Below are 72,089 nucleotides of genomic sequence, written 5' to 3'. Positions count from 1 at the left end.
TAATGCAGGGAAACACTAATGCAGGGAAACTTAACCTGTTATGGCTAGGGGGCAGTATTTTCACGGCTGGATAAAAAACGTACCCGATTTAATCTGGTTACTACTCCTGCCCAGTAACTAGAATATGCATATAATTATTGGCTTTGGATAGAAAACACCCTAACGTTTCTAAAACTGTTTGAATGGTGTCTGTGAGTATAACAGAACTCATATGGCAGGCAAAAACCTGAGAAGATTTCATGCAGGAAGTGGCCTGTCTGACAAGGTGTCATTCTTCTTGTCTCTGTTTATTGAAGAGTGAGGATCTTAGCTGTCCCGTGACACTTCCTACGGCTGCCATAGGTTCTCAGAAGGCGGCAAAACGCTAAATCGTGGCTTTGCAGGCTCTGGCTGAAACAAAGTAGCGCGTTTGGGTAGTGGCTGGTTACAGTACTGTGAGACTCAGGCTCGTGCCCGCGTCGACCGAAAGCTTTGTTTTCTTTCCTCTGTTTAGCTAAATGGACATTCCCGGTCGGAATATTATCGCTTTTTTACGAGAAAAATGGCATAAAAATGGATTTTAAACAGCGGTTGACATGCTTCGAAGTACGGTAATGGAATATTTAGATTTTTTTTGTCACGAATTGCGCCATGCGCACGACCCTTCTTTACCTTTCGGATAGTGTCTGGGACGCACGAACAAAACGCCGCTATTCGGATATAACGATGGATTATTTTGGACCAAACCAACATTTGTTATTGAAGTAGCAGTCCTGGGAGTGCATTCTGACGAAGACAACAAAAGGTAATCAAACTTTTATAATAGTAAATCTGATATTGGTGAGTGCTAAACTTGCCGGGTGTCTAAATAGCTAGCCCGTGATGCCTGGGCTATGTACTTAGAATATTGCAAAATGTGCTTTCACCAAAAAGCTATTTTAAAATCGGACATATCGAGTGCATAGAGGAGGTCTGTATCTATAATTCTTAAAATAATTGTTATGCTTTTTGTGAACGTTTATCGTGAGTAATTTAGTAAATTGTTAGCAAATTCCCCGGAAGTTTGCGGGGGGTATGCTAGTTCTGAACGTCACATGCTAATGTAAAAAGCTGTTTTTTGATATAAATATGAACTTGATTGAACAAAACATGCATGTATTGTATAACATAATGTCCTAGGTGTGTCATCTGATGAAGATCATCAAAGGTTAGTGCTGCATTTAGCTGTCTTCTGGGTTTTTGTGACATTATATGCTAGCTTGAAAAATGGGTGTCTGATTATTTCTGGCTTGGTACTCTGCTGACATAATCTAATGTTTTGCTTTCGCTGTAAAGGCTTTTTGAAATCGGACAGTGTGGTTAGATAAAGGAGAGTCTTGTCTTTAAAATGCTGTGAAATAGTCATATGTTTGAAAAATTTAAGTTTTTGTATTTTTGAGGAATTTGTAATTCGCGCCACGCCCATCATTGGATATTGGAGCAGGTGTTCCGCTAGCGGAACGTCTAGATGTAAGAGGTTAAATCAGTTTCTCAGCAGTCCTGTAGTTTAGCATCACAGGACTGCTTTGCTAGCACAGACTGGAATATGTTCTGTGATTATTCCGATGGCATTGAGGAGTACACCACATCAGTCACTGGCTTTATCAATAAGTGCATCGAGGACGTCGTCCCCACGGTGACTGTACGTACATACCCCAAACAGAAGCCATGGATTACAGGCAACATTCGAACTGAGCTAAAGGGTAGAGCTGCCACTTTCAAGGAGCGGGATTAACCCGGAAGCTTATAATAAATCCCGCTATGCCCTCCGACGAGCCATCAAACAGGCAAAGCTTCAATACAGGACTAAGATTGAATGGTTCTACAACGACGCCGACGCTCGTCAGATGTGGCAAGGCTTGCAAACTATTACAGACTACAAAAGGAAGCAAAGCCGAGAGATGCACACTAACACGAGCCTACTAGACGAGCTAAATAAATATGCTCGCGTCGAGGCAAGTAACACTGAAACATGCATGAGAAAAATCAGCTGTTACGGACGACTGTGTGATCACGCTCTCCACAGCCGATGGGAATAAGACCTTCAAACAGGTCAACACTCACAAGGCCGCAGGGCCAGATGGATTACCAGGACGTGTACTCTGAGCATGCGCTGACCAACTGGCAAGTGTCTTCACTGACATTTTCAAACTCTCCCTGTCTGAGTCTGTAATACCAACATGTTTCAAGCAGACCACCATAGTCCTTGTGGCCAAGAATGCTAAGGTAACCTCCCTGAATGACTACCGACCTGTAGCACTCACGTCTATAGCCATGAAGTGCTTTGAAAGGCTGGTCATGGCTCACAACATTATTATCTCAGAAACCCTAGACCCACCATAATTTGCATACCCCCCCCCAACAGATCCACAGATGATGCAATCTCTATTGCACTCCACATTGCCCTTTCCCACCTGGATAAAAGGAACACCTATGTGAGAATGCTATTCACTGATTACAGCTCAGCGTTCAACACCATACTGCCCTCAAAGCTAATCGCTAAGCTAATGACCATGGGACTAAACATCACCCTCTGAAACTGGATCCTGGACTTCCTGACAGGCCGTCCCCATGTGGTAAGGGTAGGTAACAACACATCTGCCACGCTGATCCTCAACACGGTGGCCCCTCAGGGGTGCGTGCTCAGTCCCCTCTTGTACTCCCCGTTCACTCATGACTGCACAGCCAGGCACGACTCCAACACCATAAGTTTGCTGATGACACAACAGTGGAAGGGCTGATCACCAACAACGATGAGACAGCCTGTAGGGAGGAGGTCAGAGACCTGGCCGTGTAGTGCAAGGACATCATCCTCTCCCTCAACGTGATCAAGACAAAGGAGATGATTGTGGACTACAGGAGAAGGAGGACCGAGCACGCCCCCATTCTCATCGATGGGGCTGTAGTGGAGCAGGTTGAGAGCTTCAAGTTCCTTGGCGTCCACATCACCAACAAACTATCATGGTCCAAGCACCTCAAGACAGCCGTGAAGAGGACACGACAAAACCTATTTCCCCTCAGGAGACTGAAAAGATTTGGCATGGGTCCTCAGATCCTTAATAAAAGGTTCTACAGCTGCACCATCGGGAGCATCCTGAAGGGTTGCATCATTGCCTGGTATGGCAACTGCTCGGCCATCCGTCCGCAAGGCACTACAGAGGGTAGTGCGTACAGCCCAGTACATCACCGGGAAATAGCAAATCATTTTATAACATTTTTGACATGCGTTTTTCTGGATTTTTTTGTTGTTATTCTGTCTCTCACTGTTCAAATAAACCCATCAATAAAATTATAGACTGATCATTTCTTTGTCAGTGGGCAAACGTACAAAATCAGCAGGGGATCAAATACTTTTTTCCCTCACTGTACCTATGGACCGAGAAGGCACTTTGTTCCATCCGAGGTCAGTGGCGCCAATTTCCTGACAGTCTCTTGTTCAAACTGTCAGTGTTTGAACTCCTCAAATGACTCATTTGTGAGCTTCCAGTAGAGCTCAATTGTCTGGAGATAGAACAAATTCTAATAATACTCCTCATATTAAAGAACACTTACATATATGGTTTGATTTCCAATTTAAAATACAATAACTACCTTCCAGCATGTATTGGATTTATGGAAAGCCAAGGTAATCCCCCTCAAAGACACTCCCCACTCTAGCTGCAGGGCTGCAAACAGGCGCAGGAGGTCCACTGAAATTCCTGTTTGCGGCATTTGGGGGGTGGCAGGTTCCAGCTCACAGTTGCAAAACTGCAGCCAGACATCATGAGCTCTTCCATAAATGAAGACATTCCGTTGCATTGCTAAACATTACATCCGATGTTGTTGAGATGCATGTCTCCTAAGAACTTTCAAAATGACTCCATATTTTCATCAAAACAACAGAGTGAACAGGATTATGGTAAACTAGATCAAATGAAATCAAAATCAAAGTTGTAATTTGCGCAGGAATACAATTAAATAAGTAGATAACTACAGTATATTAAGTACAGTAGATGCCATAGCAGCAAAGAGTTGGTTCAGTTATCGTCAACAGTCTTATGTCTTGAGGGAGAAACTGTCTCTGAGCATGGTGCTGCTACAGTTGATGCTGCCTTTGATACTGTGAACCATCAGATCCTCCTCTCCACCCTCTCCGAGTTGGGCATCTCCGGCGCAGCTCACTCTTGGATTGCGTCCTACCTGACAGGTCGCTCCTACCAGGTGGCGTGGTGAGAATCCGTCTCCGCACCATGTGCTCTCACCACTGGTGTCCCCCAGGGCTCAGTTCTAAGCCCTCTCCTATTCTCGCTATACACCAAGTCACTTGGCTCTATCAAATCCTCACATGGTCTCTCCTATCATTGCTACGCAGACGACACACAATTAATCTTCTCCTTTCCCCCTTCTGATAACCAGGTGGCGAATCGCATCTCTGCATGTCTGGCAGACATTTACATTTTTACATTTTAGTCATTTAGCAGACGCTCTTATCCAGAGCGACTTACAGTAGTGAATGCATACATTTCATTTCCTGTGCTGGCCCCCCGTGGGAATCGAACCCACAACCCTGGCGTTGCAAACACCATGCTCTACCAACTGAGCTACAGGGAATGACGGATCACCACCTCAAGCTGAATCTCGGCAAGACGGAGCTGCTCTTCCTCCCGGGGAAGGACTGCCCGTTCCATGATCTCGCCATCACGGTTGACAACTCCATTGTGTCCTCCTCCCAGGGTGCTAAGAGCCTTGGCGTGACCCAGGACAACACCCTGTCGTTCTCCGCTAACATCTCGCATCTGCTACAAGACCATGGTGCTTGCCTACGGAGCTGTGAGGGGAACGGCACCTCCGTACCTTCAGGCTCTGATCAGTCCTGTCAGAAAATGTCTCAGGGTTTTGCCTGCCAAATGAGTTCTGTTATACTCACAGACACCATTCAAACAGTTTTAGAAACTTTAGGGTGTTTTCTATCCATATATAATAAGTATATGCATATTCTAGTTACTGGGTAGGATTAGTAACCAGATTAAATCGGGTACGTTTTTTTATCCAGCCGTGAAAATACTGCCCCCTAGCCCCAACAGGTTAACAAAAGCGCATTTGCGAAAAAAAAGCACAATCGTTGCACGACTGTACCTAACCATAAACATTAATGCCTTTCTTAAAATCAATACACAGAAGTATATATTTTTAAACCTGCATATTTAGCTAAAAGAAATCCAGGTTAGCAGGCAATATTAACCAGGTGCAATTGTGTCACTTTTCTTCCGTTCATTGCACGCAGAGTCAGGGTATATGCAACAGTTTGGGCCACCTGGCTCGTTGCGAACTAATTTGCCAGAATTTTACGTAATTATGACATAACATTGAAGGTTGTGTAATGTAACAGGAATATTTAGACTTATGGATGCCACCCGTTAGATAAAATACGGAACGGTTCCGTATTTCACTGAAAGAATAAACGTGATAGTTTCCGGATTCGACTATATTAATGACCTAAGGCTCGTGTTTCTGTGTGTTATTATGTTATAATTAAGTTATGATTTGATAGAGCAGTCTGACTGAGCGATGGTAGGCACCAGCACGCTCGTAAGCATTCATTCAAAACATCACTTTTGTGCGTTTTGCCAGCTGCCCTTCTCAATGAATTGCGCTGTTTATGACTTCAAGCCTGTCAACTCCCAAGATTAGGCTGGTGTAACCGATGTGAAATGGCTAGCTAGTTAGCGGGTGTGCGCTAATAGCGTTTCAAACGTCACTCGCTCTGAGACTTGGAGTAGTTGTTTCTTTTGCTCTATATGGGTAACGCTGTTTCGAGGGTGGCTGTTGTCGATGTGTTACTGGTTCGAGCCCAGGTAGGAGCGAGGAGAGGGACGGAAGCTATACTGTTACACTGGCAATACTAAAGTGCCTATAAGAACATCCAATAGTCATCCAATAGTCAAAGGTATATGAAATACAAATCATATAGAGAGAAATAGTCCTATAATTCCTATAATAACTACAACCTAAAACTTCTTACCTGGGAATATTGACGACTCATGTTAAAAGGAACCACCAGCTTTCATATGTTCTCATGTTCTGAGCAAGGAACTTAAACGTTAGCTTTCTTACATGGCACATAATGCCCTTTTACTTCTCCAACACTTTGTTTTTGCATTATTTAAACCAAATTGAACATGTTTCATTATTTATTTCAGGCTAAATTGATTTTATTGATGTATTATATTAAGTTAAAATAAGTGTTCATTCAGTATTGTTGTAATTGTCATTATTACAAATAAAAAAAATGTATATATATATTTAAAATCGGCGGATTAATCGGCATCGGCTTCTTTTGGGCCTCCAATAATCGGTATCATAATCGGCCGACCTCTACTTTCTAAGTACCCACTTTGGATATTGGTTCCTGGATATATGAATGACGTAAGCATTGGCTAGAGTTCAAATCCATGAGAGAAAGTGTACTAGTGCACAAAAAAAAAGTATGGAGATTTAAGACCGAGACAGGAGACGCAGCCATAGAAATTAGACCCAGCCTAGCACCGAAAACAGGAAATGACACCATGCTGCTGCTTCTTCAGTGGGGTTTCCTGTATCCCCTTCTCCCTCATACAAGATCTCAGCCTCTTTCTTTCCCCACACTGTAGCAATACTGTACATGCTCCACGGTCTCTGTTTCCTGGCAATAATCACACTTCCCTGTTGGATGCTTTCCTATAACATTTAAGGTCTTATTCAACTGGCTGTGTCCCACCCTTAATCTTGTAAAAATAACCTCTCTTCTGTCCCTTCCTGCCGTCCTCCTCTCCCTGACTTTCCTCTGTACTTGAAATAAATGCCCACCTTTAGTATCTCTATTCCACTGCTCCTGCCATCTCTGCACCATCACTGTCCATATCAGGCTTTTTGCCTCTGCCTTGCTCATTGAAACCACAACCTCAACATCCCCACTACTAAGTGATTGTTTAGCCAGTACATTAACTGCCTCGTTCCCCTCCACCCCCACATGGACTGGGACCCAAGTAAATCTTATTTGTCTACTCCTGCAATGGGTTTGTAGCATCTCATAAAGCAGGACTTGTCTGCTACGTGATCTAAAGGACTGGAGACTGACTCAACAACACTACACATGAATCAGAGCAAATAACTACTTGTTTTGGCTTGACTTCCTCCACCCACTGCAAGGCCAACAATATGGCCATCAGCTCAGCCGTATATACAGCCAGATGATCTGTAATACGTTTCCTGACTTCCTCCACCCACTGCAAGGCCAACAGTATGGCCATTAGCTCAGCTGTATATACAGCCAGATGACCTGTAATACGTTTCCTGACTTCCTCCCCCCACTGCAAGACCAACAGTATGGCCATCAGCTCCGCCGTATATACAGCCAGATGACCTGTAATACGTTTCCTGATTGCCACCCCACATTCCTGCACTTCAAATACTGACCCAGTACATCCTGTCCTTGCATCTTTTGAACTATCTGTGTAAAAGGCCATAAAATCCTGATACACAGTATCCAGACGTCTCTTAAATAAATCAGATGGATCAACACCCTCCCTATCTTTCTGTAGTCTCTCCAACACTTCTAGATCAACTACTGGAGGCGGGAGTGGCCATAGTAGATTTACAGGAATAGCTACCGTTGGACTAAACTCCCTTTCATACAGTCCCATCTCCTTCGCCTGGGTATTACCCACCCACCCAAAGCTTGTGTTCCATAATCTTACATACGTGACATTAAAGCTATTGACCGATAGCTTGTTGGCCTCATTGTGTCCTTCCCTGGCTTCCGGAATGGTATCACTACTGCCTTCTTCCAGCTGCCTGGTAGTTTACCCCTCCTCCCACACTCTGTTGAACAACACCAATACCTTATCCAGTGCCTCATCATTAAGATGGGCCAACTTAACATAGCACACCTCATCTTTCCCAGGTGAAGTTAACCCAGCCTTAACTATTGTACTTTTCATCTCTGCCATGGTAGACGGTGCATTCAACGTATTACATCCAGGACTCCAGCATGCTCCTCTCTCATTCTCTTTCTCCCCCTCTGCCCCTCCTCTGACAAATTTGCAGAGCTATGCACTTGGACAAACACTTTGGCCATCATCTCTGCCTTCTCATCTGTTACTGCCACATCCCCTTCCCACTCGTCAACACTGGATAATCCCACTCCCTTCTGACCCCACTCATCCTCTTAATCATCCCCAACACTTCTCCCACAGGTGTCGCCCTTCCAATGGCGTCACAGAACCGACACCAACATGACCTCTTCGCCTGGTGGATAGTTCTCCCCACCAGGGCCTGCTGAATCAGACTGAGGGATAGTTCTCCCCACCAGGGCCTGCTGATACTGAATCAGACTGAGGGATAGTTCTCCTCACCAGGGCCTGGGCCTGCCGATAGTGAATCAGACTGACAGATAGTTCTCATCTCCAGGGCCTGGTTATACTGAATCAGACTGAGGGATAGTTCTCCTCACCAGGGCCTGCTGATACTGAACCAGACTGACAGATAGTTCTCCTCACCAGGGCCTGCTGATACTGTATCAGACTGACAGATAGTTCTCACAATGGCCTGGGCCTGTTTATACTGAATCAGATTGAGGGATAGTTCTCCTCACCAGGGCCTGCTGATACTGAATCAGACTGACGGATAGTTGTCCTCACCAGGGCCTGCTGATACTGAATCAGACTGAGGGATAATTCTCCTCACCAGAGCCTGCTGATACTGAATCAGACTGAGGGATAGTTCTCCTCACCAGGGCCTGCTGAGATTGAATCAGACTGAGGGATAGTTCTCCTCACCAGGGCCTGTTGATACTGAATCAGATTGAGGGATAGTTCTCCTCACCAGGGCCTGTTTATACTGAATAAGACTGAGGGATAGTTCTCCTCACCAGGGCCTGCTGATACTGAATCAGACTAACAGATAGTTCTCCTCACCAGGGCCTGCTGATACTGAATCAGACTGAGGGATAGTTCTCACCAGGGCCTGCTGATACTGAATCAGACTGAGGGATCGTTCTCCTCACCAGGGCCTGCTGATACTGAATCAGACTAACAGATAGTTCTCCTCACCAGGGCCTGCTGATACTGAATCAGACTGAGGGATAGTTCTCCTCACCAGTGCCTGCTGATACTGAATCAGACTAACAGATAGTTCTCCTCACCAGGGCCTGCTGATACTGAATCAGACTGAGGGATGGTTCTCACCAGGGCCTGCTGATACTGAATCAGACTGAGGGATCGTTCTCCTCACCAGGGCCTGCTGATACTGAATCAGACTAACAGATAGTTCTCCTCACCAGGGCCTGCTGATACTGAATCAGACTGAGGGATAGTTCTCCTCGCCAGGGCCTGCTGATACTGAATCAGATGTTGGAAGTTATGCGTCCTTTTCACTGCTCTAAATGACCTGTTTCTACTCCTCACCGCTGCCACACACGCCTCCATCCACCATGGGACTGCTTTCCTCCTCCTCCTCCCTGAACTCTTAGGTATCGCCTCAGTAACTGCCTCCACTAACGCTGTTCTCACCCAGTTATTCATAGTATCCACATCCCCTCTCCTATCCACCCTAGCCTTCACCTGCTCACTCAGCTCCTGAAACTGATCCCACTTTGCCCTTCCAAACACCCACCTGCCTACTCCATCAACCGACACCTCCTCCCCCCTCCGGCCTACTCTGCATAGTAGTGATCACTCCCTACTGTCGACTCCTCCCATACCTCCCACTCACAGATTCCTGCCATTGCACTAGATACCAGAGTGAGGTCCAAGGCAGACTCTCTCCCTGTGGCTACATTAATCCTGGTCCCTCTGCCATCACTATATCCCAGAGTGAGGTCCAAGGCAGACTCTCTCCCTGTGGCTACATCAATCCTGGTCCCTCTGCCATCACTAGATCCCAGAGTGAGGTCCAAGGCAGACTCTTTCCCTGTGGCTACATCAATCCTGGTCCCTCGGGCCATCACTAGATTCCAGAGTGAGGTCCAAGGCAGACTCTTTCCCTGTGGCTACATCAATCCTGGTCCCTCGGGCCATCACTAGATCCCAGAGTGAGGTCCAAGGCAGACTCTCTCCCTGTGGCTACATCAATCCTAGTCCCTCGGGCCATCACTAGATTCCAGAGTGAGGTCCAAGGCAGACTCTCTCCCTGTGGCTACATCAATCCTGGTCCCTCGGGCCATCACTAGATCCCAGAGTGAGGTCCAAGGCAGACTCTCTCCCTGTGGCTACATCAATCCTGGTCCCTCTGCCATCACTAGATCCCGAGGAGGTCCGGCAGCCCCCGTGGCCACACCGGCCCGGGCCACCGACCCGGTGGGCCGGCGCTCTCCCCTGTGGCTACATCAATCCTAGTCCCTCGGGCCATCACTAGATTCCAGAGTGAGGTCCAAGGCAGACTCTCTCCCTGTGGCTACATCAATCCTGGTCCCTCGGGCCATCACTAGATCCCAGAGTGAGGTACAAGGCAGACTCTCTCCCTGTGGCTACATCAATCCTGGTCCCTCTGCCATCACTAGATCCCAGAGTGAGGTCCAAGGCAGACTCTCTCCCTGTGGCTACATCAATCCTGGTCCCTCTGCCATCATTCAGGCACACCAGATCTGTCATTTCTATCAGATTTTCCATCACTTGCCACTCCACAGTCAATTTGAGCCATGTTTCCTGCACACAAATCACATCACGCTTAGGAGCCGTATTGCTATTATAAACTGGTTACCAATGTAATTATAGCAGTAAAACTAAATGTTTTGTCATATGATCTGATATACAATGGCCTTCAGCCAATCAGAATTCAGGGCTTAAACCACCCAGTTTATAATAACTAATTTATCATATGGTTACTTTATTTGGCAGTACCCAGTCCTTGAAGTGTAACAGAATAAACGGGCAATCTACCCTAACCCCACCCCTGTTGCTTGCAATCTTTGAACATTCTCTAGAACGCCTTTTCTCAAGTTGTCGCTTACCTCTTTAGTGCTAACACTCACAGGCACTCCTCTTATCACCCCTTTAATCCACTGTTTTCCTGCTTGATCAGTCCAGCTGCTCGACACCACCTAACACTTCCCTATTTGCTTCACTCAGAGCTTTTTCCCTTTGCGCATTGTCCTGACAGAACACCAACAAGCTCCCATCTCTTAACACTTTAGCGTTGACAATTTCCCCAATCAACTACTTTATCACAGCCGTCAACCTTATCGGACTCGTCGCCCTAACTCCCCCTTCCTCCCTAAAGTTCATCATCACTTTATGCTCCTCCTCACCTCCATGCTCCCCTCGCGATACATCTTGCCCTTCCTCTGCACTTTCTACCCCCGAACTGCCGCGGGTGTTGGAAACTATGTTGCTCTCTTCAAACTTCATTTTCTGCCTCCATACCTCTGGCTCCCCTTCAAACCCCTACTCACATTCTCTCCCCTTTATTTGTACCACTATGCTCCACTTTCTTCTCCAACACCTAACATCTCTGACCCAGTCACAGCAAAGCACAGCCGTGCCGAAACGAGTAAAGTTATTGTTTGTTTCTGTCATGACACCATGCCACCGCTCCCCGGAAATTTAAGCTGAAGAGACTGCTAATGCAAAATTGCACATCTTTTTAAATTGATTATATATTCGAATCGAATTGTACTCAAGAGATGTTCTTCCCTACTTATATATTCATATCGAATTGTTCTCAAGAAATGTTCTTCCCTGCTATGGGTCATATTAGCGGGCTATCACCGGGTCAAAGCACTTTTTAAAATCCATTACATTAGCTTTGTAAATCACAGTAAAAAAAAATTAACAAGAACGCGAATACGTACCTTTGGCGAAGGGAAAGGACGTCAGATCTTCTAGTTTAAATTACAGCACAATAAAATCTGTCATTACCGCCACCAACGTAATTACCGCCACCTGGGCACGAACCAGGGACTCTCTGCACACATCGACAACAGCCACCCTCGAAGCATCGCTCCACAAAAGCCGCGGCCCTTGCTGAACAAGTGACGTCACCGATTGAAACGCTGTTAGCGCGCACCACCACTAACTAGCCATTTCACATCCGTTACATATGGAGTGTTTTGTAAGAGCCCAAAGCATTATATATTTATACGTTAAACACTATCATTCTACTATTACTGCAGATATATTATGACATTATAATGCAACAATTCGACATAATGCTTCTTTAACACAGGCTTAGGATATCTTATTTGTTGTGTTTTATGAAATAATAGCAGTCAGTTTACATTAACTTTATGAGATGTATGTGTTTTTTATTATTATTACCAAACAACTTCCAACATCAAATAAAAGTGATGTTAGCTAATGAAGTTGATCTAATAGAACAAATACGATATCCTATATCTGTGTTTCCCACAGACCTTATTTTCGGTGTTTATCCAAAATCCTACAAATACGCCATTAATTTTCCTCATAGGCTTTGTCCAACGAACATGGCGGAGTTAGGGCCTACAAAAAGACTCCATTAATATTTCTCTCTATAGCAACGGCAGAGATCTATTTATGATGGTCTGAAAAATACTGTAGTGCAATATCTGTCGGCCAAAAACACGAGTAGGAGGGGGCAGAAGGGATATGCTCCAATGAGGGAGAGAGAAATTAAAGAGGGCGCCCAACGAATATAAATGATATCCCTTTAAGAGCAACTGGGACATAGCGGTGCAAGAAAAGGAGAGGAGGGGGAGAAGAAAGAGGATTTAAAAATAAAAGGAAGAAAGATACATGGAGGGAGGAGGGAGAGCGAGCAATAAAAAAAGAAAGATGACATCCTCGCAATTGAACAGCCGAGGTGGAGCGATAGGCTGCGTCCCGGCGCGATCGCTCTTAGCTAGGGTCAGGGCTTGAATCAAACAACGAGGCTTCGACAAACAAGCGATTGGCCTGTTGGAGGAAAATCGGAAGAATAGATTCATAAATTAAAATAATGAACTGCTACTCTTTCAAATGCGTTTATTGTAACACTGATAGTAGTTGTCATTGTGCGTAATGCATTACTTTTCATTTTAAGATCGAGCTATTACTATATGACTACGGCTTTATAAATAACATTGATTTTGTGCGTTCAGATATTTGGTTTCAAAGTCATTAATGCCAAGAGATATGCGTTCCTTATGCTTTGATAAAATTAAAGTTAGAAACCAAAGTCAAAGATAAATAGGCCACTATTGGAGCTGGCAATTCCACTCAGGCAGTCAGCCTAGTCGAAACGCCTGCGTGAATTTGAATAGCTTGAATACTCCTGTTAGATAAATATTTTTACAAAGTACATTTTTGATAGTTGCATGTCCCTTTCGGATGATCAATAGCATACTTTTCTTGCTGCATTTGAATACTGTCAACATAGATCTTCTCGCCACAATCATTAACAGTGCGATTAAATATTATGCCAACGGTTTACAGTCGAATCGCCATCAGGATAACTTAGCTGATTTTATACTCTTCGTCGCTTTGGTGCAAAATGGATGCTGCTTGGAGCAATTTTCTCTTCCAGGTAAGTTTTAATTGACCTTCTTTCTAGTCGTGTGTGCGCTTTTCTGATGAATGGCTGTTGAATATTTTTTTTGTCTGCAGGGGCCTGGCCATTTAGGTAAACGAAGTAGCATTTACTCTAAACCAGTGGTTCCCAAACTTTTTATCGTCCCGTTACCCCTTCAAACATTCAACCTCCAGCTGCGTAACCCCTCTAGCACCAGGGTCAGCGCACTCTGAAACGTTGTTTTTTGCCATCATCGTAAGCCTGCCACACACACAACGCGTCTTTCTTTTCCCCAACGCAGTTAAGCCAGAACCACGCCCCGTTATTCGGAGAGGCGTTCTACAACGCTTTGAGCGCTCTCCAAGTCCGGAAGTGAATATCACCTAGCGCCAAATTTCAGTCACTGATTCATAACATTTGCCCTTATATTTCAAGATTGAAAAATATAATAACATAATGTGGACAGAGCTATCCATTAACGTCCTTTAATGCGCGAAGACAGATTCAATGGCTGTAGCATAGCGTAATTCGACTGAATGATTAGCTAACATATTTGAGAAATTATGAATAAGCATATGCTTTTACCTGATAATAGACTACTAATGATAATATAGCAACTTTAAATACTGACCTAGTAACGTTTAGTAGCCTAGGTTAACTTAGCTGACCTTCAATGGAGGGAATTCAGCAGAGTTCTGAGCTATTTTTACAAGTAATTGACACTAAAAATAAATACATGGGCAAATGTTACCAAACATGATAATAATAGTCCTGCATTATGGTAGGCAGCTAATTGATTAAATTACACTTTCCATCCTTACCTTGGAAGGCCACTGTCTTTGCGCTGATCGCCTGTGAGTGAGACAACGTTAGCTAGCCAATGGGAGCGTAGTAGAACGTCCCTCTAAATAATGGGGCGTAGTTTTGGCTTAACTGCATTGGGAAAAAGAAAGACACGTAAGATACATTTATTAAACATAAGAATGAGTGTGTTTTTGTCACAACCCGACTTGTGGGAAGTGACAAAGAGCTCTTATAGGACCAGGGCACAAATAATAATATTATAATAGTCAATCATTTTTCTCTTACATATACAACTTTTTGTTCCTCGAAGATTGTGAATAATTAAACACAGGGTAATGAGAAGGGTGTGCTTGAAAGGTTGCACATAACTCTGCAATGTTGGGTTGTATTGGAGAGAGTCTCAGTCTTAAATCATTTCCCACACAGTCTGTGCCTGTATTTAGTTTTCATGCTAGTGCGGGCATAGAATCCACTCTCGCATAGGTCCGTGGTTGGAAAGGGCGTCAGTGTCTTAAACGGCGCGATTTACCAAGGCAGGATACTCTGTGCGCAGCCCAATCCAGAAATCTGGCAGTGGCTTCTGATTCAATTCAATTTTCACAGAACCACTTGTTGCAATTTCGATGAGGCTCTCTTGTTCAGATATCGGTAAGTGGACTGGAGGCAGGGCATGAAAGGGATAAAGAATCCAGTTGTTTGTGCCATCCGTTTCGGGAAAGTACCTGCCTAATTGCGCACCCAACTCACTCAGGTACTTCGCTATATCTCATATGACATTGTCCGTAAGCTTGAGTTCATTTGCACACACAAAAATCATACAATGATGGAAAGACCTGTGTGTTGTCCTTGTTAATGCAGACAGAGAAGAGCTCCAACTTCTTAATCATAGCCTCAATTTTGTCCCGAGCATTGAATATAGTTGCGGAGAGTCCCTGTAATCCTAGATTCAGATCAGTCAGGTGAGAAAAACATCACCCAGGTAGGCCAGTCTTGTGAGGAACTCGTCATCATGCAAGCGGTCAGACAAGTGAAAATTATGGTCAGTGAAGAAAACTAAGCTCGTCTCTCAATAAAAAAAAAATGCGTGTCAATACTTTGCCCCTTGATAACCAGCGCACTTCTGTATGTTGTAAAAGCATAACATGGTCGCTGCCAATATCATTGCATAGTGCAGAAAATATACGGGAGTTCAGGGACTTTGCTTTAACAAAGTTAACCATTTTCACTGTAGTGTCCAAAACGTCTTTCAAGCTGTCAGGCATTCCTTTGGCAGCAAGAGTCTCTTGGTGGATGCTGCAGTGTACCCAAGTGGCGTCGGGAGCAACTGCTTGCACGCGCGTTACCACTCCACTATGTCTCCCTGTCATCGCTTTTGTGCAATCAGTACTGATACCAACACATCTTGACCACCAAAGTCTATTTGATGTCACAAAGCTGTCCAGTACTTTAAAAATATCCTCTCCTGTTGTTCTGGTTTCCAGTGGTTTGCAGAAGAGGATGTCTTCCTTAATTGACCCCCCATAAATGTGACGGACATATACCAGGAGCTGTGCCAGGCCCGCCACGTCTGTTGACTCATCCAGCTGTAACGCATAGAATTCACTGGCTTGTATACGAAGCAGTATTTGTTTCAAAACATCTCCCGCCATGTCACTGATGCGTCGTGAAACAGTGTTGTTTGATGGAGATTTTGTCTGTATAGTTATTTTGGCCTTTTCCCCCAGCATTGTCCCAGCCATATCCGCGGCAGTAGGAAGAATTAAGTCCCCCACAATAGTATGGGGCATGCCTATCCTAGCCACTTGGTAGCTTACCATATAAGATGCTTCTATCTCCTTATTAATGGTATCTGTTGCTTTTATACATGTCTTACTACTCGAAAGTTGGCTTAATTCTCGCTCCAAAAACTCCCGTGGCTTATTTTTCAAATTGGTCTGTTTTGTTTCTAAATGTCTGCTTAAGAGTGAATGTTTCATCGAGTTGTGAGATAGTACTTTTGCACATATAACACAGTGTGGCTGAGGAAAGGCACTACTCCCAATATAAGTGAAACCCAATCAATGTAGTTCTCATCATATTTGCGCCTCTTCGATGGTCCAACGTCCCTGTCTGTTGTTCGGTGCTTTCCCGGGTAAGGGGGCAGTAGCTCTTCGGTTGCATCAGATTCATAACTGTCAGTTTCCATGCTAGTTGGCCTAACAACAAATGTAGAATTACTGATGCTAGCATTGGATGTGCTCATGGAAGCAGAACAACTTTTGTCATCGACAGGTGCAGGTGTAGTTCTGCTGGTAGTGGCAGTACTACCAGTAGAGCTGGTATGTGTCTCTATGGCCTTACTTTTTTTAACCATTTATAAATTTTTGAGCAAATGGAATGAGCAGCAGCTACGTACTGACCATTTGTGGAATTCCCACAAGAGTAACGGTTAATGTGATTGGATGTTAATTATTTGACTAGGCTAGCTGTATTTCACATTGTGTTGTTGTTTCGCTGAACACTAGATGGTTTAATTTTATTTTTGCAGTGAAACGAGGCTACTCAGTCGAGAAAAAAAACTCACCCAAATATATTGCCCCGTTGGAAAATATAAATGTTTTGAAAATGTGAAGAATGTTTTTTTTTATATATATATATTTTTTTAATTATAAAAAAAAAAAAAGTGAATCACATTTTTATTTGGTGTACCCCGACGGCATTGTGCGTACTCCTGGGGGTACCCCAGTTTGGGAATACCTGCCCTAGACAATGCAGTGACTTTCTGCTGATGGCTGTGTTTATTTCTCCAGACTACTCCCACCCAAAACCAAGTGGAGGGGACCCTCCAATCCGAACTCTTACCAGTCCATATGGCCTCTCCTCAGACCCCTCCCACAGAGCACATAGTCCATCCTCCTTCCACGGTGGACACTGCTGCCCTCAATGAAGAACCCTTACCTGGTGAGAGAATCATGGGTTGTGAAATACCATTGCTTCTTCAGCTGTTATCAGCAATTGAGTGGAAAAGGAAGTAATGTAGATTGCCAAACAAGTGGTCTGTTATCCTGTTATAAGCATAATGTGTTAGTCTTCATACTATTATATTTTGAATTGATAGGGATACTATTATTAATGTGCATTTCCTCTCTCTGTCTTCCTCTCTCATCCCCTCTCTTCTTCCGGTCTTCCGTCCTACAGTGAAGACGGTGTCCCGGCCTGCCCGTGTGCCCCACATCTGTGCCATATGCAGCAAGCAGTTCAAGAACAACTACAACCTGCGGCGGCACCAGTCGGTCCACACCGGGGTACGCATGAAGCGAGCAGGGGAGCAGGAGGAGGGGGCAAAGGAGGGTGGCAATGGTGCCGGCCCAGCGCAGGTGGTGTCGGGAGGTAGGACGGAGAGGTACACGGTCCCCCTCACCCTGCTCCACCTCTCCGTTCCTCCCCCTCTCCCCCCTCCCAGCGTGCTGGCGTCCCAGCAGCCAGCTGTGGGTAGTCAGGATGGCGAAGAGGTTGCCATGGCAAGCGTAGTGGCTAGCGTTAACCCCCATGCTCCTCCTGCAGCTGTTGACATGGGGGCGGGGGCGACAGTACAGGTGGGTCAGGGTGCTTCTGTAGGTTGTTGTTGTTGTCGTCCGTGAAAAGGAAAACTAGACTTTAGGTTTGTCTTGCATGGTCTTTATGGAAATTGTGGAAAAGCCTTATTTTCAATAGAGGGAATTCAGCATTTTATGCAATCGGTGCAGAGAAATGATCTAGGTGTAGCGAGCCATGTGTGTCTGCGTGGTTCGGAAAGACACAGAGAATCGACAATATGATATGTAAATAATCAACAAGGCATGTGTAATAGTCATGTCCGACAATGCATAAAAAACGATGTTTGTACTCCTCACAAACAATGTTTGTTCTCCTCACCCCCTCCCCCCCAGCGGCCATCGAACCCGAACCCTGTGCGGAAGAATCACGCTTGTGAAACGTGCGGGAAGGCCTTCCGAGACGTCTACCACCTTAACCGACACCGTCTCTCCCACTCGGATGAGAAACCCTTCTCCTGCCCCATCTGCCAGCAGAGGTTCAAGAGGAAGGACCGCATGAGCCACCACGTGCGCTCTCACCAAGGTGGTGTGGAGAAACCCTACGTGTGCCCCCACTGTGCCAAGGCTTTCTCCAGGTGAGAATGGCACGCTATAGGCCAGAGAGCAGGGTTGTGTTCATTAGGGCAGGCAACAGAAAAGGTTTTCACATATTGCCTCTCCCTCTCTCTGTATTTCAAGCCGCTTTCTTACGCTTTGTGTCTGTGATACACTCCAATGAGTTTGTCAGATGTTTTAGACCTCAAAAGTAGTCAAGAAGAGTCCACATCCCATGCCATTAGTTGTGTAGATGCAGCTGTAAGGCTCAACCCAAAATGAATGGAACATTTAAGCACCACAAATCTTTTATCTTTTTCATTCATATTGGGTTGTGGCATTTAGCTGTATCGACACAACACACGCCCTGGATCTCAAAAGACAGCTGACAAAGTTTTAATTTGGAAGTTCACATTTTCAGCAGGAGAAAGTGTATAACAAGGTATTGTGGTCTCAACCCTTCCTGTCTCCCTTCTTTCAGGCCCGACCATCTCAACAGTCATGTCAGACAAGTCCACTCTTCTGAACGACCCTTCAAGTGTCCGGTACTTGATGTTTGTGCTACTTTATATCCTTTTACACCACTCAAATCCCAGTACAGTCATTGTTAACCATGAATTTGCTTCTCTGTACCTTAAATCCTTCGTACCATAACTATCCATTGTAACAAAATTGGGGTTGGGATCAATTCCATTTAAATTCAGTCAATTCAGGAGGTGAATTGGAATTTGAGTTTACTTCCTTAATTGACTGAATTGAAATGGAATTGACTCCAACCCTGAATTAAATAAAATGAAAGATCGTTTTGCTATTAACCCTGAGCCTACAATTTCCGCTTCCCCGCGGAATGGTAATTAACATAATACAAAAATCACCATCAAAATCCATCTGTTTAAGCTAAAAAAAATGTTTTGCGTGGGCTGTGCATCCGCTGATATCGCCCTTCCGCATCTACGGTGGTGGCAGAGCTAGAGCGGTGTTTGTCAGACCATGAGACATCCCAAAATTGCTGTTGTCATAAAAAAGTCCGACCGGTTTGGCCGACAAAGTATTAAGACCAATCTGTTGAAAGATGACTCTCACGAACGTGGTGGTGTTCTCCCTCATTATGGGGTATAAATTGATGCTGAAAAAAAATGTATTGTGTACATTTTAGAATAAGGCTGTAACATAACAAAATGTGGAAAAAGTGAAAGGGTCTGAATACTTTCTGAATGCACTGTATTTATTGAGATAGTTTAGTGCCTAAAATAAGGGGTTAAATATATGTTACATTTTTTTTTTAAGTTTGCTGATCTTCCTTATCTCTCAGATATAGGAGAGATGCTTCAGAACAAACTTCCTTTAGATTTTTGTGGGGACTCTGTTGATTCCATTGAATCTGTTATTCAATGCTAATAGCAGTAATGCCAAATTCATCCAATAATGTTTTTATACATTTCTTGGATACATTAGGCGGTCTTAAAATAAAAAACTGCCCGGCTTAGACAGGGCTTAAACTCTAGAGGGTTAAACTACTGCTTTCTCTGTATCTTTATTGATAACCAGTCGTTCCTCATGTGATGATGTGTTTAGACGTGCGAATCCAGCTTCGCCACGAGGGACCGGCTACGTGCCCATATGATCCGCCACGAGGAGAAGGTCCCGTGCCACATATGCGGCAAGCTCCTGTCTGCTGCCTACATCACCGATCACATGAGGGTCCACAACCAATCGCAGCACCACGCCTGCCATCTCTGTAACCGCAGTGAGTGTCTGTCAACACCCCAGATTGTTTGATGGGTTCACGAAAAGTTGATGTTAATAAATGTTTCGAGTTTATAAGTGGTTTATCTGATCTTAATAAACATTCAAAGTTTATAAATGGTTTATTTAGAAGTAATAAACATTTGTCAAGTCCTGGTACACACACATGCTTGGTATATAATCAATAAACATTTAAATGGGCTATCAGCAGTTACTACATCCATTTTTGTACATATACACTGAACAAAAATATATATAAACGCAACATGTAAACTGTTGTTCCCATGTTTAATGAGATGAAAACTCCCAGAAATGTTCCATATGCACAAAAAGCTTTTTTTGTACACAAATTTGTTTATATCCCTGTTAGTGAGCATTTCTCCTTTGCCAAGATAATCCATCCACCTGACAGGTGTGGCATATCAAGAAGCTGATTAAACACCACGATCATTACACAGATAGACCTTGTGCTGGGGACAATAAAAGGCCACTTTAAAGTGTGTGTGTGGAGGGGAGGGGGGGGGGGGGTGCTGAGGAGTAGTTATGTCTGTAATGAAGCCCTTTTGTGGAGGAAAAACTCATTCTGATTGGCTGGGCCTGGCTCACAAGTGGATGGGCCTATGTCCTCCCAGACCCACCCATGGCTGCACCCCTGCCCAGTCATGAAATCCATAGATTAGGGCCTAATTCAATTGACTGATTTCCTTATATGAACTGTAACGCAGTAAAATCTTTAAAGTTGTTGCATGTTTAATTTATATTTTTGGTTCAGTGGAAATTAATGACATATAAACTCAGCAAAAAAAGAAACTTTTTTCAGGACCCTGTCTTTGAAAGATAATTCGTAAAATTCCAAATAACTTCACAGATCTTCATTGTAAAGGGTTTAAATACTGTTTCCCATGCTTGTTCAAAGAATCAAATCAAATGTATTTATATAGCCCTTCATACATCAGCTGATATCTCAAAGTGCTGTACAGAAACCCCAAACAGCAAGCAATGCAGGTGTAGAAGCACGGTGGCTAGGAAAAACTCCCTAGAAAGGCCAACACCTAGGAAGAAACCTAGAGAGGAACCAGGCTATGAGGGGTGGCCAGTCCTCTTCTGGCTGTGCCGGGTGGAGATTATAACAGCACATGGCCTAGATGTTCAAATGTTCATAAATGACCAGCATTGTCAAATAATAATAATCATAGTAGTTGTCGAGGGTGCAACAAGTCAGCAACACAAGAGTAAGTGTCAGTTGGCTTTTTCATAGCCGATCTTTGACAGTATCTCTACCGCTCCTGCTGTCTCTAGAGAGTTGAAAACAGCAGGTCTGGGACAGGTAGCACGTCCGGTGAATAGGTCAGGGTTCCAGCAGGTCTGGGACAACAGGTCTGGGACAGGTAGCACGTCCGGTGAACAGGTCAGGGTTCCATAGCTGCAGGCAGAACAGTTGGAACTGGAGCAGCAGCACGGCCAGGTGAACTGGGGACAGCAAGGAGTCATCAAGCCAGGTAGTCCTGAGGCATGGTCCTAGGGCTCAGGTCCTCCGAGAGAGAGAAAGAAAGAAGGAGAAAGAGAGAATTAGAGAGAGCATATTTAAATTCACACAGGACACCGGAAAAGACAAGAGAAATACTCCAGATGTGACAGACTGACCCTAGCCCCCCGACACAAACTACTGCAGCATAAATACTGGAGGCTGAGACAGGAGGGGTCAGGAGACACTGTGGCCCCATCCGATGAAACCCCTGGACAGGGCCAAACAGGTAGGATATAACCCCACCCACTTTGCCAAAGCACAGCCTCCACACCACTGGAGGGATATCTCCAACCACCAACATACCATCCCGGGACAAGGCCGAGTATAGCCCACAAAGATCTCCGCCACGGCACAGCCCAAGGGGGAGCACCAACCCAGACAGGAAGACCACGTCAGTGACTCAACCCACTCAAGTGACGCACCCCTCCCAGGGACGGCATGGAAGAACACCAGTAAGCCAGTGACTCAGCCCCCGTAATAGGGGTAGAGGCAGAGAATCCCAGTGGAAAGAGGGGAACCGGCCAGGCAGAGACAGCAAGGGCGGTTCGTTGCTCCAGCCTTTCCGTTCACCTTCACACCCCTGGGCCAGACTACACTTAATCATAGGACCTACTGAAGAGATATGTCTTCAGTAAAGACTTAAAGGTTGAGACTGAGTCTACGTCTCTCACATGGGTAGGCAGACTATTCCATAAAAATGGAGCTCTATAGGAGAAAGCCCTGCCTCCAGCTGTTTGCTTAGAAATTCTAGGAACAATTAGGAGGCTCGCGTCTTGTGACCGTACCGTACGTGTAGGTATGTACGGCAGGACCAAATCGGAAAGATAGGTAGGCGCAAGCCCATGTAATGGTTTGTAGGTTAGCAGTAAAACCTTGAAATCAGCCCTTGCCTTAACAGGAAGCCAGTGTAGGGGGGCTAGCACTGAAGTAATATGATCACATTTTTTGGTTCTAGTCAGGATTTTAGCAGTCGTATTTAGCACTAACTGAAGTTTATTTAGTGCTTTATCCGGGTAGCCGGAAAGTAGAGCATTGCAGTAGTCCAACCTAGAAGTAACAAAGGCATGGATTAATTTTTCTGCGTCATTTTTGGACAGAAAGTTTCTGATTTTTGCAATGTTACGTGGATGGAAAAAAGCTGTCCTTGAAACAGTCTTGATATGTTCTTCAAAAGAGAGATCAGGGTCCAGAGTAACGCCGAGGTCCTTCACAGTTTTATTTGAGACGACTGTACAACCATCAAGATTAATTGTCAGATTCAACAGAAGATCTCTTTGTTTCTTGGGACCTAGAACAAGCATCTCTGTTTTGTCTGAGTTTAAGAGTAGAAAGTTTGCAGCCATCCACTTCCTTATGTATGAGACACAGGCTTCTAGCGAGGGCAATTTTGTGGCTTCACCATGTTTCATTGAAATGTACAGCTGTGTGTCATCCGCATAGCAGTGAAATTTAACATTATGTTTTCGAATGACATCCCCAAGAGGTAAAATATATAGTGAAAACAATAGTGGTCCTAAAACGGAACCTTGAGGAACACTGAAATTTACAGTTGATTTGTCAGAGGACAAACCATTCACAGAGACAAACTGATATCTTTCCGACAGAACTTGTCCATGTAGACCAATTTGGGTTTCCAATCTCTCAAAAAAGAATGTGGTGATCGATGGTATCAAAAGCAGCACTAAGATCTAGGAGCACGAGGACAGACGCAGAACCTCGGTCTGACGTCATTAAAAGGTCATTTACCACCTTCACAAGTGCAGTCTCAGTGCTATGATGGGGTCTAAAACCAGACTGAAGCGTTTCGTATAAATTGTTTGTCTTCAGGAAGGCAGTGAGTTGCTGTGCAACAGCTTTTTCAATTTTTTTTGAGAGGAATGGAAGATTCGATATAGGCTGATAGTTTTTATATTTTCTGGGTCAAGGTTTGGCTTTTTCAAGAAAGGCTTTATTACTGCCACTTTTAGTGAGCTTGGTACACATCCGGTGGATAGAGAGCCGTTTATTATGTTCAACATAGGAGGGCCAAGCACAGGAAGCAGCTCTTTCAGTAGTTTAGTTGGAATAGGGTCCAGTATGCAGCTTGAGGGTTTGGAGGCCATGATTTTTTTCATCATTGTGTCAAGAGATATAGTACTAAAACACTTTAGTGTCTCCCTTGATCCTAGGTCCTGGCAGGGTTGTGCAGACTCAGGACAACGGAGCTTTGGAGGAATACGCAGATTTAACCTCTATAGGGTAGGGGGCAGTATTGGCACGGCCGGATAAAAAACGTACCCGATTTAATCTGGTTATTACTACTGCCCAGAAACTAGAATATGCATATAATTGTTTGATTTGGATAGAAAATTTGATTTGGATAAAGTTTCTAAAACTGTTTGAATGGTGTCTGTGAGTATAAAAGAACTCATATGGCAGGCAAAAACCTGAGAAGATTCCTTACAGGAAGTGCCCTCTCAGACCATTTCTTGGCCTTCTACACTCTCTTTATTGAAAACTGAGGATCTCTGCTGTAACGTGACACTTCCTACGGCTCCCATAGGCTCTCAGAAGGCGGCAAAACGTTGAATGATGACTTTGGAGCCCCTGGCTGAAAAACAGTAGCGCATTTGGATAGTGGTCGATCAGAGAACAATGAGACTGGGGGCGGTGCACGAGCCGACACCATGTTTTTATTTTTTTGTCTTTGAACGAAAACAGGGTTTCGAAACGCGTCGTGCGCGTCACCCTTCTTTACCCTTTCGGATAGTGTCTTGAACGAACGAACAAAACGCCCCTATTTGGATATAACTATGGATTATTTTGAACCAAACCAACATTTGTTATTGAAGTAGAAGTCCTGGGAGTGCATTCTGACGAAGAACAGCAAAGGTAATAACATTTTTCTTATAGTAAATCTGACTTTGGTGAGGGCTAAACTTGGTGGGTGTCTAAATAGCTAGCCCTGTGATGCCGGGCTATCTACTCAGAATATTGCAAAATGTGCTTTCACCGAAAAGCTATTTTAAAATCGGACATAGCGAGTGCATAAAGGAGTTCTGTATCTATAATTCTTAAAATAATTGTTATGTTTTTTGTGAACGTTTATCGTGAGTAATTTAGTAAATTCACCGGAAGTTTGCGGTGGGTATGCTAGTTCTGAACGTCACATGCTAATGTAAAAAGCTGGTTTTTGATATAAATATGAACTTGATTGAACAAAACATGCATGTATTGTATAACATAATGTCCTAGGATTGTCATCTGATGAAGATCATCAAAGGTTAGTGCTGCATTTCGCTGTGGTTTGGGTTTATGTGACATTATATGCTAGCTTGAAAAATGGGTGTCTGATTATTTCTGGCTGGGTACTCTGCTGACATAATCTAATGTTTTGCTTTTGTTGTAAAGCCTTTTTGAAATCGGACAGTGTGGTTAGATTAACGAGAGTCTTGTCTTTAAAATGGTGTAAAATAGTCATATGTTTGAGAAATTGAAGTAATAGCATTTCTAAGGTATTTGAATATCGCGCCACGGGATTACACTGGCTGTTGCGTAGGTGGGACGATTTCATCCCACCTAGCCCAGAGAGGTTAATGGTTCTTGGTTGGGGTCTGAGCAGATTATTTGTTGCGATTGCGAACGTAATAAAATGGTGGTCCGAAAGTCCAGGGTTATGAGGAAAAACATTAAGATCCACAACATTTATTCCATGGGACAAAACTAGGTCCAGAGTATGACTGTGGCAGTGAGTAGGTCCAGAGACATGTTGGACAAAACCCACTGAGTCGATGATGGCTCCGAAAGCCTTTTGGAGTGGGTCTGTGGACTTTTCCATGTGAATATTAAAGTCACCAAGAATTAGAATATTATCTGCGATGACTACAAGGTCCGATAGGAATTCAAGGAACTCAGTGAGGAACGCTGCATATGGCCCAGGAGGCCTGTAAACAGTAGCTATAAAAAGTGATTGAGTAGGCTGCATAGATTTCATGACTAGAAGCTCAAAAGACGAAAACATCGTTGTTTTTTGGGGGTAAATTTAAATTTGCTATCATAAATGTTAGCAACACCTCCGCCTTTGCGGGATGCACGGGGGATATGGTCACTAGTGTAACCGGGGGGTGAGGCCTCATTTAACACAGTAAATTCATCAGGCTTAAGCCATGTTTCAGTCAGGCCAATCACATCAAGATTATGATCCGTGATTAGTTCATTGACTATAACTGCCTTTGAAGTGAGGGATCTAACATTAAGTAGCCCTATTTTGAGATGTGAGGTATCACAATCGCTTTCAATAATGGCAGGGATGGAGGAGGTCTTTATACTAGTGAGATTTCTAAAGCGAACACCGCCATCTTAAATTTTGCCCAACCTAGATCGAGGCACAGACACGGTCTCAATGGGGATAGCTGAGCTGACTACACTGACTGTGATAGTGGCAGACTCCACTGAGCTGGCAGGCTGGCTAACAGCCTGCTGCCTGGCCTTCACCCTATTTCATTGTGGAGCTAGGGGAGTTAGAGCCCTGTCTATGTTCGTAGATAAGATGAGAGCACCCCTCCAGCTAGGATGGAGTCCATCACTCCTCAACAGGCCAGGCCTGGTCCTGTTTGTGGGTGAGTCCCAGAAAGAGGGCCAATTATCTACAAATTCTATCTTTTGGGAGGGGCAGAACACAGTTTTCAACCAGCGATTGAGTTGTGAGACTCTGCTGTAGAGCTCATCACTCACCCTAACTGGGAGGGGGCCAGAGACAATTAATCGATGCCGACACATCTTTCTAGCTGATTTACACGCTGAAGCTATGTTGCGCTTGGTGACCTCTGACTGTTTCATCCTAACATCGTTGGTGCAGACGTGGATAACAATATCTCTATACTCTCTACACTCGCCAGTTTTAGCTTTAGCCAGCACCGTCTTTAGATTAGCCTTAACGTCGGTAGACCTGCCCCCTGGTAAACAGTGTATGATCGCTGGATGATTCGTTTTTAGTCTAATACTGCGGGTAATGGAGTCACCAATGACTAGGGTTTTCAATTTGTCAGAGCTAAAGGTGAGAGTCTTCGGCGTCTCAGACCCCACAGCGGGAGGAGCAGAGACCAGAGAAGTTTCGGCCTCCGACTCGCTTAATGGGGAGTACCGGTTGAAAGTTTCTGTCGGCTGAATAAGTGACACCGGTTGAGCATTCCTACAGCGTTTCCCTCCAGAAGCCATGAGAAAGTTGTCCGGCTGCGGGGACCGTGCGAGGGGGTTTATACTAACATTACTATCTGTACTTACTGGTGCCACAGATGCTGTTTCATCATTTCCTACACCGAAATTGCCCTTGCCTAACGATTGCGTCTGAAGCTGGGCTTGCAGCATAGCTATCCTCGCCATAAGGCGATCGTTCTCCTGTATATTATAAGTACAACGACTGCAATTAGAAGGCATCATGTTAATGTTACTTAGCTTCGGCTGTTTGAAGTCCTGACGAACCATGTCCAGATAAAAACTTCCGGGGTGAAAAAGTTGAATGAAAAAAGTTGAGTGAGGGAAAAGCAAAAAATATACGGTAATGAAAAAGTAAAAACCGTGAAGTAGTCAGGTAGCAAAGACAGTCCCCTATAGGCTGCTGTAAACTCACTGTTAATCAGAGACAGTCCCCTATAGGCTGCTGTGTTTGGGTAGGGACCATAAACAATTAATGAACATGCACCTGTGGAACGGTCGTTAAGACGCTAACAGCTTACAGACGGTAGGTAATTAAGGTCACAGTTATGAAAGCTTAGGACACTAAAGAGGCCTTTCTACTGACTCTGAAAAACACAAAAGAAAGATGCCCAGGGTCCTTGCTCATCTGAGTGAATGTGCCTTAGGCATGCTGCAAGGAGGCATGAGGACTGCAGATGGGGCCAGGGCAATAAATTGCAATGTCCGTACTGTGAGACGCCTAAGACAGCGCTACAGGGAGACAGGACGGACAGCTGATCGTCCTCGCAGTTGCAGACCACGTATAACAACACCTGCACAGGATCGGTACATCCGAATATCACCTGCGGGACAGGTACAGGATGGCAACAACAACTGCCCGAGTTACACCAGGAACGCACAATCCCTCCGTCAGTGCTTAGACTGTCCACAATAGGCTGAGAGAGGCTGGACTGAGGGCTTGTAGGCCTGTTGTAAGGCAGGTCCTCACCAGACATCACCGGCAACAACGTCCCCTATGGGCACAAACCCACTGTCGCTGGACCAGACAGGACTGGCAAAAAGTGCGCTTCACTGACGAGTCGCGGTTTTGTCTCACCTGGGGTGATGGTCGGATTTGCGTTTATCGTTGAAGGAATGAGCATTACACCGAGGCCTGTACTCTGGATCGCCCCACACCGCCCCAGACCATCGGACTGAGCTTGTTGTCATTGCAAGCAATCTCAACGCTGTGCGTTACAGAGAAGACATTCTCCTCCCTCATGTGGTACCCTTCCTGCAGGCTTATGCTGACATGACCCTCCAGCATGACAATGCCACCAGCCATCAGCCATTCTCCTTGTTCTGTGCGTGATTTCCTGCAAGACAGGAATGTCAGTGTTCTGCCATGGCCAGCGAAGAGCCCAGATCTCAATCCCATTGACCACGTCTGGGAACTTTTGGATCGGAGAGTGAAGGCTAGGACCATTCCCCCCAGAAATGTCCGGGAACTTGCAGGTGCCTTGGTGGAAGAGTGGGGTAACATCTCACAGCATGAACTGGCAAAACTAGTACAGTCCATAAGGAGGAGATGCATTGCAGTAGGGATCCCTTCACCCCCATTCCCGCTCGGATCCCGTTAACGGGATTGATTTGACAACATCCAGTGAAATTGCAGCGCGCCAAATTCAAAAACATAAATACTCATAATAAGAATTCATTAAACATACAAGTGTTATACATCAAAATATAGCTTAACTTCTTGTTAATCCAGTGTCAGATTTCAAAAAGGCTTTACGGCGAAAGCAGACCATGCGATTATCTGAGGACAGCACCCCGCATACAAACACAAGAAAATACTATTTCAGCCAGCCAGGTGCGACACAAAAATCAGAAATAACAATATAATTCATGCCTTACCTTTGAAGATCTTCTTATGTTGGCACGCCAAAATGTCCCAGAACCATCACAAATGGTCCTTTTGTTCGATAAATTTCTTCTTTATATCCCCAAAATGTCAATTTATTTGGCGCGTTTGATTCAGAAATACACCGGTTTCAACTCACCCAACATGCCTACAAAGTATCTAATAAGTTACCTGTAAACTTGGTCCAAACATTTCAAACAACTTTCCTAATCAAACCTTAGGTTTCCTAAAACGTAAATAATCTATAAAATTTAAGACGGGATAAACTGTGTTCAATACCGGACGAAAACAAAGTAAAGCACGTTCCAGGTCGTGCGCACCAAAAGACTTGAGTCCCTCCTGAGTGACACATGGAAATAACAGGGCTACTTCTTCATTTCTCAAAAGAAAAACCATCAACCAATTTCTAAAGACTGATGACATCTAGTGGAAGCCATACGAACTGCAAGCAAATTCCTATTAAAAAGAGCTTCCCATAGAAAATTAATAGAAAACACATTGACCTCAAAAAAAAATTTCCCTGGGTGGATTGTGCTCGGGGTTTCGCCTGCCAAATCAGTTCTGTTATACTCACAGACATTATTCAAACAGTTTTAGAAACTTCAGAGTGTTTTCTATCCAAATCTACTACTAATATGCAAATTCCAGCTTCTGGGCCTGAATATCAGGCATTTTACTTTGGGCACGCTTTTCATTCGGACGTCAAAATACTGCCTCCTAGCCTTAAGAAGTTTTAATGCAGCTGGATACTGACTGTTACTTTTCATTTTAACCCCCCCCCCCCCATTGTTCAGGGACACTTTATTCCATTTCTGTTAGTCACATGTCTGTGGAAGTTGTTTTCTTTATATATATATATATATTATATATATATATATATATATATATATATATATATATATATATATATATATATATATATATATATATATATATATATATATATATATATATCATTGATTCTTGAAGAACATAACGTAAAAATGGCTCATGAGCTTAATTCAGCTGTCACACCCCTTTGGAAGCCAAAATATAAACTTGTATTACTCCAATGTTCATAAACAAACACTGTATAGACCCAAAACATGGTTAAAACAATACTTTTGATATCATGGATGGTCAGTCCTTTCATCCATAGCTCTGTCTATGAATTAGAGAGTGGTTATGTTCAGCTTTTTACCAAAACAGAGAGGGGTTGGTCAGTTTATTTTTTTGGACTGCGGATTGGCCCTTTTAAAGGAACACATTTTCATTCTAGCCCGCCTACCCTACCTTATAAAGCAGGGATCATCAACTAGATTCAGCCGCGGGCCGATTTATTTCTTGAGTGGATGGTCAGGTGGCCGAAACAAAGTTACAAATATTTTGAAGACTGCAAAATGACAGCAAGAAGCCCAAACAGATATAATATTTGAAAAAAACATAATTTCAAACCTTACTTGAACCTTACTTGAGGTTACAACAAACTTAATAGTCAAAGTACAAGTCTGTCAGAAGCTCTGAAGGGGTGCTCATGCACAAACTAGGCATCTCTGCTCTTCTAGGCGTTGGGCCAAAGTAACAATGTGTTCCCTTATTTCTGTTCTTCTATTAGTCCTTTCCCTGAGAGTGAAGTCACAGAACATCCTACCACAATAACAAGAAACAATACGCTACATGTAGTAACACATTTGCAGAGACACAGAGGACACAACAATGTCCACTACAATACGATCACATGCAGTCAAAAGTTTGGACACCTACTCACTCTAGGGTTTTTATTTATTTTTACTATTTTCAGACATCAAAACTAGGAAGTAACATGTAGTAACCAAAAAAAGTGATAAACAAATCAAAATATATTTGAGATTCTTCAAAGTAGCCACAATTTGCCTTGATGACAGTTTTGCACACTCTTGGCATTCTCTCAACCAGCTTCATGAGGTAGTCACCTGGAATGCGTTTAAATTAACAGGTGTCTTGTTAAGTTAATTTTTGGAATTTCTTTCCTTCATAATGCCTTTGAGCCAATCAGTTGTGTTGTGACAAGGTAGGGTTGGTATACAGAAGATGGCTCCATTTGGTAAAAGACCAAGGCCATATTATGGCAATTACAGGCCAAACAAGCAAAGATAAATTGAAGACATGAAGGTCAGTCAATCTGGAAAATTTCAAGAACTTTGAAAGTTTCTTCAAGTGCAGTCACAATTAACATCAAGCACTATGATGAAACTGGCTCTCATAAGGACCACAACAGGAAAGGAAGACCCAGAGTTACCTCTGCTGCAGAGGATAAGTTCATTAGAGTTACCAGCCTCAGAAATTGCAGCCCAAATATATGCTTCACGGAGTTCAAATAACAGACACATCTCAACATCAACTGTTCAGAGGTGACTGCATGAATCAGGCCTTCATGGTCGAATTGCTGAAGAGAAACCACTACTTAAGGACACCAATAAGAAGAAATGACATGCTTGGGCCAAGAAACTCGAGTAATGGACATTAGACCGGTGGAAATCTGTCCTTTGGTCTGATGAGTCCAAATTTGAGATTTTCCAACCGCCGTGTCTTTGTGAGACGCAGACTAGGTGAACCGATGATCTCTGCTTGTGTGTTTCCCACCATGAAGCATGGAGGAGGAGGTGTGATGGTGTGGGGGTTCTTTGCTGGTGACACTGTCAGTGATTTATTTAGAATTCAAGGCACACTTAACCAGCATGGCTACCACAGCATTCTGCAGCGATACGCCATCCCATCTAGTTTGCATTTAGTGGGACTATCATTTGTTTTTCAACAGGACAATGACCCAACACACCTCCATGCTGTGTAAGGGCTATTTGACCAAGGAGAGTGATGCAGTGCTGCATCAGATAACCTGGCCTCCACAATCACCTAACCTCAACCCAATTGAGATGGGTTGGGATGAGTTGGACCACAGAGTGAAGGAAAAGCAGTCAACGTGCTCGGCATATGTGGGAACTCCTTCAAGACTGTTGGAAAAGCATTCCAGGTGAAGCTGGTTGAGAGAATGCCAAAAGTGTGCAAAGCTGTCATTAAGGCAAAGGGTGGCTACTTTGAAGAATCTAAAATATATTTTGATTTATTTAACAATTTTTTTGGTTACTACATGATTCCATATGTGTTATTTTATAGATTTGATGTCTTCAATATTATTGTACAATGTAGATAATAGTAAAAATAAAGAAAAACCCTTGAATGAGTAGGTGTGTCCAAACCTTTGACGGGTACTGTATATCTCTTTATCATGCGTGGGAATAATTTGGAACAGATTTCTAAAATCAAAATCACTTGGAGCAGATTTGCTGTTGTTTTTACAGTCTTAGTCCAACAATGTTTTTTTGTTTTGCTCCAAAAACTTGCGGGGCCAAGTAAAATCACCTGCCTTTTGGGGAGCCGCGCTATAAAGCATTACTTGTAAAGCCTTGAAATGATTCTAACTGCTAACTCTCTGCGTCTCCTCCAGGCTTCACCACTCTGACCTACCTGCGCGTCCACGCCCAGAAGCACCACGGCCAGGAGTGGAAGGAGAGTGCTGGTGTCTTCGGCGGCACGGGCTCCGGTGGTGTCCTTGTGTGCCAGCTGTGCGGGGTGCACTGCAAGACCCCCACCCAGCTGCAGGGCCACATGGGCACCCACAACACAGGGGGCCAAGGGGGATCTCCCGGCCCTGTCACCTCTAGTGGGGCATCCAGCTCCTCCGTGTCCCTTGGCAACATGGTGTCCGCCCCAAACTTCTACGTCAGCGGCAACACGGTGGTGGACCTGCTAGTGTCGGATTGTTCCAGCATCCAGCCTCAGTCCCACAGTTAGCAGAGTGGAGCCTCCGTTGAACCACAGCCCCTTGAGTCCCTAAGTCCTATAGTGAGAGGTTAGGAGGACAAAGGGGGCTTGCTTATGGGAGAGCCACAGTAAAGAATATAGCTACTCGAAATCCCATAGCTAGTGGAAAAGGGGGAAAGGGCCAGAGCGGGCTGGCTTAGGGGAGAGAAAGAGGCAGGGAGAAAGTATGCGAGAACAGTTAGGAGAATGTGGCGAAAGGGGGAGACATATGTCCTGTACGCTGCTGATTCGATGACACTAGATAACGACAAATACGAAAGTGAGTGTCCCCAACGTGGCTGAACTTTCTTGCACTTTCAGGACTCCTATGACACTGTGGTCTTGTGTGCATCTACTCTATCCCTCTCCCTCCCTCCTTCCACCCTTTGTCTCCCTCAGTCCCTGCAACTACTCCTCTCTGCTAGTAATGTACCATATTTTGTAACTGTATGTCAGAAACACTTTCCTTTTGCCTCCATTTTGTCGTTCTCTTTTCCGAGCCTTCAAAAGAAAGGCTTGTAGTAAGAAGTTGGGGGGTGATATAAAAGAGTAACAGGGAAATTATATTACAAAAGGGTGCGTATAAGAGGATATTCTGAAAGAGAATGAATGGTTGAGGGGGAGAATAGCACATAAGTCAGGGGCTGCTACCTTCCAGAAATGGAGAGGAGTAGACACGGTGTATAAATTGTGTTATCATAGAGTATATGGATGTAGTCTGTTTTAAATAGGGCCAACGCTGTATCTGGAGGTTAGCCCATACTGTAATGGTGATTATGAACAGTGTACTTTATCTATTTGTTTCAGGTACAGTAGAGAGAAAAAAACATTGGCAAAGTTGAGTTAAGGAGTATCAAGCACCTTACAAATGTTGACTTTTAATTTCCCCCAAGGTTCAGACAGGTATTTACTCTGCGTCTTCCTCTCTGGGACGGCCACATTTTAATACACAATGGAGATGCTCATGACTGCTACTGTACAGCCAGGCGCATGACACAGTTCACTTGCACCTAAAACACAATTTGCATGAAAGTGAAACTAAGACAACTTTACTTTTCCTAAAAGCAAGAAGTTATCATGCTACAAGAACATTAGCAGCAGTCCCCCTTACACTACAGATCAAGTGGCCATTGATTCAGTCAAATGAATTGAACCCATGTCTGCCATTTTCTTTGTTTGTAACTGTCTCCTTTGTTTTGTTCCTTGTACGAGTTCACCGTATTAAAACTCATTCATTCGAATTCTAGACACCACCATGTATAGTGCACAGCGTTCTGATCACAACTCATATTATGACTTACCGCTCCCCATGAATCTGAGAAAGATCACTTGTCCTCAGATCATTTTGGTTGTTAGACTTTTTCAGTGGTTAAGGTGTGATGTCATGGAAGGGCTTTAAAGGTCAAAGGTCAGGTTGAGATAAGTATATCCAGGTACTACTAGTGTTCTATGCCCCACCCCTAGTATGCTTTCAACAAGTCCTGGTTTTGTACTGAAGTGCTTAATTTCATCTGTTTAGTGTTGGCATGTTAGCTTGAAAAAAATTTGTAGAATTATTTAATTTTGAGACTTGTTCTTCCTGTTAAGAAATGTAATGATTTAATCAAAGTTATTTTAGGGTTCCCGCATTAAGCAAAACAAATTATATTTTTTAACTATATTCTATAAACCTGTACAGCTCTTGCGATACATCTTAATGCCTTATTGTACTCAACTGCGTTTTAATTATTTTATTCTGAACTATTTAAAATCTTAGTCATGGATTTATTAAGGACATTAATGGGATGTATTTATATTTTTATATTTCAACAGTATGCATGTCTATGAACAGTTGTTGGAGCCAAACAATTTTTGACGCTTACCACGATCATGAATATTAAGTTATTATTTTGTAGATGAAGTAGAGATCATGTTATTTTGTAATTTTTACTATTAAAAGTAAAACGACTAAACAGATGAGGTCAGGGGTGTCCATTATTTATTTGGTGTTTGTGTGTGTCACACACATGCTTGAGATAGAAAGTGTAAGGATTTTTTGTCAATGTCAGATAAGTTGTAATGAGAATGGTGGGCGGTGGCATGCAACTGGTAACAACATTTGTATGGTGGTATCTCTGACTAGTAAAATATATTAAGTGTGAGATGAGCATTTTTTTATTTGCACCAAAGAAAACAAGTGATAGACAACAATACAGATAAAAACATTTTTACTTTTTTTAAAACATGTGCAGGTGTGGTTGGAAACCCAAGGGCTTGTATAAAAAAAAACACCACAAAAATAAATACAATACATAAGTACAAAAATAAAAAAGGTTTGTTAAAACAGATTAAAAAAACTACTAATTATAAATGAATTGATCAGTAATTAAGAAAATATATTTGTTTTCTTTAAATGTACAGTTGAAGTCAGAAGTTTACATACACTTAGGTTGAAGTCATTAAAACTCATTTTACAACCACTCCACAAATTTCTTGTTAACAAACTATAGTTTTGGCAAGTCGGTTAGGACATCTAATTTGTCCATGACAAGTAATTTTTCCAACAATTGTTTACAGACAGATTATTTCACTTATATTTCACTGTGTCACAATTCCAGTGGGTCAGAAGTTTACATACACTAAGTTGACTGCCTTTAAACAGCTTTGAAAATTCCAGAAAATTATGTCATGGCTTTGGAAGCTTCTGATAGGCTAATTGACATAATTTCAGTCAATTGGAGGTGTACCTGTGGATGTATTTCAAGGCCTACTTTCAACCTCAGTGCCTCTTTGCTTGACACCATGGGAAAATCAAAATAAAATCAGCCAAGGCCTCAGAAAAAATATTGTAAACCTCCACAAGTCTGGTTCATCCATGGGAGAAATTTCCAAACACCTGAAGGTACCACGTTCATCTGTACAAACAATAGTACGCAACTATAAACACCATGGGACCACGCAGCCGTCATACCACTCAGGAAGAAGACGCGTTCTGTCTCCTAGAGATGAACGTACTTTGGTGCGAAAAGTGCTAATTAATCTCAGAACAACAGCAAAGGACCTTGTGAAGATGCTGGAGGAAACAGGTGCAAAAGTATCTATATCCACATTAAAACGAGACCTATATCGACATAACCTGAAAGGCCGCTCAGCAAGGAAGAAGCCACTGCACCAAAACTGCCATAAAAAAGCCAGACTATGGTTTGTAACTACACATGGTGACAAAGATCGTACATGTTGGAGAAATGTCCTCTGGTCTGATGAAACAAAAATAGAACTGTTTGGCCATAATGACCATCATTATGTTTGGAGGAAAAAGGGGGAGGCTTGCAAACCGAAGAACACCATACCAACCGTGAAGCACGGGGATGGCAGCATCATGTTGTGGGGATGCTTTGCTGCAGGAGGGACTGGGGGACTTCACAAAATAGATGGCGTCATGAGGATGGAAAATTATGTGGATATATTGAAGCAACATCTCAAGACATCAGTTAGGAAGTTAAAGCTTTGTCGCAAATGGGTCTTCCAAATGGAAAATGACCCCAAGCATACTTCCAAAGTTGTGGCAAAATTGCTTAAGGACAAAGTCAAGGTATTGGAGTGGCCATCACAAAGCCCTGACCTCAATCCTGTAGAAAATGTGTGGGCAGAACTGAAAAAGTGTGTGCGAGCAAGGAGGCCTACAAACCTGACTCAGTTACACCAGCTCTGTCAGGAGGAATGGGCCATAATTCACCCAACGTTTTGTGGGAATTTAAAATAAAGTGATCCTATCTGACCTAAGACAGGGAATTTTTACTAGGATTAAATGTCAGGAATTGTGAAAAACTGAGTTTAAATGTATTTGGCTAAGGTCAAATCAAATCAAAAGTATTTATATAGCCCTTCTTACATCAGCTGATATATCAAAGTGCTGTACAGAAACCCAGCATAAAACCCCAAACAGCATGCAATGCAGGTGTAGAAGCACGGTGGCTAGGAAAAACTCCATAGAAAGGCCAAAACCTAGGAAGAAAGCTAATGAGGAACCAGGCTATGAGGGGTGGCCAGTCCTCTTCTGGCTGTGCCTGGTGGAGATTATAACAGAACATGACCAAAATGTTCAAATGTTCATAAATGACAAGCATGGTCAAATAATTGTAATCACAGTGAACAGGTCAGGGTTCCATAGCCGCAGGCAGAACAGTTGAAACTGGAGCAGCAGCAAGGCCAGGTGGACTGGGGACAACAAGGAGTCATCATGCCAGGTAGTCCTGAGGCATGGTCCTAGGGCTCAGGTCCTCCGAGAGAGAGAAAGAAAGAGAGAAAGAGTGAATTAGAGAGAGCATACTTAAATTCACACAGGACACCGGATGAGACAGGAGAAATACTCCAGATATAACAGACTGACCCTAGCCCCCCGACACATAAACTGCTGCAGCATAAATACTGGAGGCTGAGACAGGAGGGGTCAGGAGACACTGTGGCCCCATCCGATGATAACCCCTGGACAGGGCCAAACAGGCAGGATATAACCCCACCCACTTTGCCAAAGCACAGCCCCCACACCACTAGAGGAATACTTCAACCACCAACTTACCATCCTGAGACAAGGCCGAGTATAGCCCACAAAGATCTCCGCCACGGCACAACCCAAGGGGGGGGGGCGCCAATCCAGACAGGAAAACCACGTCAGTGACTCAACCCACTCAAGTGACGCACCCCTCCTAGGGACAGCATGGAAGAGCACCAGTAAGCCAGTGACTCAGCACCTGTAATAGGGTTAGAGGCTGAGAATCCCAGTGGAGAGAGGGGAATAGGCCAGACAGAGACAGCAAGGGCGGTTCGTTGCTCCAGTGCCTTTCCGTTCACCTTCACACTCCTGGGCCAGACTACACTCAATCATAGGACCTACTGAAGAGATGAGTCTTCAATAAAGACTTAAAGGTTGAGACCGACGCTGCGTCTCTCACATGGGTAGGCAGACCATTCCATAAAAATGGAGCTCTATTGGAGAAAGCCCTGCCTCCAGCTGTTTGCTTAGAAATTCTAGGGACAATTAGGAGACCTGCGTCTTGTGACAGTAGCGTACATGTCGATATGTATGGCAGGACCAAATTGGAAAGATAGGTAGGAGCAAGCCCATGTAATGCTTTGTAGGTTAGCAGTAAAACCTTGAAATCAGCCCTTGCCTTAACAGGAAGCCAGTGTAGGGAGGAGTAATAAGATCACATTTTTTGGTTCTAGTCAGGATTCTAGCAGCCGTATTTAGCACCAACTGAAGTACAACCATCAAGATTAATTTTCAGATTCAACAGAAGATCTCTTTGTTTCTTGGGACCTAAAATAAGCATCTCTGTTTTGTCCGAGTTTAAAAGTAGAAAGTTTGCAGCCATCCACTTCCTTATGTCTGAAACACAGGCTTCCAACGAGGGCAATTTTGGGGCTTCACCATGTTTCATTGAAATGAACAGCTGTGTGTCATCCGCATAGCAGTGAATGTTAACATTATCTTTTCGAATGACATCCCCAAGAGGTAAAATATATAGTGAAAACAATAGTGGTCCTAAAACAGAACCTTGAGGAACACTGAAATTTACAGTTGATTTGTCAGAGGACAAACCATTCACAGAGACAAACTGATATCTTTCCGTCAGTTAAGATCTAAACCAGGCCAGAACTTGTCCGTGTAGACCAATTTGGGTTTCCAATCTCAGGTGTATGTAAACTTCCGACTTCAACTGTATGTGTGCATGTGAGTTTGTGAGAGAGAGGCTATATGGAAAAGATTACTGGGTAGTTTGGTTCATCAGGCTGACCCTCAGTATTCGCTTGAAGTTATTGAGGGATGATGATGTTTTGGCATTATGAAGATAAGAATTCCAGAAGATGATACCTGTAAATCTGATAGAGAATTTACTCTGTGAGGTGCAAGAGTGGGGGTTGTCAATGTTATCGCAGTGTCTGGTGTTATATAGTTGGATTTCAGAATTAATGTGGCAGAATCCATTGAAGGGTTTAAGTAAACTGTACATAACTGGCTGTCACGATTACCAGGATCAGTAGAGAGGCAGAGTCAGGTGCAGGAGACAGAGGTCCGGAGTAATAGTGGGTTTTAATAGAAAATCCGGGAACAACACAAGAAGCCGAAAGGCACAGGGTGCACATAAATTCAACTCGGGAAAACACGTTCCCAAAACAAAAGACGCACGGGGCGCAGCCCGGTAAATATAATTAGCAACGAGCGCAGCACTCACTCACAATTGTCCAGAGTTGACATAAAATAATCCCGCACGAGAACCCAAACTGAAAATACACACTAAATAACCCCCCACTAATGACAGACACGAAACAGGTGCGGGATAGACAGACAAAACCAAAAGACACAGAAACATAAATCGGTGGCAGCTAATAGGCCGGCGACGACGACCGCCGAGCGCCGCCCGACCGAGGAGGGGCACCACCTTCGTTGGATACTGTGACACTGGCGCACATTAATGTTGTAATTAGACAAGATATTGAGTTTCTTAAACAAAGGTGCAGATGGAGCCAGGTAATTAGAGGTGGCTAGTCTTGCTAGTGTCTTTTGTATGATCAGTAATTTATGTAGGTAGGAGGCATACAGTATATACTGGGCCAGACAATATTACAGTGAATGAGATATGGATAAATTCAGCTTTAGTATAGTTAGGAAGCAAGCTCGATGAACCAAACCACTAAACTTTCTGATGATAGCAACAGATTTCATCACTATGCTACAGACAAATGAAGTATGATGTTTCCAGGATAACTTTCATTAATTAGAACTCAGAGGAATCTACTGGATGTTCCACTTCATTATCACCAATTAAGATTATGGCTCTTTTTTTTCTTTTTTACAATACTTATTTTTATTACTAATGAATACAATAAAGTTACATTTGTTAACATTTAAAGATAATTGTTTATCTGGAACCATTCAAATAATTTGGCCATGCCTGAGTTGGCTTCATTAGTTAGTGAATACAAATTATTGTGTGATAAAATCAAATTGTTGTCATCAGCAAAGAGAATGGCAAGTATAGTAGAATGCACAGCAGCAAGGTCATTGATATAGATTAGGAATAAAAAGGTTCAATTATCGAACCCTGTGGCAGGATATCTTGGCCCTGGTAGGTGCACAGATGTTTGTATAAACAAATTGTTCTCTATCACAAACATAAAGTTATAGCCAATTATATGGATAATCATGAAAACTGTAATAATGCAATTCAATAAATAATATTTCATGATCAACCGTGTCAAACGCTTTGGATAAATCTAAAAAATGCCAAGTGCGTATTCGTTGTTGTTCAGGACTGTAAAGATTTTATCCACAAGTTGCAAAAGAGACATATCTGTGGAGTAGTTTTTACGAAAACCATATTGGTGCTCATATTGAATAAAGTGTTGATTTAAATGTTTCAACATTCTCTTATACACCAATTTTTCTAGGGTTTTAGTAAAACGTGTTAGTACAGATATTAGGTGATAATGTGTAAAATATCTGGGATCCCCAGATTTATAGAGGGGGATACCTTTGGCAATTTTCAAATCTTTAGGAACAATAAAAGTGTGCATTGATTTGGTGAAGATTAACAGGACCAGTCAAAAGTTTGGACACACGTACTCATTCAAGAGTTTTCCTTAATTTTTTACTATTTTTTACATTGTGGAATAATAGTGAAGACATCAAAACTGAAATAACACATATGGAATCATGTAGTAACCAAAAAAAGAGTTAAATAAATCAAAATCTATTTTAAATTTGAGATTCTTCAAAGTAGCCACCCTTTACCTTGATGACAGCTTTGCACACTCTTGACATTCTCTCAACCAGCTTTATGAGGTAGTCACCTGGAATGCATTTCAATTAACAGGTGTGCCTTGTTAAAAGTTAATTTGTGGAATTTCTTTACACATTTCTTTGGCATTTGAGCCAATCAGAAGATAGCCCTATTTGGTAAAAGAACAAGTGGCAAGAACAGCTCAAACAAGCAAAGAGAAACAACAGTCCATCATTACTTAAAAACATTATGGTCAGTCAATCAGAAAAATTTCAAGAACTTTGAAAGTTTCTTCAAAGTTACCTCTGCTGCAGAGGATAAGTTCATTAGAGTTACCAGACTCAGAAAATGCAGCCCTAATAAGTGCTTCACAGAGTTCAAGTAACAGACACATCTCAACATCTACTGTTCAGAGGAGACTGCGTGAATTAGGCTTTCATGGTTGAATTGCTGTAAAGAAACCACTACTAAATGACACCAATAAGAATAAGAAACTTGCTTGGGCCAAGAAACATGAGCAATGGACATTAGACCGGTGGAAATCTGTCCTGATGAGTCTGATGAGTCCAAATTTGAGATTTTTGCTTCCAACCTCCGTGTCTTTGTGAGACAGAGAGTAGGTGAACGGATGATCTCCAGATGTATGGTTCCCACCGTGAAGCATGGAGGAGGAAGTGTGATGGTTTGGGGGTTCTTTGCTGGTGACACTGTCAGTGATTTATTTAGAATTCAAGGTACACTTAACCAGCATGGCTACCACAGCATTCTGCAGCGATACGCCATCCTATCTGGTTTGTGCTTAGTGGGACTATCATTTGTTTTTCAACAGTACAATGACTCAACACACCTCCAGGCTGTGTAAGGGCTATTTGACCAAGGAGAGTGATGGAGTGCTGCATCAGATGATCTGGCCTCCACAATCACCCGACCTCAACCCAATTGAGATGGTGCGGGATGAGTTGGACCGCAGAGTGAAGAAAAAGCAGCCAACAAGTGCTAGGCAAATGTGGAAACTCCTTTAATGGTGTTGGAAAAGCATTCCTCATGAAACTGGTTGAGAGAAGCCAAGAGTGTGCAATCTCTATTGACTCCACACGGCCCTATCCCACCTGGACAAAAGGAACAGCTATGTGAGAATGCTATTCATTGACTACAGCTCAGAGTTCAGCACCATAGTACCCTCAAAGCTCATCACTAAACTAAGGACCCTGGGACTAAACACCTCCCTCTGCAGCTGGATCCTGGACTTCCTGAAGGGTCGCCCCCAGGTGGTAAGGGTAGGTAACAACACATCCGCCACGCTGATCCTCAACACGGGGGCCCCTCAGGGGTGCGTGCTCAATCTCCTCCTGTACTCCCTGCTCACTCATGACTGCACGACCAGGCACGACTCCAACACCATCATTAAGATTGCTGAAGACACAACAGTGGTAGGCCTGATCACTGACAACGATGAGACAGCCTATAGGGAGGAGGTCAGAGACCTGACCGTGTGGCGCAAGGACAACAATCTCTCCCTCAACGTGATCAAGACCAAGGAGATGATTGTGGCTGTAGTGGAGCAGGTTGAGAGCTTTACGTTCCTTGACGTCCACATCACCAACAAACTAACATGGTCCAAGCACACCAAGACAGTCGTGAAGAGGGCACGACAAAACCTATTCCCCCTCGGGAGACTGAAAAGATTTGGCGTGGGTCCTCAGATCCTCAAAAGGTTTTACAGCTACGCCATCGAGACCATCCTGACGGGTTGCATCACTGCCTGGTATGGCAACTGCTCTGCCTCCGACCACAAGCTACCTCAGAGGGTAGTGCGTAAGGCCTAGTACATCACCGGGGCCAAGCTTCCTGCCATCCAGGACCTCTATACCAGGCGGTGTCAGAGGAAGGCCCTAAAAATTGTCAAAGACTCCAGCCACCCTAGTCATAGCCTGTTCTCTTTGCTACCGCACGCAAGCGGTACTGGAGCGCCAAGTCTAGGTCCAAGAGTACATCATCATTACCTAAATTACCTCGACACCGGTGCCACCCGTATATTGATAAATTGACTCAGTACCAGTACCCCGTGTATATAGCCCCGCTTTTGTTATTTACTGCTGCTCTTTAATTATTTGTTATTTTTATCTCTTACTTTTACTGCTGCTCTTTAATTATTTGTTATTCTTATCTCTTACTTTTTTAGGGATTTTCTTAAAACTGTATTGTTGGTTAAGTGCTTGTAAGTAAGCATTTCACTGTAATGTCTACACCTGTGTCTTTGTAGTGACTGGGTGTATTGAAACACCATCCAAAGTGTAATTACTAACTTCACCATGCTCAAAGGGATATTCAGTGTTTGTTTAGTTTTTTTACACATAGGTGGTGTCGTGTCTTTGGGGGTACCATTAAACTGAAGATATGTTTATCAATTAGCTCCCTGTAATTATTATCACGCGATTAAACTGATTAATCGTTTAATTGTAATTAACTAGGAGATCGGGGCACCAAGGAGAATATTCAGATTACAAAGCTATAATTTTCCTAATATAACTTTCCTGTACTATAATATTATATTCTATTATAGTATAGGCCGATTATCTTCTAGTTTAAATGGTGTATTTACCTCGAGTCCAGTCTCATTCCAAACGTCGTAAAGTGTTATATCTGCACGAACCCAGTCTTTACTAAAATCATCCATACATCAATTGTCTTAAAATCATTTATTTACTACACTAAGTAATTAACAGAAAAACATACAAACAGTAATTATCGTCACAAAGGATTGGTATAGGAATGTGCCCTTGTGGGCTAAACAGGCAGGTCGGCCTGTTGAACAATGGATCATAAAAGGTCAGCTGTGGCAGTTACACAGAGTTCATTAATATTAACAATTGACAATTGAAGGCTCACTCATTCGGGAACAATTGCAATCAATATATATTTACGCTCATGTGTCGTCGTGATCCTTGTTCGAGAGTTCTGTTCTGTTGGGGAGTTTTGTCCGCGTTCTCTCTCTCTCTCTCTCTCGGTTACAATGGATCTTTCAGAGCGACATTCATTAATGTCGTCATCGAATGGTTGTTTCGTTGGTCTTCGCGTTCAATGATATAATTTACTTAGCTGCAGACTAATAATTAATATCAAAGACTTGTTCTTATTCTGTCAGTATCAATAGTCTAAAAGTTAACCACGTGGTATGGTTCACTTTCAGTAGAGGAATTGGAAGGTAAAACCTATTAGGCCTGGTCTGGAAGAAATGTAAATCAGGGGTGTTTTATAGTGCCCATAGAACAGCTTGTCAAATGACGCCTGGTCCTGTATGGGTCCCTGGGGGCGTGCCTATGACTGAGTTAGATTTGGTTACAGAAATACAATTCTATCACATTACATCAGTACATAGCATCTCAATGTCTTACAAAAGCTTTATCCTTATTAATACATTCTATACAACCATTATGATGCTATTATATAAACAGTTTTATGGTAATATGGCTATATTGTCTCTTCTGAGTATCACAAAATTGTACCAAGCGGATCAGTTCGTAGCTGGATTCTTCACCAATCTTCCATACCTTCTCCAGAACACAAAATGTCGCTTGGCTCTCCAATTCTATGAGTTGGAAGAATTTCCTGTGTCTCTCTATGGGCCATGTGGCCAGAGACTCTCCTGGAATTTTAGAGTTTTTACGACCCTTTACACACAGGGTGGATTGGGGGGAAGGTGGGGGGTGGTGCAATTGGGAGGGGGTCAACTGTCCTCCCTGTACCAAAAGAGGCCAACGTCATGACAGTGGCCTTCATTGCTAGTATTGGAAAACCTCCCTGGTCTTTGTGGTGGAAATTCACTGCTTGACAGAGGGATCTGTCATTGAAATTATGTAACAACTGTCTTCAAAAATGGACCAAGGCGCAGCAGGTATGTGGATACTCATGTTTTTTAATTTAAAAAAAGGAGTAAAGTATCCACTGGACAAAAACAATAAAGACGACAGCAACAGTCTTGCAGGCACATACAACGCAGTGCAAGGACAACTACCCACAACCCCAAAGACAAATACACACTCCTATATAGGACTCCCAATCAAAGGCAACTCAAAACACCTGCCTTCAATTGGGAGTCCAATCACCCACACATTTAACAAACACAAACCCCCTGCCACATCCTGACCAAGACTAACACAATTACGCCCTCTGCTGGTCAGGACGTGACAGTACCCCCCCCTCAAGGTGCAGACCCCGGAATGCACCTAAAAAAAGAAAACACCAAAAAATCCCCAATACCCCAACAAAACCAATAAACAATAACCCCTAAACAATAAGGGAGGGAAGGGAGGGTGGCTGCCGTCACCGACAGCACTGTGCTACACCCTCCCTCCCCAACCCACCTAACCTGGAGGTGGCTCAGGTGCAGGACGTGGACCTCGCTCCACCTTCAGCATCGCCCACTTCGGTGGCGCCGATAGCTGCGCCGGGCAGACGGGCCACTCGGGCTGACCCTGGCAGACGGACCACTCTGGCTGGGCCGGAAGATATGCGGGCCACTCGGGCTGGGCCGGAGGACAGGCGGGCCACTCGGGCTGGGCCGGAGGACAGGCGGGCCACTCGGGCTGGGCCGGAGGACAGGCGGGCCACTCGGGCTGGGCCGGAGGGCAGGCGGGCCACTCTGGCTGGACCGGAGGGCAGTCGGGCCACTCTGGCAGCTCCGGGCAGTCGGGCCACTCCGGCAGCTCCGGGCAGTCGGGCCGCTCCGGCAGCTCCGGGCAGTCGGGCGGCTCCGACGGCTCCTGACTAGCGGGCGGCTCAGGCGGCTCCTGACTAGCGGGCGGCTCCGGCGGCTCCTGACTAGCGGGCGGCTCCGGTGGCTCCTGACTAGCGGGCGGCTCCGGCGGCTCCTGACTAGCGGGCGGCTCCGGCGGCTCCTGACTAGCGGGCGGCTCCGGCGGCTCCTGAGTAGCGGGCGGCTCCGGCGGCTCTTGACTGGCGGGCGGCTCAGGCGACTCTTGACTGGCGGGCAGCTCAGGTGACTCTTGACTGGCGGGCAGCTCTGGTAACTCTTGACTGGCGGGCAGCTCTGGTGACTCTTGACTGGCGGGCAGCTCTGGTGACTCTTGACTGGCGGGCAGCTCTGGTGACTCTTGACTGGCAGGCAGCTTTGGCGACTCTTGACTGGCGAGGCTGGGCTGACGCACTAGACGCCTGATGCGTGGGGCTGGTACTGGACGTGCCAGCCTGGAGACACGCACCTCCATGCTAGTGCGTATAGCGGGAAACACCGGACCGTCGAGGCGCACTGGCGGTCTTGAGCGCAGGGTTGGCATCACCCCTTCCGGCTCGATGCTCACCTCACCCTGGCACATGCGGGGCGCTGGTACAGGGCGGACTGGCCTGTGCGTCCATATAGGCGAGATGGTGCGTACCTCAGCGTAACATGGCGCCCTCCACCTCATACGCACCTCCCTGTAATCACGGGTAGCTGGCTTACGGCTCTTCCTTGGCCTGGCCAAACTACCCGTGTGCCCCCCCAATTTTTTTTTATTGGGGGTGCCTCTTCGGCTTCCTCGCCAGCCGTGTTCCAGCATAACGTTCGCGTTGGTTCCTCTGTCCAGCTGCCTCCACTCTCCTGAGTGCCTCCACCTGTTCCCATGGGAGACGATCCCTTCCGGCCAGGATCTCTTCCCAAGTGTAGACTCCCTTGCCATCCAGGACGTCCTCCCATGTCCATTCATCCACCCTGTTCTCCTGTGGCTTCCTCCTCTTCCACTGCTTGGTCCTTTGGTGGTGGGTAGTTCTGTAACAACTGTCTTCAAAAATGGACCAAGGCGCAGCAGGTATGTGGATACTCATGTTTTTTAATTTTAAAAAAAGGAGTAAAGTATCCACTGGACAAAAACAATAAAGACGACAGCAACAGTCTTGCAGGCACATACAACGCAGTGCAAGGCCAACTACCCACAACCCCAAAGAAAAACACACACTCCTATATAGGACTCCCAATCAAAGGCAACTCAACACACCTGCCTTCAATTGGGAGTCCAATCACCCACACAAAATTTAACAAATACAAACCCCCTGCCACATCCTGACCAAGACTAACACAGTTACGACCTCTGTTGGTCAGGACGTGACAAATGACCACCATGGACTCCAAGTCAAGCTTAAATGAATCATTCTTTGTTATCAGCAAGCTGGAGAGCTTCCAATAAACTTAACCTCTCTAGGGTCGGTGGGACGAAATCGTCCCACCTACGCAACAGCCAGTGTAATCCTGTGGCGCAATATTCAAATACCTTAGAAATGCTATTACTGCAATTTCTCAAACATATGACTATTTTACACCATTTTAAAGACAAGACTCTCGTTAATCTAACCACACTGTCCGATTTCAAAAAGGCTTTACAACGAAAGCAAAACATTAGATTATGTCAGCAGAGTACCCAGCCAGAAATAATCAGACACCCATTTTCAAGCTAGCATATAATGTCACATAAACCCAAACCACAGCTAAATGCAGCACTAAACTTTGATGATCTTCATCAGATGACAATCCTAGGACATTATGTTATACAATACATGCATGTTTTGTTCAATCAAGTTCATATTTATATCAAAAACCAGCTTTTTACATTAGGATGTGACGTTCAGAACTAGCATACCCCCCGCAAACTTCCGGTGAATTTACTAAATTACTCACGATAAACGTTCACAAAAAACATAACAATTATTTTAAGAATTATAGATACAGAACTCCTGTATGCACTCGCTATGTCTGATTTTAAAATAGCTTTTCGGTGAAAGCACATTTTGCAATATTCTGAGTAGATAGCCCGGCATCACAGGGCTAGCTATTTAGACACCCACCAAATTTAGCCCTCACAAAAGTCAGATTTACTATAAGAAAAATGTTATTACCTTTGCTGTTCTTCGTCAGAATGCACTCCCAGGACTTCTACTTCAATAACAAATGTTGGTTTGGTTCAAAATAATCCATAGTTATGTTCAAATATCCTCTGTTTTGTTCGTGCGTTCAAGACACTATCCGAAGTGTAAAGAAGGGTGACGTGCCCGACGCGTTTCGTGACAAAAAAAATCTAAATATTCCATTACCGTACTTCGAAGCATGTCAACCGCTGTTTAAAATCAATTTTTATGCCATTTTTCTCGTAAAAAAGCGATAATATTCCGACCGGGAAATCGTGTTTTAGTACAAAGAGAGAGAAAATAAAAACATGTGGTCGCCTCTTGCACGCGCCTCAGTCTCATTGTCCTCTGATAGACCACTTACCAAAGGCGCTAATGTTTTTCTGCCAGGGGCTGCCTCGACATCATTCAGCTTTTTCTCGGGTTCTGAGAGCCCATGGGAGCCGTAGGAAGTGTCACGTAACAGCAGAGATCCTCTGTAATGGATAGAGATAATCAAGAAGGGCAAGAAATTGTCAGACAGGCCACTTCCTGCATGGAATCTTCTCAGGTTTTGGCCTGCCAAATGAGTTCTGTTATACTCACAGACACCATTCAAACAGTTTTAGAAACTTTGGAGTGTTTTCTATCCAAAGCTAATAATTATATGCATATTCTAGTTTCTGGGCAGGAGTAGTAACCAGATTAAATCGGGTATGTTTTTTATCCGCCCGTGTCAATACTGCCCCCTAGCCCTAACAGGTTAAAATGCAAATCAATTTATAACATTTTTGACATGCGTTTTTCTGGACTTTTTTATTGTTATTCTGTCTCTCACTGTTCAAATAAACTTACCATTAAAATTATAGACTGATCATTTCTTTGTCAGTGGGCAAATGTACAAAATCAGCAGGAGATCAAATACTTTTTTCCCTCACTGTACATTTCAACATCAATGCCCTCAGAAGGTGATATCCCCGCAATGCTGACAAGGTAACCCCTGCTACCACTAACACTACCCATGATGCATACTTCAATATACCCCTCATTTGCACCGTAGTCCAGTAACAGCATGAATGCTGTTACTATAGCATACTTCACCACGACTACTGCTCCTTCAGTTACTGTCCCTACATCGACTGCTGTTAGAATAGCTATTGCATTGAATCTGTCTCCTGCTCCTGATCTCCTATTGCCTTTGTGGTTCACTGATAGATTTAGGACTGAATCTTTCAGATACTCGCTACCTGTCTCCCTACTCATACCCAGTGTTCTAGCCACCAACATTTCCAATGACATCCTATGTTCTGCTACAGTCGGTATCTGTGGATAATACTTCCCTGTGCTCAGGTTAGATACGATAAAGGGCGATCTACAACCCAGCCCTTTATGAACACCCTCGTTACAGTGTAAGCTTTGGGTTGATAAGCAGCCACCTTCTGACACTTTCCTTTAACCATCACTCTGTCCCAATCTTCTGGCGGTTAGGAATGAGGGAGAGATTAGTGCCGTTGGAAGAGTATCCAACCTTACAAAACTCTGAGTGACATGTTTCTTAAGGAGATGTGATGCTATTATTACATCGAACTTCCCTTCCAGTGAGGTGGCCTCCTGTACACAGGAATCTGTAGCTAGTCTTTCAAGAGTTGTACCTTCTTTGATGAACTTCTCACTAAAAGTTGCCAATAATGTCTGAAATGTTAACACTATCGCTGCTACTCCCACCATGATCTGGGTATGTGTGACGTTGAACTTGTCTGCATAGTAGTCTCTATATTGTGCACAATTAGCTGTCCTTCCTCTCCTACGAGCTATCCCCTGGTATTACTATACACAGAGGAGTGGTATCGTTCCCCAGAGACTCTATTACCCATTTCTTAAATTATTGAGCCACACAGATCTCCTCCCCAGTCACATTTCATTCCTCTCTCCCGATTCCCTGTAACGTTACCGCCTTAGTTTTTGGGACTCCATAGAATACACTGATATCGGTCCTGCTAGAATCTGCAACTAACACCCTTATGCAAACATTCTGTCTCAAACACAAGCCCCCTATGTACAATTGCACATTCAGCTGAAGTCGGAAGTTTACATACACTTAGGTTGGAGTCATTAAAACTCGTTTTTCAACCACTCCACAAATTTCTTGTTAACAAACTATAGTTTTGGCAAGTTGGTTAGGACATCTACTTTGTGCATGACACAAGTCCTTTTTCCAACAATTGTTTACAGACAGATTATTTCACTTATAATTCACTGTATCACAATTCCAGTGGGTTAGAAGATTATATACACTAAGTTGACTGTGCCTTTAAACAGCTTGGAAAATTCCAGAAAATTATGTAATGGCTTTAGAAGCTTCTGATAGGCTAATTGACATCATTTGATTCAATTGGAGGTGTACCCGTGGATGTATATTCAAGGCCTACCTTCAAACTCAGTGCCTCTTCGCTTGACATCATATGAAAATCAAAAGAAATCAGCCAAGACCTCAGAAAACAATTGTAGACCTCTGCAAGTCTGGTTCATCCTTGGGAGCAATTTCCAAACGCCTGAAGGTACCACGTTCATCTGAATAAACAATAGTATGCAAGTATAAACACGGGACCACGCAGCCGTCATACCACTCAGGAAGGAGACGCGTTTTGTCTCCTAGAGATGAACGTACTTTGGTGTGAAAAGTGCAAATCAATCCCAGAACAACAGCAAAGGACCTTGTGAAGATGCTTGAGGAAACATGTGCAAACGTATCTATATCCACAGTAAAACGAGTCCTATATTGACATAACCTGAAAGGCCGCTCAGCAAGGAAGAAGCCACTGCTCCAAAGCCGCCATAAAAAAGCCAGACTATGGTTTGCAACTGCACATGGAGACAAAGATTGTACTTTTTGGAGAAATGTCCTCTGGTCTGATGAAATAATAATAGAACTGTTTGGTCATAATGACCATCATTATGTTTGGAGGAAAAAGGGGGATGCTTGCAAGCCGAAGAACACCATCCCAACCGTGAAGCACGGGGGTGGCAGCATCATGTTGTGGTGGTGCTTTGCTGCAGGAGGGCTGGTGCACTTAACAAAATAGATGGCATCATGAGGGAGGAAAATTATGTGGATATATTGATGCAACATCTCAATACATCAGTCAGGAAGTTAAAGTTTGGTCGCAAATGGGTCTTCCAAATGGACAATGACCCCAAGCATACTTCCGAAGTTGTGGCAAAATGGCTTAAGGACCACAAAGTCAAGGTATTGGAATGGCCATCACAAAGTCCTGACCTCAAGCCTATAGAAAATTTGTGGGCAGAACTGAAAAAGCGTGTGCGAGCAAGGAGGCCTACAAACCTGACTCAGTTACACCAGCGCTGTCAGGAAGAGTAGGCCAAAATTCACCCAACTTATTGTGGGAAGCTTGTGGAAGGCTACCTGAAACATTTGACCCAAGTTAAACAATTTAAAGGCAATGCTACCAAATGCTAATTGAGTGTATGTAAACTTCTGACACACTGGAAATGTGATGAAAGAAATAAAAGCTGAAATAAATAATTCTCTCTACTATTATTCTGACATTTCACATTCTTAAAATAAAGTGGTGACCCTAACTGACCTAAGACAGGGAATTTTTACTAGGATTAAATGTCAGGAATTGTGAAAAACTGAGTTTAAATGTATTTGGCTAAGGTGTATGTAAACTTCTGACTTCAGCTGTAAATCATTCCATCTAACCCATAGCGCGTTAGTCACTGCTGCTAGTCCACTTACAGTTTATAGTCAATGTTGTCAATTAGTCCATTTCCAACAATCCCTCATCTGGAACAATGATCACTCTATGTTCCACACCACCTATAAAACATATCGACTTGATTAGGGAAGAGAGAAAACACGTGTTTAATAATCTCACACCACCCTTGATGAGAATGAGATTAGGGAAAGAATCGACCATCCGTTCTGTTCTATGCCAAAAGGATGCTCGTCTCCATGCCAGTCTCCTTCATCCTCATCCTCATCCTCAGGTGTCAAAGCAAGACTCAGACTATAAGCCTTGTATGTAATTAATTGTACTGTATCATCCAGAAAGCCATATGTATTGATACACTTTAACTTTAAGATTCTGATTACATGGTAAAACAAAACCCCTACTATCAATGACCCCATCATGGTTAGCCCAAGATACCATCTAGTGGGTTCTCTAATAACCTCCCTCTCAGAGGACACGAAAAGTTAAGGTTTCCTGGGAGGATTCCCAGTGCTTCTCCAGGGTGCTGTTGAAGAGACACAGCGCTGCAGCGCTCTACCAACACGCCATAAAAGTAATTTAACATAAATGATGTAACCTACGGTAGAAAGAGTAGTTGCCTATGTGTTTTTTCTGTTTCCCATAGACTGGAGACCAAATGTTCTACAAAGACAGACACCTTTTCAATCATTAACTCATTAATGAGGAGAGAGAGTGCAGGAGAAAGAAAAGGCAAGCGGGCAGACAGCTTTCGAGTGGCTGCGGTATAATCAAACAGAGCTGGACAGCAAATGGTGCTGACAGTAATTAATTTCAACAATTGTCTTATTTTAATTAGACTTCACAAACAACAAGAGGGCTTTGTTGGTGCCTATTTCCTCCTATTTAAAAAAATAAGAGGTAGGCCTGTTTGGCAGATGCAATTATGCTATCCATAGATTTGTCGATATAGCCAAATCCAATACTGTCACCATGCACACCTTAAATACCGCCGTGTCTGGGAAGGGTTTGGTGTGTTCGGTTAAAACCATTTGTTAAGGAAAAGGGCAAAAGGATACCTATTCTTAGCTTTACATTTTGAAATAAATAAATAAAAAGTATGCAGATAATATAAAAAGCTCTATAACAATGCTTAACTCTGTGATGCTGTCACGTTCTGACCAGTAAAGGGGTTATTTGTTATTGTAGTTTGGTCAGGACGTGGCAGCGGGTGTTTGTTTTATGTGGTTCGGGGTTTGTTGGGCTATGTAGTATGTAAGAGGGGTGTTTGGTTAGAGTGTTCCGGGGTTTTTGGGCTATGTTCTTGTTAGTTTATTTCTATGTTAGTTCTAGTCGTTCTATGTCTATGTTTAGTTAATGGGGTTGACCTTCAATTGGAAGCAGCTGCTCCTCGTTGCTTCTAATTGAAGGTCTTATTTAAGAGGGGTGTTTGTTCTATGGTATTTGTGGGTAGTTGTCTCGTGTTTAGTGTCTGAGCACCTGATAGGACTGTTAGTGGCGTTTGTATAAGTGATTTGTTTGTTTTTCCTTCACATTAAAAAGAAGATGCGTATACACGTTCCTGCTGTGTTTTGGTCTGATCATTACGACACCCGTTACAGATGCCTTATGCAATACACAGCAAATTGGCCAGACAAGTGTTCATTTTCTTGGTATTACATTTTTTGTGTTAAGAGGTTTTGATTTTAAAGTTGCTTTTACACCCTCTGTACTAATATAACTCCCAGGTGAGAGTTACTGTACAGAGGTTAAGCAGTGGCACTGAGCAGTGTTGATTGAGCTTCCGGTTTTAACTGGAAACGTATTTTTAATTTTATTGCAGATAGTGCAAGGGTCAAGAGTGAAGAGGTGACTCGGGGATGCTGGCCTTCTAGGCAGAGTTGCAAAGAAAAAGTAATATCTCAGACTGGCCAATAAAAATAAAATATTAAGATGGGCAAAAGAACACAGGCACTGGACAGAAGAACTCTGCCTAGAAGTCCAGCATCCCGGAGTCACCTCCTCACTGTTGACGTTGAGACTGGTGTTTTGTGGGTACTATTTAATGAAGCTGCCAGTTGAGGACTTGTGAGGCATCTGTTTCTCAAACTAGACACTAATGTATTTGTCCTCTTGCTCAGTTGTGCACTGGGGCCTCCCACTCCTCTTCTCTATTCTGGTTAAAGCCAATTTGTACTGTTCTGTGAAGGGAGTAGTACACACCGTTGTACAAGATATTCAGTTTCTTGGCAGTTTCTCACATGAAATAGCCTTCATTTCTCAGAAGAAGAATAGACAGACGAGTTTCAGAAGAAAGTTCTTTGTTTCTGGCCATTTTGAACCTGTAATTGCACCCACAAATGCTGATGCTCCAGATACTCAACTAGTTTAAAGAAGGCCAGTTTTATTGCTTCTTTAATCAGAACAACAGTTTTCAGCTGTGCTAACATAATTGCAAAAGGGTTTTCTAATGATCAATTAACCTTTTAAAATGATACACTTGGATTAGCTAACACAACGTGCCATTGGAACACAGAAGTGATGGTTGCTTATAATGGGCCTCTAAGACTATGTAGCTATTCCATACAAAATCTGCCATTTCCAGCGACAATAGTCATTTACAATATTAACAGTGTCTAGACTGTATTTCTGATCAATTTGATGTTATTTTAATGGACAGAAAATGTGCTTTTCTTTCAAAAACAAGGACATTTCTAAGTGACCCCAAACTTTAGAACAGTAGTGTATATTTTAATAAGTTAGCTGGTGGCCAAACTTGTTATACCAGCTATGTGAATGATCGAGATCTTTGTTTGTAGATATAGCTACATCTGCAAAGTTTAGATTTAGAAGTTTGCTAGCTAGCTAACATGGTTAGTTAGCGCTAGATTAATTAGCTATCAAGCTAAATGTTAGCAGGAACTTTGTCTCAACTTCATTAGTTCGCTAAAATTGGCAAACTATTCGATTTGAGGAAATGAATGAAAATCCTAAAGAATCAGAGTTAGGCTTTACCGTTGGGTGATTTCAACCATGTGCATGTTGAGTTCACAAGGCCAACTAACATTAGTGGTGCAGCAGATGCATGGTATTCATTGGGGTGTGACCTAGTGTGATCAATTTGAGCCTTGTTTGATACAGCATGTAGCTAGCCAGGAAGTAACGGTAACAACATAGCTAATATCTACAAATTTGTTCTTCAAAATGCATATATTTGTCTGGCCAAAAATTGTTAGATAGATAGCTATATAGCTAGCTACAACACTGACCTCAACATCTTGTAACTTAGCTCTAACGTTAGCTAACTAGGACATGTGGCCAGACGTGATAGGGTTGTCCTCGGTCATTTAGATTAACATGTCTATGGTGTGTGCTTGTTGTTGATCACAGATCAGACATTGTGTTCAAGCCAGTACGGCTTGAAATGTATTGCCCAATTTCTTTCCTATAGATTTGAGTGGTTGTGGTAAATGTTTGTAACTAGTTAGATAGCTAGCTAGATAGGTTGGTTGATTTCACTGGAATATTGCCTTGCCAAGCTCCAGATCCGCAGGCAGGCAGACACCTTTTACATCATTAAAGTGGCATTTGGAACAAATGGTTGATCCACTGCAGGGAAGACAAAGGGGAGAGGGTATAAAGGGGCATTTTGTGTCATGTACAGCTACACCATAAAATGTTTGCAACCAAATTTAACTTCAATATGACATTGTGTGTAATTGCATTTTGCAGAAGTGCAGTGTTAGGTCCAATACCAAAAATGCAAGAAGTTCATCTCTTATGGAGATCAAGGTGAATATATGAACTGTCTGATGTATTTTCTTTATTGAACCCTTGAGCTTGATTTGTGTCAGACCCATTCTGTTTCCCCCTAGGTGGCTTATCTCCCTGTGTTCTGATTAGACTCTTTTTTGTAGTCCAAAATAGGTTTGGACTGCCGTCTGCAGCACAAATACACATTTTTGATGATTCCCAAACTGAGGTGGAAGAGGATGTCCTACTGAACCTGATTGAGGCCAATCCAGACCTGTGCCTCACAATCAAAGATCTTGATTAAGGTATCTTTCTAGTCCCACATAATGATATCAAATAACATGAATGTATAGATTGATTGCTTTGATCCATTGTTTGTGCTCAGACTTTTCTCTTGTAGGCTGTTCGACACCTAGTTAATGCGCAGACACATTATCCCTCTCGTCAAGTGATTTAGACCTGAAATCTCCAGAAAGACCATCTAAAAAGGCCAACACAACCTTAGGAGATGAGGCCATCGACTCCACAGCAGCAAAAGAGGTATAATTATAACTGATATTGGATGTTGATAATCCCATTTCTGTGTTTGCTCTTCATGGAGATTCTGACAGCATAAACCAACCCTAAATTGTTATACTTTTCTATTGTCTTAATAGATGATCCGAGATGCCCTGACTAGTAGACAGACAACCAAAACATTGGACCACAGAACCAGGAGAGAGATGATTGCCATTTTAGTCAGCCACATGAAATAGATGCATGGGTAAGCTTCTCATTAGCCAATCTGGCCACAAACAATGGATCAAAACAATCAAACTATACATTGATGTTATTTGGGATCATTATGATAGAAACATGTAGAAACATATTTGGCGTGTGTATGCTTTATTGTTTTTGAGCAGGAGGCTTCCAACTCGTCAACAGAGAGAACGTTAGGCACTTGGAATTGTGACCCTCTTTCCTTCGTTGAGAGATCCTTTTCCACCCAAAGGCTATGTAAGTGCTGGTAGAGCTTGCTTGCTTTAATACACTGCTAAAAAAATAAAGGGAACACTAAAATAACACATCCTAGATCTGAATGAATGAAATAATCTTATTAAATACTTTTTTATTTACATAGTTGAATGTGCTGACAAAATCACACAAAAATAATCAATGGAAATCCAATTCATCAACCCATGGAGGTCTGGATTTGGAGTCACAATCTAAATTAAAGTGGAAAACCACACTACAGGCTGATCCAACTTTGATGTAATGTCCTTAAAACAAGTCAAAATGAGGCTCAGTAGTGTGTGTGGCCTCCACGTGCCTGTATGACCTCCCTACAACACCTGGGCATGCTCCTGATGAGGTGGCGGATGGTCTCCTGAGGGATCTCCTCCCAGACCTGGACTAAAGCATCCGCCAACTCCTGAACAGTCTGTGGTGCAACGTGGCGTTGGTGGATGGAGCGAGACATGATGTCCCAGATGTGTTCAATTGGATTCAGGTCTGGGGAACGGGTGGGCCAGTCCATAGCATCAATGCCTTCCTCTTGCAGGAACAGCTGACACACTCCAGCCACATGAGGTCTAGCATTGTTTTGCATTAGGAGGAACCCAGGGCCAACCGCACCAGCATATGGTCTCACAAGGGGTCTGAGGATCTCATCTCGGTACCTAATGGCAGTCAGGCTACCTCTGGCGAGCACATGGAGGGCTGTGCGGCCCCCCAAAGAAATGCCACCCCACACCATGACTGACCCACCGCCAAACCGGTCATGCTGGAGGATGTTGCAGGCAGCAGAACGTTCTCCACGGTGTCTCCAGACTCTGTCACGTCTGTCACATTTGCTCAGTGTGAACCTGCTTTCATCTGTGAAGAGCACAGGGCACCAGTGGCGAATTTGCCAATCTTGGTGTTCTCTTGCAAATGCCAAACGTCTTGCACGGTTTTGGGCTGTAAGCACAACCCCCACCTGTGGACGTCGGGCCCTCATACCACCCTCATGGAGTCTGTTTCTGACCGTTTGAGCAGACACATGCACATTTGTGGCCTGCTGGAGGTCATTTTGCAGGGCTCTGGCAGTGCTCCTCCTGCTCCTCCTTGCACAAAGGTGGAGGTAGCGGTCCTGCTGCTGGGTTGTTGCCCTCCTACGGCCTCCTCCACGTCTCCTGATGTACTGGCCTGTCTCCTGGTAGCGCCTCCATGCTCTGGACACTACGCTGACAGACACAGCAAACCTTCTTGCCACAGCTCGCATTGATGTGCCATCCTGGATGAGCTGCACTACCTGAGCCACTTGTGTGGGTTGTAGACTCCGTCTCATGCTACCACTAGAGTGAAAACACCGCCAGCATTCAAAAGTGACCAAAACATCAGCCAGGAAGCATAGGAACTGAGAAGTGGTCATTGGTCGCCACCTGCAGAATCACTCCTTTATTGGGGGTGTCTTGCTAATTGCCTATAATTTCCACCTGTTGTCTATTCCATTTGCACAACAGCATGTGAAATGTATTGTCAATCAGTGTTGCTTCCTAAGTGGACAGTTTCATTTCACAGAAGTGTGATTGACTTGGAGTTACATTGTGTTGTTTAAGTGTTCCCTTTATTTTTTTGAGCAGTATATTTTGACACTTGTTCTGTGGACTGAACGGGACACCAAACAGTCATAGAATCAAGTCTAAAAATACTAACCATTTGACTACCATGTTGGTCACCTTTTCCCACATCTAAGGAACCCTTCTATGATCCTGACATGGGCAAAGGATATCTGAATTATCGCCTGAAGACGGTATCAAGGAAGACTCATCAAGAAGAGTATTTCACCCCAGTTGGGAGGCCCAACCCATAGGAGGAAGACTGACCTGGACCACCAACTTGTTGGTGATGCATGCAAAGAGGCCATATCATTCCTTGTCCACTCGGCCAATGAAAAACACATTTATCAGAAGATGGAGGTGTTCCAGGATCGCCAGGAGCTAGTTTATAGTCCAGACTAGCACGACTTCCACCGAAGTCGTTTCCTCTCCTTGTTTGGGCGGTGTTCGGCGGTCTGCGTCACCGGTCTTCTAGCCATCGTCGATCCACTTTTCATTTTCCATTTGTTTTGTCTTGTTTTCTTACACACCTGGTTTCCATTTCCCTCATTAATTGTTGTGTATTTAACCCTCTGCTCCCCCCATGTCCTTGTGTGGAATTGTTTGTTTGTAAGTGCTTGTACTCTATGTTACTGGTGCGTGTCGGGTTTTGTACCCATGTAGGTTCTTTTGTATTGCCGAGGGTTTTGTATTAAATTGCTCTGGCTATTACCTATTTCTGCTCTCCTGCGTCTGACTTCACTGCCACAAGTTCCGCAACCCTTACAGAATTCCACACCACAACATGGAGTCAGCAGGAACAGGTGCCCCTGGTATAGGGGTTGAGGAGCTCGCCCTGGAGCAAGAGGCGATGATCCACCATCTCGGCACCGCCATGGACCGCATTGTTCAAATCATGGACCGCTGGGATAGACAGGGAGTTCCTCCAGCGCCTCCAACCAGCACAACAGGGGCCTCCACTACTCACTACCCCTGCACCCGGTTCCAGTGGGATTCGCCTCACCCTCCCCGGGGAGTACGATGGGATGGCTGCCCGCTGCCAGGGGTTCCTACTGCAGTTGGATTTATACCTGGCAACCGTCCACCTGGCTCCTTCGGGCCGTGAGAGGGTGTCCGCCCTCGTCCCATGCCTCTCGGGGAAAGTCCTGGAGTGGGTCAACGCCGTGTGGGTGGAAGGAGATGCGGTGTTGGACCACTTTGAGGAGTTCACCCATCGTTTCCGGGCGGTCTTCGACCACCCGCCCGAGGGCAGAGTGGCGGGTGAACGTCTTTTCCATCTACGGCAGGGGACGAGGAGCGCACAGGAGTTTGCTTTGGACTTTCGGACCCTGGCCTCCGTAGCGGGATGGAACGACAGGGCCCTGATCGACCACTATCGCTGTAGTTTGCGCGAGGACGTCCGTCGAGAGTTGGCCTGCAGGGACACCACCCTTCGACCAGCTGGTGGACCTGTCCATTTGGCTGGATAACCTGCTCTACCCGTGGACGTCCAGATCGGGTCTGTTGGTTCCATCCCCCAGCACCACCATTAGGGTCAGGGTTGATTAGGGAGGGCAACGCTCCTCTGGGCATGGTGACGCAGGGGGGGTCACACGGAGAGAATCAGTCTCTTTCTCATTGACTCTCCTGCATTTCCCGTGGTGCTAGGGCTACCCTGGTTAGCTTGTCATGACCCCACTGTTTCATAGCTACGGAGGGCTCTCACGGGCTGGTCGCAAGAGTGTTTCGGGGAGGTGTTTAGGGGTTTCCGTAGGTGTTACTACGGTGGAAAGTCCAGACCAGGTCTTCACCGTGCGCATTCCCCCCGAATATGCCGATTTGGCTCTTGCCTTCTCCAAAAAGAAGGCTACTCAATTACCACCCCATCGACAGGGGGATTGTACCATAAATCTCCTGGTAGACGCTGCACTTCCCAGGAGTCACGTGTATCCTCTGTCACAGGCGGAGACGGTGGCTATGGAAACAAATGTCTCCGGATCCCTGCTTCAGAGGTATATTCGGTCCTCCACTTCCCCCGCCTCCTCGAGTTTCTTTTTTGTGAAGAAGAGGGAGGGAGGTCTGCGCCCGTGTATTGATTATCGAGGTCTTAATCAGATAACTGTGAGGTACAGTTACCCGCTTCCTCTTATCGCCATGGCGATTGAGTCAATGCACGGGGCGCGCTTCTTCACCAAACTAGATCTCAGGAGCGCGTACAACCTGGTGCATATCCGGGAGGGAGACAAGTGGAAGATGGCGTTCAGTACTACCTCAGGGCATTATGAGTACCTCGTCATGCCGTACGGGTTGATGAATGCTCCATCAGTCTTCCAAGCCTTTGTAGACGAGATTTTCAGGGACCTGCACGGGCAGGGTGTAGTGGTGTGTATATTGATGACATTCTGATATACTCCGCTACACGCGCCGAGCATGTGTCCCTGGTACGCAAGGTGCTTGGTCGACTGTTGGAGCATGACCTGTACACCAAGGCTGAGAAAAATCTGTTCTTCCAACAGTCCGTCTCCTTCCTAGGGTACCACATTTCCACCTCAGGGGTGGAGATGGAGAGTGACCGCATCTCAGCCGTGCGTAATTGGCCGACTCTCACCACGGTAAAGGAGGTGCAGTGGTTTCTAGGGTTTGCCAATTACTACTGGAGGGACCGGTACGTTTGCAGTGGTCAGCTGAGGGGGACAGGGCCTTTGGTCACCTGAGGGCTCTGTTTACCTCGGCTCCCATGCTGGCCCATCCGGATCCCTCTTTGGCATTCATGGTGGAGGTGGACGCATCCGAGGCTGGGATAGGAGCCATGCTCTCTCAGCGCTCGGGTACGCCACCGAAGCTCCGCTCCTGTGCCGCCTTCTCGAGGAAGCTCAGCCCGGCAGAGCGAAACTATGATGTGGGGGACCGGGAGCTGTTAGCTGTCAAGGCTTTGAAGGCGTGGAGACATTCGCTTGAGGGGGCTAAACACCCTTTTCTCATCTAGACTGACCACCGCAATCTGGAGTACATCCAGGCGGCGAGGAGACTGAACAATCGCCAGGCAAGGTGGGCCATGTTTTTCACCCATTTTGTTTTCACCCTTTCTCACAGATTAAGGTTCCCAGAACTGTAAGGCCGATGCACTGTCCCGGCTGTATGACACAGAGGAGTGGCCCATGTATCCCACCCCCATACTCCCAGCCTCCTGCCTGGTGGCGCCGGTGGTGTGGGAGCTGGACGCAGACATTGAGCAGACGTTACGTGCAGAGCCCGCTCCCATCCAGTGTCCCGCTGGGCGTCTGTATGTTCCATCTGCTGTCCGTGACCGGCTGATCTATTGGGCCCACACGTCAACCTCCTCTGGTCATCCAGGCATCGGTCGGACGGTGCACTGTCTGAGTGGGAAGTACTGGTGGCCCACTTTGGCTAAGGACGTGAGGGTGTATGTTTCCTCCTGCTCGGTGTGCGCCCAGTGTAAGGCTCCTAGGCACCTGCCCAGAGGTAAGCTACACCCCTTACCCATTCCACAGCGGCCATGGTCACACCTGTCGATCGATTTCCTGACCGATCTTCCCCCATCACAGGGAAACACCACGATCCTGGTTGTTGTGGATCGTTTCTCTAAGTCCTGCCGTCTCCTCCCACTGCCCGGTCTCCCTACGGCCCTACAGACTGCGGAGGCCTTGTTTACACACGTCTTCTGCAACTACGGGGTGCCTGAGGACATAGTGTCTGATCGGGGTCCCCAGTTCACTTCGAGGGTCTGGAGGGCGTTCATGGAACATCTGGGGGTCTCGATCAGCCTTACCTCGGGTTTTCACGCCGAAAGTAACGGGCAGGTGGAGAGAATTAATCAGGATGTGGGTAGCTTTCTGAGGTCTTATTGTCAGGACCGGCCGGGGGAGTGGGTGGCGTTTGTGCCCTGGGCAGAGATGGCCCAGAACTCGCTCCACCACTCCTCCACTAACCTCTCCCCCTTCCAGTGCATACTGGGGTATCAGCCGGTTCTGGCTCCTTGGCATCAGAGTGAGACCGAGGCTCCTGCGGTGGACGACTGGTTCCGGCGCGCGGAGGAGCATGGGACGCCGCTCATGTTCACCTTCAGCGTGCCATGCTGTGCCAGAAGGCCAGTGCAGACCATCACCGCAGTGAGGCTCTCAACCCAAAACCTGCCCCTCCGCCTGCCCTGCCGGAAGCTGGGTTCCAGTTTGTGGGGGCATTTAAAGTCCTGAGGAGACTGAACGAGGTGAGTTACATGTTACAGCTTCTCCCCGATTACCGTATTAACCCCTCGTTCCATGTGTCTCTCCTCAGGCCGGTGGTGGCTGGCCCGCTCCAGGAGTCTGAGGTGCGGGAGGTTCCTCCACCCCCTCTGGACATCGAAGGGGCCCCGGCGTACTCCGTTGGATCCATACTGGATTCAAGGCATCGGGCAAGGGGCCTTCAGTACCTCGTGAAGTGGGAGGGGTACGGTCCGGAGGAGAGATGCTGGTGTTCCGGTGGAGGACGTGTTGGACCTTTCAATGCTGCGGGAGTTCCACCGTCTCCGTCCGGATCGCCCTGCACCTCGCCCACCGGGTCGTCCTCGAGGCCGGTGTCAGCGCGCTGCTGGAGCCGCGGGTCAAGGGGGGGTACAACCTTGACCCGCTATACAACCTGCTAACTATTTAGACTAAGAATGCAGTGAGATACTGATCTTTCATTACCAGGCCACTCGTGACAGGAAAACAGGGACAAAGGGGAGCTGTAATGAGAAGAGTTATGACCGGCAATAAAAGGTTGTTTATAAATGTATGTTCAAACAGGGATGATGTGTGCTAAATTGAGAAGCTGGAATTCGAGTCCTAGACTCAAAGTAAGCACTTAGGACTGTCATTCTAAATTTGGGTTGGATAATTTATCAAATGTTTTATTTGTAATTGGGATACAGCGAGAGAGAATTGCTACAGAACGATGAGGGGTGGGGGCACTGCTAAAATGTATTTGGCCGAGAGAGTCTCCAGAAACCTTCTCTAAGTGTCATCCTGAAGGGAGGTGGTTTGTTTGGGGGAATCACTGGATGACAGCTTGGGACAACCATGAATGTTTTTTGTTCTCTTTTGTTTTACCATGTATTCGGAATTTTAATGTTACATCGCATCAGTGGATGGTGCTAAGTTATTAAACATGTACTTTTTACTCTTTCCTTTTCAAGTCAATATGTTTTTAGGTTTCGTGGAACACAAGGGTGTCCATTGTTCCAGAGGAGGGAATGATGTATATTGACTAATTGATTTGAGATTGTTTTAGTATACTTATAACTGTAGAAGTGCATTAGTAGTGACTAGTGTGTAATGGGTTAGATGGAATGATATATGTGCATATGAGGTCTGTGTTTGAGACAGTGTGTTTACATAGGGCTGTTAAGTGAGATGGGATGTGACTACAATAAAGATCTGTGGGGGCTCATAAATGAAGGTCGTGGTGACAGAGGAGTATCATTCCCAGAGACTGTATATTGTTACAGGAGACAGCTCATGGGAGAGGGAGGACAGCTAACTGTACACAATATGAAGATGAACTGAACGTTACACATACCCAGATCATGGTGAAAGTAGAAGAGATAGTTGTCATTTCAGACACTGTCAACTTTCAGTGATGACTTTGTCAGAGAAGGCATAATACTTGTAAGGGAAGACCCCCATGAAATGGACAAAAATGAATGGGAACATATTGGCACCGCACGAATCATACACCCTTATGACAATACCACCCTAATTTGGTGCACATTCATCCAAATCATATTGCAAATTTCATATGGCAAATGCCAAGTGTAACACCCAAAATATCCTATAGATGGCGAGCGCTCTCCACAGTGAATTTTCTTATTGCAAATGTAACACAAGTCAACACCCAAGAGTCAAATTTTGAAAAATGAATTGTTTTTTGAAAACTTATCACCCCCTTAAAAAAGTGCTTTCTGGACCGTTTTTCAAATTTTTGGGTGATTTTTTTTGTCAATTACACATGTATAAGAACTGTATGAACATACTTCTAACATATTTTATTGACGTAATTTTTTGGTTTGTTTTTGCTTGTACATAAGGCACATGTTTTGTTAATTTGCAATATGATTTCATAGGAAGTCAAAAGTGGAAGTCAAAAGTTACTTTTTTTCCCTTTTTTTGCCAAATGCCATTAGAAATGTCCAAATGAAATGTCAAATAATTTTTTTGTCAATTATACATGTATGAAAGTATTGAATGTGCCAAATCACAGCAAATATCCAATAGATGGTGAGCGCTCTCCACAGTGAATTTTCTTATTGCAAATGTAACAAATGTAACACAAGTCAAGAGTCAAATTTTGAAAAAATGTTTTTTTTTCCCGAAAACGTATCACCCCCTTAAAAAAGTGCTTTCTGGACCGTTTTTCGAAATTCTTTCGATTTGTTTTGTAAATTACACATGTATAAGAGCTGTATGAACATTCCTTTGACATATTTTATTGACATAATTCTTTTTTTTTTGCTTGTACATAAGGCATATGTTTTGTCCATTTGCAACATGATTTCATAGGAAGTCAAAAGTGACATCATTTTTTCTTTTTTTTTGCCAAATGCCATAAGAAATGCCCAATTGAAATGTCCAATGATTTTTTTGTCAATTATACATGTATGAAAGTATTGAATGTGCCAAATCAGGATGTTTGTCCATTTGCCATGTACGATCATAGGAAGTCGGATTCCAAACCCAAAAGTCAGTGAACCATGTCCAAATGACATTTATACTGCCCAAATGATATATAGCCCTATGTTAACCTCTTGGGGCTAGGTGGGACGCTAGCGTGCCACCCGTGGTGCACTCCATCAACAGCAGGTGCATTTCAAGAGCGGCAAATTTGAATCCAAATAAATGTCAAAATTCAAATTTTTCAAAAATACAACTATGTTACACCATTTGAAAGATAAACATCTCCTTAATCTAACCACGTTTTACGATTTCAAAAAGGTTTTACGGCGAAAGCATAAATTTAGAGTATGTTAGGACAGTACATTTACAAGAGTTGTGTGTAATGTTTTGTCAAGTCAAAGACAGGGTCACCAAAACCATAAAACCAGCTAAAATGATACACTAACCTTTTACAATCTCCATCAGATGACACTCCTAGGACATTATGTTAGACAATGCATGCATTTTTAGTTCTATCAAGTTCATATTTATATACAAAAACAGCGTTTTACTATGGCATTGATGTTGAGGAAATCGTTTCCCTCCAATAACCGGCAGTCAAGTCAGCGTCACAAATTAAATAATTAAAATTAGAAAACATTGGTAAAATATTATATTGTCATTTAAAGAATTATAGATTTACATCTTTTGAACGCAATCAACTTGCCAGATTTAAAAATAACCTTACTGGGAAATCACACTTTGCAATAATCTGAGCACTGTGCCCAGAAAAATACGCGTTGCGATACAGACTAGACGTCATGTTGGGGAGATCTAAAATCGAAAATACTATGTAAATAATCCATTACCTTTGATTCTCTTCATCAGATGTCACTTCCAGGTATCACAGGTCCATAACGAATGTAGTTTTGTTCAAAAAAGCTCATCATTTATGTCCAAAAATCTCCGTCTCGTTAGCACATGATGTAAGCCAGCCGGACTTCTCGTCATGAACGAGGGGAAAAAATATATTTCCGTTCGTTCAAACATGTCAAACGTTGTATAGCATAAATCATTAGGGCCTTTTTTAACCAGAACATGAATAATATTCAAGGTGGACGAATGCATAGCCTTTTATAACGTATTGGAACGAGGGTACCCAACATGAAGTAGCGCGCCAGGTGTCTAATGGGACATCACCGTTCCATGGCTCTTGTTCGGTCAGATCTCCCTCCAGAAGACTCAAAACACTTTGTAAAGGCTGGTGACATCTAGTGGAAGCAATAGGAAGTGCCAAAATATTCCTAAACCCCTGTGTTTTTCAATGGGATAGGTTTAAACTCAATACAACACATCAGGTATCCACTTCCTGTCAGAAAATGTCTCAGGGTTTTGCCTGCCAAATGAGTTCTGTTATACTCACAGACACCATTCAAACAGTTTTGGAAACTTTAGAGTGTTTTCTATCCATATATAATAAGTATATGCATATTCTAGTTACTGGGTAGGATTAGTAACCAGATTAAATCGGGTACATTTTTTTTATCCAGACGTGCAAATGCTGCCCCCTAGACCCAACAGGTTAAGCCATGAATCCACCTAGATTGTCTATTTGTCATGTATGATGAGGGAGAAGTTTTAGAAAAATGTCCAAAATGACCATTACCATCACGAATTTGACATGCTCAAAAATACTGCAGAAATGCATAATTGACTGGCCCGATGAACTCGGGATGGCCGGGCAGTGACTCTGGTTCCTCTCCATTGCTCGTTGCGATGTTTTCATCATGTCCATTTGGTGATGTTTTTCACTATTGAATCATATTGCAAATGTACAATATGTTGCAATTTGTTGCAATATTTTTCAATGGGCATTTACCATCACAAATTTGACATGCTCAAAAATACTGCAGAAATGCAAAATTGACTGGCCCGATGAACTCGAGATGGCCGGGCAGTGCTAGTGGTTCCTCTCCATTGCTCGATGGTGACATGAGAGAAGTGGGACTCAATCAGTCAATTAGATATCATTCTGACACCAAACTGATACCAACTGACACCAAACACACTTTTTCCAACTCGTTTAGAAGCCAACTATCACATATATCAGAGCAGGCCTATAATTCACAGCGCCTTCAGATTAAACCATAATAAAAATGTAAAGCATGTAGTTACGTTCTAGCTGCGGGTCCAGCTCTGACTTTATGTGTAGGCCTAGCTGAGGCGACCCCTAATCCCAAGTTTCAGCTTGATAGGTCATTTGGAGCCTGTGCATCAACCTTAATTGTTGCTGAAAATCCACTTTTTCTGGGCGTTGCTACGGGGTCCTTGAATGAGCTATCGGACAGAAACGTTGGGGTCCGTCTCTATGGGCTGAGGCGGTTTCAATGCCCCTAGTCTTGCAACTCTGGGACAATTCTAAATGTCGCCATTTTCGTGATGTCAAAATGAATTGAACATATTGCAAATGTACGAGGCTGTTTCTCGGTCTGAGAACTGTCTAGGGCCACATAACTCACCATGCCATATCGACTTGAGCTCTAGAACAGGTTTCTAAAGTTTCAGAGCTCTAGGTCTGATGGTTCTTTGATTGTTAGAACGAAGGTAACTATTGCAGGCACTGTATGTCTCTAAGCCCCACACTGTGTCACTATGTCCTAGCTGTGTGTGTGTGTTAGTTTGTTTTGCAAATCTGATGGGATAAATGACTGATTTACAGTTCATGAGGGTTACCTAGTCACACGTATGAAGTTTTGAAATTATCAGACTTTTTTAACCCTTCGAAACAGCCCCTTTGACCCATATTTAAGGCACTTCCGGTTGGCACAGGAAGCTATAAGTAAACACATATCCTGATTGGGGTATGCTCTTACAGAATCCTGAGTTTTAAGTCTTTACGTTAAGAATTGACTGATCTACATAGGGTTGAATGCAGTGATTTTCACAATCTGCAGGCTGGTTATAGAAAAACACCTTTAGGGTGTTTTTAACCACTTACGGTTGCTCCAGGAAGCTTAGAATCGACACAGGTAGACCTCATAGTGGCATGATGGATTGTTATTGAAGAAAGGTTCATAAGGCATTCATAACCCACATAGGCTTCAGGTTGAATTAACCTCTCTGGGCTAGGTGGGACGCTTGCGTCTCACCTACTCAACAGCCAGTTGAATCCAGTGGCGTGTTATTCAAATACCTTAGAAATGCTATTACTTCAATTTCTCAAACATATGACTATTTTACAGCATTTTAAAGACAAGACTCTCGTTAATCTAACCACACTGTCCGATTTCAAAAAGGCTTTACAACGAAAGCAAAACATTAGATTATGTCAGCAGAGTACCCAGCCAGAAATAATCAGACACCCATTTTTCAAGCTAGCATATAATGTCACATAAACCCAAACCATAGCTAAATGCAGCACTAACCTTTGATGAGCTTCATCAGATGACACTCCTAGGACATTATGTTATACAATACATGCATGTTTTGTTCAATCAAGTTCATATTTATATCAAAACCCAGCTTTTTACATTAGCATGTGACGTTCAGAACTAGCAAACTTCCGGTGAATTTACTAAATTACTCACGATAAACGTTCACAAAAAACATAACAATTATTTTAAGAATTATAGATACAGAACTCCTCTATGCACTCGATATGTCCGATTTTAAAATAGCTTTTCGGTGAAAGCACATTTTGCAATATTCTCAGTAGATAGCCCGGCATCACAGGGCTAGCTATTTAGACACCCAGCAAGTTTAGCACTCACCAAAGTCCGATTTACTATAAGAAAAATGTTATTACCTTTGGTGTTCTTTGTCAGAATGCACTCCCAGGACTTCTACTTCAATAACAAATGTTAGTTTGGTTCAAAATAATCCATCGTTATATCCAAACTCCCTGTTTCAGTTTCTGCTTGTAAACAGGAATCAAGAGTACGGAGTCGTGATCTGATTTTCCGAAAAGCGGACGAGGGAGTGCCTTGTAGGCTTTCTTGTGGGTAGAATAGCAGTGGTCTAGGAATTTATTGCCCCTAGTGGCATTGGAGACGTGTTGATGGAAGTTGGGCATCACGTGTCTTAGTGACACCGAATTAAAATTGTCGGAAATCAGAAAGGCAGCCTCTGGGTGTAGGGTTTCCTGCTTGTTTATAGCCTTGTACAGTTCTTTAAGCGCCAGCTTATTATTTTTATTGTCCTGAGGTGAAATGTATACAGCAGTCGCGATTACAGCTGAAAACTCCCTCGGGAGGTAGAAGGGTTGATATTTGACCATAAAGTATTCCAAGACAGGTGAACACTGGGTTGGCACTTCCACCGCGCTGGAATTAGCACACCAGTTGGAGTTGATGAGGAGGCAAACCCCTCCCCCCCTCGATTTCCACAACTCCACTGTCCTGTCCGCCCGGTGAATGGAGAATCCATTGAGTTGGATAGCCATGAGGGGTATCTTGTCTGAGAGTCATGTTTCTGAAAAGCAAATAATATTGCAATTCCGAGAGTACCGTTGGTAGCGAATCCCTGATCGGAGGTCATCCATCTAATTATCAAGTGACTGTCCATTTGCCAGTAGAATGGAGGGAAGAAGTGGGCAATTTTCCCTTCGCCTTAATCTCACCAGTATGCCCCCTCTCTTGCCTCTGTAATGCCGACGTTTCCTCTTGGGTAGCCCGACAATTGGGTTGGAATTACAGGAGAGCTCTGGGCAGATGAGTCGAAGTAGAAGCCGACCTGATGTTCAAGAGTTCTTGTGGGTTGCAAGAAATAATAGCGGGTACATTATGTGAAAATAGACTAAAAATAAACAACAAAATGGTCACAAAATAGCAAAATTGGGTCGGAGCTTGCAAAACGCAGGCCATCCAGGACGGCGCCATCTTAAGTTTAATGGCTGTGATCAGAAGAAATTGACGATGGATCAACAATATTGTAGTTACTCCACAATATTAACCTAAATGACAGACTGAAAAGGAAGCCTGTACAGAATAACAAATATTCCAAAACATGCATCCTGTTTGCAATAAAGCACAAAAGTAAAACTGCAAAACATGTGGCAAAGAAATGAACTTTTTGTGTTGAATACAAAGTGTTATGTTTGGGGCAAATCCAACACAACACATCACTGTGTACTACTCTTCATATTTTCATGCATGGTGGTGGCTGCATCATGTTATGGGTATGCTTGTCATTGGCAAGGACTATTACGTTTTTTAGGATAAAATAAATGGAATAGAGCTAAGCACTGTATCACTTAAAGCTACTCTATGGATTCTAATTGCTACAACGTTTGTGTGTGGTGTGTGTGAGAGAAAGGGGCGGGGGTTTGGGAACTGTGAGATTCTTTAATCAGTTTGGCTCATTGGACAGGTCAGAGTCTGTTTATGTACAGTACCAGTCCAAAATCTGGGCACACCTACTCATTCAAGGGTTTTTCTTTATTTTACTATTTTCTACATTGCAGAATAATAGTGAAGACATCAAAACTATGAAATAACACATGTGGAATCATGTAGTAACCCAAAAAATGTTAAACAAATCCAAATATATTTTATATTTGAGATTCTTCAAAGTAGCCACCCTTTGCCTTGATGACAGCTTTGCACATTCTTGGCATTCTCTCAACCAGCTTCATGAGGTAGTTATCTGGAATGCATTTCAATTAACCGGTGTGCCTTGTTAATTTGTGGAATTTCTTTCCTTAATGTGTTTGAGCCAATCAGTTGTGTTGTGACATGGTAGGTGTAGTATACAGAAATTAGCCCTATTTGGTAAAAGACCAAGTCCTTATTATAGCAAGAACAGCTCAAATAAGCAAAGAGAAATGACAGTCCATCATTACTTTAAGGATCGGACCCTTTTTTTCAATTTTCACCTAAAATGACATACCCAAATCTAACTGCCTGTAGCTCAGGACCTGAAGCAAGGATATGCATATTCCTGATACCATTTGAAAGGAAACACTGAAGTTTGCGGAAATTTAAAATGAACGTAGAATAATATAACACATTAGATCTGGTGAAAGATAATACAAAGATTTTTTTTTAAACATTTTTGTTTTATTTGTATCATCTTTGAAATGCAAGAGAAACGCCAAAATGTATTATTCCAGTTTAAGCACAATTTACATTTTGGCTACTAGATGGCAGCAGTGTATGTGCAAAATTTTTGCCTGATCCAATGAACCATTGCATTTCTGTTCAAAATGTTGTATCAAGTCCGCCCAAATGTGCCTAATTGGTTTATTACTACATTTTCAAGTTCCTAACTGTGCACTCTCCTCAAACAATAGCATGGTATTATTGCACTGCAATAGTTACTGTAAATTGGACAGTGCAGGTAGATTAACAAGAATTTAAGATTTCTGCCCATATAAGACATGTCTATGTCCTGGGAAATTTTCATGTTACTTACAACCTCATGCTAATCACATTAGCACACGTTAGCTCAACCGTCCCGTGTGTGTGAGTGTGTGTGTGTGTGTGGGGGGGGGGATGATTTGGAGGAAAAGCAGCCAACAAGTGCTCAGCAAATGTGGGAACTCCTTCAAGACTGTTGGAAAAGCTTTCCAGGTGAAGCTGTTTTTAAAACAATTATTTTCACCTTTATTTAACTAGGCAAGTCAGTTAAGAACAAATTCTTATTTACAATGACAGCCTACCGGGCAACAGTGGGTTAACTGCCTTGTTCAGGGGCAGAAAGACAGATTTTTACCTTGTCAGCTTGGAGATTCGATCCAGCAACTTTCCATTCAATGTCTTCACTATTATTCTGCAATGTAGAAAGTAGTAAAAATAAAGAAAACCCTTGAATGAGTAGTTGTGTCCAAACTTTTGACTGGTACTGTATGTGTTCCAGAGTAGAGAGTAGAGTGCAGGTTGTTGATGGCACCTTAATTGTGGAGGACAGACTCATAGTAATGGCTAGAACGGAATAAATGGAATGGGATCAAACTCATCAAACACAGATAACATTCCAATAACTCAATTCCAGACATTATTATGCGCTGTCCTCCTCTCAGCAGCCTCCTGTGGAGTAGTGTTCCAGAGTTGAGAGACCCAAAGTAGCAACTGTAATTGAGTACTGGCAGTGTCTGCTGTGGCATGTGGGAAGGTGCAAGTTACATGAAAAATCGCTCAATGTTAATTTCAAAGTGCACCAAATTCATATATTTATCAGTTGAAATGATCTTCTTTATTTTTTTGCCTTGGGTGAATGTACACGAGAATGTACCCCCTACTGGCTTTGGGCTAAGCCCACAACGTCTTCAAATCTTATAAACGCACCTGATTGTTTTAGGTGGATTTTAAGATATTCGCATGAAAATCTGTCGCCAATTGGATGGAAACCTAGCTACTGAAAAAGAGGTAAAAAGTATGTGAAAAATTGCAATAAAATATGTTCTATTGAGGAGAATTGGAAGCAGCTGACAGCAGCAAGAGCTAAACTAAATTTTGAAGAAACTCACCATATTAAACAGATATTGGCGGTTTACTACTCTCCTCAAATAACAACCAAACGAAGTACACGTATGTCCTTGTGCACTGCTGGGACATGGCTTGAACAAACTTTAGTTTCTCAGCCTGTAGCATGGTAGGAGGTCAACAATAACACATAATTGGAACAGACAAGCCAGTCTGTTTAACTGATGCCAGTCTCTTTGAAATGCAATCAAAACTGTTAAATACTGTTTTATCTATATTATACACTGTTCAAAAAATAAAGGGAACACTTAAACAACACAATGTAACTCCAAGTGAATCACACTTCTGTGAAATCAAACTGTCCACTTAGGAAGCAACACTGATTGACAATAAATTTCACATGCTGTTGTGCAAATGGAATAGACAACAGGTAGAAATTATAGGCAATTAGCAAGACACCCCCAATAAAGGAGTGGTTCTGCAGGTGGTGACCACAGACCACTTCTCAGTTCCTATGCTTCCTGGCTGATGTTTTGGTCACTTTTGAATGCTGGCGGTGCTTTCACTCTAGTGGTAGCATGAGACGGAGTCTACAACCCACACAAGTGGCTCAGGTAGTGCAGCTCATCCAGGACGGCACATCAATGCGAGCTGTGGCAAGAAGGTTTGCTGTGTCTGTCAGCGTAGTGTTCAGAGCATGGAGGCGCTACCAGGAGACAGGCCAGTACATCAGGAGACGTGGAGGAGGCCGTAGGAGGGTAACAACCCAGCAGCAGGACCGCTACCTCC

General features: G+C 43.8%; 1 protein-coding gene across 3 annotated transcripts; it reads left to right on the top strand.

Moving 5' to 3' along the window:
- Window positions 1–12,670: 12,670 nt before the first annotated feature.
- LOC106578332 (myc-associated zinc finger protein) lies at window positions 12,671–34,725 on the top strand. Of its 3 annotated transcripts, none has more exons than XM_082965577.1 (7): window positions 12,671–13,515; window positions 17,094–17,244; window positions 17,482–17,588; window positions 18,213–18,454; window positions 18,895–18,967; window positions 19,989–20,160; window positions 32,229–34,725. In XM_082965577.1, exons 1-7 carry the CDS (start codon window positions 13,483–13,485, stop codon window positions 32,573–32,575), a joined length of 1,125 nt encoding a protein of 374 aa, XP_082821703.1. In that variant the 5' UTR covers window positions 12,671–13,482; the 3' UTR covers window positions 32,576–34,725. The 3 variants fall into 3 exon arrangements, with proteins under 3 accessions (XP_082821703.1, XP_014012506.2, XP_014012505.2); XM_014157031.3 differs by having other exon boundaries at window positions 17,482–17,879; window positions 18,895–18,958; XM_014157030.3 differs by having other exon boundaries at window positions 17,482–17,879.
- Window positions 34,726–72,089: the final 37,364 nt, after the last annotated feature.

The sequence above is a fragment of the Salmo salar genome, chromosome 19 (assembly GCF_965601325.2).
Source record: "Salmo salar chromosome 19, fSalSal1, whole genome shotgun sequence".
NCBI lineage: Eukaryota > Metazoa > Chordata > Actinopteri > Salmoniformes > Salmonidae > Salmo > Salmo salar.
Note: the sequence above shows the minus strand (reverse complement) of the source record. Positions and strands in the feature narration are given on the sequence as shown.

Bases quoted from the DNA above. Each gene is read 5' to 3' on its own strand.
- LOC106578332 (XM_014157030.3), top strand. From the start codon at position 13,483: ATGGATGCTGCTTGGAGCAATTTTCTCTTCCAG. The intron at 17,245-17,481 runs GTGAGAGAATCA...TCCGTCCTACAG, and splicing joins CAATGAAGAACCCTTACCTG to TGAAGACGGTGTCCCGGCCT. The intron at 17,880-18,212 runs GTGGGTCAGGGT...CCTCCCCCCCAG, and splicing joins GGGCGGGGGCGACAGTACAG to CGGCCATCGAACCCGAACCC.